The sequence below is a fragment of the Vicugna pacos genome, chromosome 36 (assembly GCF_048564905.1).
Source record: "Vicugna pacos chromosome 36, VicPac4, whole genome shotgun sequence".
NCBI classification, from domain to species: domain Eukaryota; kingdom Metazoa; phylum Chordata; class Mammalia; order Artiodactyla; family Camelidae; genus Vicugna; species Vicugna pacos.
In genome coordinates this window covers 8789781-8861869 of record NC_133022.1, presented here as the reverse complement: position 1 = coordinate 8861869, position 72089 = coordinate 8789781, and the positions used below count along the sequence as shown (strand labels likewise).

General features: G+C 41.3%; 2 pseudogenes; both read right to left on the bottom strand.

The window, feature by feature from the left end:
• Window positions 1-49644: 49644 nt before the first annotated feature.
• On the bottom strand, window positions 49645-51400 carry LOC140691710 (suppressor of cytokine signaling 7 pseudogene; annotated as a pseudogene).
• Window positions 51401-55011: 3611 nt separating this feature from the next.
• On the bottom strand, window positions 55012-67811 carry LOC140691687 (alpha/beta hydrolase domain-containing protein 17A-like; annotated as a pseudogene).
• Between the last annotated feature and the right edge of the window lie 4278 nt (window positions 67812-72089).

Genomic DNA, 72089 nt, shown 5'->3' with positions numbered 1-72089 from the left:
AATGTAGTTTAGAGGTCACTGAGTCCAATCCCTATCTGGTAACTGATCCCTTCCATACTAACACTATTTGAGTATTTCTAGCTAGGAGGAGTCACCTGGTTCCTTTAATTCTTCATTAGCCCTAATTATTAGAAAGTTCTTCATCATTATTGTTGAGAATCCTTATTAAAATCCTCTTCATTAGGCATGAGATAATCTGGTAGCAAGTAACAGTTTTCTGTTCTCATGGCACCAGACCATGAGTTTTAAACAAGTCACAAAGATGTATGTGCCCCTCCTCAGTGTGTAGGCTACACACAGAAAAGCAGAGAGAGGAAGGCAGATGTCTGAAAATCTCATGCTTTCGATGAGGCCCCTTTATTCAGATTTCATATGTGCTTTACTTTTAACTTCAACATCTCAAATGGTGAATGGAAGCAGGGCTTATTAGATGTGCTACATGGGCCCAAATCTGCCCAGATTTACTATTTTAAATAGTAAATCATGGGCGTATAGGCTTCAGCGCCTTCCACTCCCATCCCTTCTGGAATGACTGATTTACCAATCCTGGCAAAGGTCAAGCTGTAGTTGATGGCCACCTAGTAGGCCATCTATCTATCCCTTGAGCGGTGCTAGCTCTGGGGCCCAGGGCGGGTTAGTTAATTGAAAAGTGCCACCTTTATGCAGTGAACACAGTAAGAGTATTTAATAACTATTTTTGCCAGGCACAGATTTTACATAAACAAGAGCAATATAATGGTCTGGCTAATCTCTAATTTTGGGGCCTTGATATTTCTATTACAATTAAAATAATAGAAACAGTGCCTTTTGACCAAGCTCATTAAATATGTGCACTTCTTTATATCTCAATTATGTCTCAAAAATGTTGCCAATTTGATTGTCAGAAAAAATAATATTCCATCAATTTTCTTTTTCTTTTTTTGATTAACAAGAAAAATTGAGCATTTTATGTTTATTGGCCATTAAATTTTCCTGATCTATGCACTGCCTGTTTAGCTAATTTCGGAAGAATAAAGGTTTAGTGTGAGCAGGGAACTGAGCCAAGCTGTTAAAATTCTTTGTTATTTGATAAAAGTTAGATTTGAGGCTTAGCCAGTGTGGCTAAGACCACAAGCTAGGTAAAGTTAAAGGATCTGGACACAGGGCTCATGCCTGACACAGCCTAGGTCAGGATCATTGTCTTTTTAATTAAAATATTGTAAGTACTATCTCAGCAAAGATTTACCTACCATAAATGGAAAGAATTCACCCAGGATGAAAGTCTAGGTTCTGTAGATTTTTAAACAGTAAATCATGGGCCTGTAGTATTTTTGGCTGACCTGTGAGAGGAGGCAAACATCTCCTGATCTTCGGCTAGAGTAGTACATATCTCTTATGCCTGAGAAGGTACAATTATTCTGCAATGTTCTTCCCAACATCCCTCCATACTGTTTCCTCTGCTACATTTTTCAGATTGTATCCTACAGAATATTAATTTCAATAGATGTCCAAAGGAAAAGGGGATGGACCTTTGGTGTGGTCAGCAAAGATTGTGAAATACTATAAACTGGATTCTGCCCTCAAAGAAAGACTTGTAAGCTGTGTGTAAGTTTGGCAAATTCAGAACTTCTCTGCCATCAGTTTCCTCATTTGGACAATGAGGATAATATTGGCACTCATCCATCCATAGAGAAGTAGTAGGAAACAAGTTAACTCAGGCAAGGTAATTAGAACAGTCCCTGACACAGATTAGGCACTCAAAACATGGTTATTTTCATGGTTGTTACATCAGCATGTAAAGATTTTGAAAACCTGCAGTAAATCAATCTATTTGACTTTATCCAGCCAGTTTTCTTCCAATAATCTGCCACCAAAACAATTCCTTTTTCACCCAACATCTTGCACTTTAAAAAATGCTATATGATTTAGCTCCTCTTACCTAATGCCAGAATCAGCAAATAGGACAGAAGCAGTAACAGGATGACAGAATGACCATGCTTCAGGTTGCTAAAAGAATTAAGTTGTTTTCTTACTTCAAGTTTTCCTGCAAGCCTGTACTGGGTCTCATCAGAAATACTTAATTCATCCCACCCAAATACAATGTCAAACATAATTACTTCCATCTGCTCTGAGGTAGTAGAAGGGGAAAAATAATCTCTTTCTTATCTTCTATATTCCTCTTCTTATACCAAGAGACAATTTTTCTATGCACACTTTTGAATAACAAATCAACCTGCTGGAAGATTTCAAGGAGAGGAAGTCAATATTGTCCTCTTGTCATCCTCTCTATGATAAATAAGGCACAGATTTCTATTATCCAAATGTAGAGTCCAACTTTCCTTATATTTAGGATTAGGATAAAATTAAACCTAATGTGTATTTACTGGATATTACTAAACTACTTTGTGGGAATTCTCGTGTAAGATACAGAATCGGCTTCCCTAGTGCTATGACTGATGTGACTTACCAGTGTTACTTTAATAAAGAGCAAACAAGGTTCCTTAGTAAAAAGAAGAGTATCTCAGAAACCCCTCCGAAGGAGCAGCCTGCGAAAGTCTAGAGCTTTCTGTCTAATAAAGCCATTCTGATATCTAGAAGCTTCCCCACCTCTCACCAAAATGGAGATTATTAGATTCTTGGCACTTTGAGACAACCTCGTTACCCAGTATAGATAAACAGGAAAACCACGTTTTGTACTTTATCAGAAAACACATGAAATGTAAATTAATTTAACGAAGGATTTAAATTTATTCACACTATAAAATACCTGCCAAGTGAACTCTTTAATCTGAATATTTAACAGTAAATAAAGATTCAAGTTGCATTAAGCACTGCAGCCCAGGATGCTATATGCTTAACAGCCCTTAATATTCCTCAAAGATAAAGATGCCCTGGTTATAACACCGATGATTTTTCTACTTCCAAAACATGAATTGGATTAGTATTAATTTGAAGGTAGAGAATGTGTACCACTTTGACAGTTGAATAATCACACTTGCTTCAGGGAAAAGGCCATGTTTTCTGTACAGGCTACCCATCTGTCATTTCTACTTTCTTAATACTCGGGATTCTATTTCCACTTCTGCATGCTGACACTTCCTTTTTCCACCTCTGCAGGCCTGAGTTCAGGCACTACTCAGGGGTCACCTCACTCACTGCAGCAGACTAACTGGCCTCTGTTCTTCCATCTACCCTCCTCTCCCACCATCCCTTCAGTCCAGTTTTTCCAGGGCTCCCAGAATGAGCTTTCAAAAGCACAACAAACTGCCTTAAATTCCTCAGTGTTTCCCCAATACATTTTGAGTAAAATTCAAACTGCTTATTTGCCATACAAGTGGTCCTTCGTGACCACCTGTCCCCTTTCTATCTCCAAGCCTCATGTCTCAGCAGGTTCCTCTAACATCTCCTGGAATGTTCTCCCTCCTACTTCTTCCTCCTCCTTACCCTTCAGGATTCAGATCAGATCACCTCCCCTAGAATGATCTCTCATACACACACTCACACACACCCGCAGTCACTCTAGGTTGGGTACCCTTCCTTGATATCCCTTAGTGCCACGTACCAATGTGAATATTGGTAATTATTATTGTGCATTGCAATCCCCTCTTCCTCCCTTCTTTGCCTACTTCCTTCCTTGCCTTTTGCCTTTCCTATTAGATTATCAGTTTGCACAATGGATTATATTAGATTGGAGACTATATATTTTGAGCCCTAACTCTGGGAACAGATTTAGGTAGCAATGGTTTCCTACATGAAGTAATGAGTATCGTGAATATTGATTCAGTCAATATTTGCTCATCACTTTTGTGACTGTGATGTATAGTATTTTTAAGTAAATAAATAAAAGTAAATAAATAATAGACAATAGGCAAGAAATAAACCAGCCTTTAAATGAGTAAGTCTTTTTTTCCATTAAAACTATTCAGTTACATGTCCCTCCAAAAAACTGAAATAGGTTATGTGTGCTATGTGCCAAAATACCTGTAAAATACAACTTGCCTCTCTCAGGTATTATGTATAATCTTCTATCTCTTCTGAGGATTAAATACGGACTGCCTCAGCACTGCATTACTGGTAGCTGTTGAAGTCATATAAAAAGGGCATGCACTTCTTTCACTACAAGATCCTCGTGAATCCCCACAAGGTACTGTTGAGAAATCAAGGCTTGTGGGCTTCTAATATTTCCAGTGTTTACTAAGCCACATTGTTGGAAAATTTTTCAGAGATGACTCTCCTGGAGATTGATACCACCATCTGCACTCCAGATCTTATCCCCCAGAAGTTTTGTGATTTAATATTTTTTTATTTGTGGCAGTGGCCCAAATATTAAAATTTCAGTATTATAATCACAGTAGAGGGGACAATAAAAAAATATTATTCTCATGGTGGCAGTACTGATGTCTATCAGAGAAGAAAGACAGCATATGGCTCATGTCAAATAAATCAGCAACTGATTCACTAAAATTTGGAATAGATTAACAAAAAGAAAAAAATGATGACGATCAGAACAAACAAAAGACAAAAGAAAAGGAGATGGGATATATTCCTAGGCGTTAGTGGAGAAATATGTTAATGCTTACTAAAATGAGAACCTCCTTTGAGCATGAGGACCTTTTCTTTTTGACCCTTTTAACCCAAATACCCAGAAAATTCTTGGCACATAGTCAGCAGTCAAAACATGTTTGATGAGTAAATCAATGCGTGAAGAAATGAAAACATGATTTTACTGAGTAACTAAAATGTGGACTGGATAATAAAAGAGAAATATAAAGCCTATGTTTTTATAGGTTATATTAAATTTTGCTGAGGAGAAACAATAGGTCTGAGAGAGTCCTCAAATTTGACTGTTTCTTAAAATGGTCACCTAAGACTACTCACTATAAGAATTATTTCAGAGTTTCATTTATGAACTTTTTTTTACACCATGACAAGCTGAATTTCCTCCACTTCTCTGGAAACGCTTTTTACCTGGAAGCAAAAGGCAGAGGAGAATCTTCAGAAGTCTAACCCACATGTCTTCGCAGAGCTGAGCTGAGGTCAAGGGCAGAATCATGGCCCTACTTGTACTAATTGCTGGCTGGGAGCCCCAGTAGCATCTTCTCTACCACAGAGCCACCCAAATCAAGTATGGAAGGGATGGCCATGGAAAGAGAGTTATGTTCCACCTCCCCATGTCCCACAGACACTCAGAACATTGCACAGACTTCAAGTACCAGTTTGGGCATGTGGACAAGAGCACTTGTAAAGCACAAGGCTTTGGGGTCAAATTGTTTTAGATTTGCATCTAAATATACACCAGGCCAACTGTGGAACCTTACACAAGCAACTTAAACCGTAAGAATCTCAGTATTTACATAGATAAAATGGAGGAGATGCTAACATCTATCTCAAATTATTGAAAAGTTTGTATAAATATTTAGCGGGAATTCTTTAGTACAGAACTCCTAACACAAAACAGGTGCCCATTAATTTTTACTACTGCTAATTAAATGATCTCAACTGTCTTGTAAAAGAGATGAAGTGATAAAGAGAAGATACAAAAAACCTTCGTTAGTTTTCTGTTGCTGCATAATAAATTACTCTCTGTCTCTATGTCCAATTGTCTCCTTTTCATAAAGACATAAGCTATACTGGATTAGGGACACTCTCAAATTAACTTCACTAACTGTATCTGGAATAATCCTATTTCCACATAAGGTCATATTTCCCATTAATGTGAATTAGTGACATTTTGCCATGTAAATTTTGATTTCCTGTTCAGAAAGGCTGCAGTAGGCAGTGTGTACCCATCTATCAAAAAAGAAATGTAATAATAATAATCACTACCATTGATAAAGTACTAGCTATGTACCAGGAACTGAGATAAGCACTTTCTATGCATTGTTTCACAATCCTCATAACAGCCCTGGGATCTAGGCTTGATTACATCTCCATTTTACAGAAATTTAGAGATTAGATGACTTGTCCAAAGTCACACTGCTAGCAAATGAAAGAGCTGGGACTCAAAGGCAGACTTTCTGACCCCTGAGTTTAAGAGATTAACCACCACCCTGCTGCCACTCAGTACACCACAGGGAATTAGAAAAAAGTCCATGGATGGATGCCAGGACTTCTTGACTGTAAACATCCTTTGTGTTTACACAATACCCTGCTATGTAGTTCATGCTCCATAAGTATGAGATAAAAAATTATTTTATTGAAAAATGCATTATCCCAAATTGGTATATAATTTGCATTATAATCTTGTTTGTATTATTAATTTCCTTTCTTTTTTCACAGATAATCCAAAGGTACACTGAGGGAAGAAATGAGAACAAAATTTAAAAATTCAGTTTATTGAACTTCTCGGCCCTCTTTTGAGTTCACGAAGGAAGGAGGGAGTCTGTAGGTCTGGAAATAATTAATTGTACTAATTTTGTTGCAAGTTTAGATTGTTTCCTCTGGTTGGAAACTTAAAAACCATCTAGTTCAACCAACCAGGAAATAGGTCAACCACTGCTATTTTGAAGAAAGAAGCTGAAATGGAATATCTGACATGGAAACCTCAGCTGCCAATATGCCTGGCTCTTTAAGTTGAATTTCGATGGTGTGGCCATCGTGCTAGAGTGGTGAGCATAGGTACCTTCCAAATTAACTTGAGAGTCACTTGTATAAGAGGCATCATTTCAAGTCAGAATGGTTCCCAGTGTCCTCCTTATGAAAAGAATAAGGTACCTCCATTTATAATGTCATCCCTCTTCCTATCATGAAAGCAAGAATGAATTTCCTGGTATATGCCATTTTGAAGCTTGTGATAAGCTTAATTTGAGGCTTCTGCTCACAACATTCCAAATGCATTTCAGTTATTGCCCTCCAATAAAATCCATTTTTTCATTCCCTGATAAATAACTGCTTTAGGCACCAGAAACAAACAATAGGTGGTTCTTGAGCTCTATCAGTCAAAAATATTCTAGGGGAAAGACTAAGAACTGGTCTGGATTCAGAGGTGACATCCAACTGAGCAAGGCACTGCCCAATGTGGATAAATCAAAAGCAGAAACAAAGTCTTTGGTTTCTTCTATGATAACTCAGAAAGGTATGAAAGTATGGACATACCCAATCTCAGTTAAAAAGAACGCCATTTTAAAAAAGAATGCACTTCAAGTTAATGATCTATTTAAAATGGGAGGATAATAAGGAAAATCAAAAATGCCTCATGACTTATTTCTTTAAGAATCACTGCATTTCTTTAAGATAGTTTGAAGTGAGCAAAATTAAAGATCATTAATAGCTGTGTTACAGAAATGGACAGGAGTATGCTACAAATTATGTTAATCTCTTTATTAAACTAGAAGCAATTGCATAAATTAATTCCCAAGTGACTTAATAGACTGATGGTGAAATGTCAGGGATTAAGAATGAAAAAATTAACCAAATAACCATGCTAAATCCCCCTTCCTCCACAGTCATCCTCACTCTAGTCAATCTTCACAGAAAGAAACATCTTCTTCCCTCAACTGTCAAGTTTGCCATTTTCCTTCTCAGAACACCCCTGTATGTCTTGTTATTCTACACAGCAGAGCTGCAGGTTAAGATCACTCCTCCAATTTAGCCAGGGTCTCTCTCCCTCAGGTTTGTGTCTGCACCGGTTAATTTCCTATTCAAGCACCGGAAATTCAGCTGAAAAAATGATATGTGCAGTTTAAATAAAGAACTAAAAGTCCTAAAGAAATGTTGGTTCATCAATGTGATTACTTAGAGATGTTACTGTACAGCCTCCAAGATACAGTTTTGAGCTTGGAGTTGATTTTTGACAGGCAGAGTTCAGATTTATCTAGAAGTTTTTATCTATGTGTGTCCTTTAAATATAACCAGGTTCCTGACAGCAGGTATGGACTATACTAACTTGTCTACTTGCTCAGAGTAGTGGGCTCTAATATTGCCCAGAAATGTCCTGCCTCAGAGGAGGAGGTTGCACTGCTCTGCATCCTCACCACTCATGTCCATTCCCGAGGCCTGGTGCTGGTCACCAGAGGTCAGTTGCAGCTCCTCATTTCCTTTCCTGTTTAATTCTGTAAGAGCGAGCCTTGCTGCTTACCTTAGAACAGCTCCCCATCTTCCCAAGAAGACAGAACATTGATAGAATATGGATGTGACCTATAAGGATATTTATTTATTGTTCTTTACCCAGAGTGGGTTCCTCATTAAAGCGTGCTGTTTTGAATTGAATTAATCAAATTATAACAGCAAAATTGCTCCCAGGTTCAAACTAAAAAATTAGAGTTATCAATAAGACAAAAATTTTTTTTTCATTACAAATACTAAGATCCTTTGAATATTTGGTATGATAGAGCCCAGTGAACATTTAATCCAATTCATTTATTTTATGTACTTTTAATAAAGGAATGCTACTGAGGCCAAATGGCATCTAATATTAAATAGGCAGTTATTAGCAAACCCACGCAGGACCTTCTATCCCTACATATCTATGATTACTCATTAAACAGTGTGATAAATTCTGTATGACAAGGTGAAATAATAGACTATTTCCCACTTCTATCCCAGTCCCAGCATGATAATTCTTCATTAAACTCTGTTTTCAACAGAGAGGGTTTTAACAGAGACAAGACAGGATCATAGGCTTTAGGGACGAGGCTTGAGAAGTGCCAAGGTTAGACAGACTTCAGGACCTTACAAATAGCTCTGAAAGCATAAAAGCCAACTCGGAACAATCAAGAACAACCCTTAAATAAGAGACTTCTGCCATAATATCAAAATGAATTATATATAAAATAAAACACAAAATAACCCTACAATTTAACCACATTATTTATAGTTCCCAATATGTTCATTGCAGCTGAACGGCCAAAACCAAATGAAATGCCTATAAATGATGTTGTTATCCAAATTCCTAATGGAATCTGACATTTCCTTCACCTTACAGAAAATGTTTAGTACTCTTATATGCATTCCCCCAGAAAACAACTCAGTCAGCAGAGAATCCATGAGCACAGAAAATGTATCCCTATTATGGAAAGAACATGTCAAATAAGTTTCAGCTGCAAGTTCTTTGACACTATCACCTGTATGAGTGAACTGGCCAAAAAAGAATATCACTTGGCAAGAGATTTTTCAGCCCTAAGATGTTCCACATGCTAATTAAGGGCTCTGTTAGGAACCTGACCTTCAATGACAAGGTGCTTATTAAACCCCTTTGGTTTCTGCCTCTCACTGTGTCTGGATTAGATAAAAATCTTACTTAAATGTTAATAAGAAATTATTTTAGCTCAGAACTTTGATGTTGCATGTGCACTGTGGATATGAAAGTCTAACTTAATACATAATTGACAGACTACCCCTCCCTCTGTCACCAAGAAATAGATTAAAACTAAAAAAAAATTTTTTTTTTAATTTCCTATCTTGGCTTTAAGCAGATTTAGCTCATTTTATTATAGCTAAGTAAATCTTCTCTTTTGCACATAACTTAGGTAAGCATAAGAACAATCAGAATCTAAGCTGGGTGACAAGAAGTATGTCAAACTTAAGAAAAAAAAGTATGAATAACAAAACCAAGGATCAGATGATCAGATTTAACAAAAACACAGAAAATTGTTGAAGACAGAAAATAAGGGGGAAAAAAAGAAACATTAGCAAATATAAGATAACTCCACTATTAAGTAATAAAACAGACAATGCATTTCTCTAGTAGAATTCTGAAAATCACCTGTTCTTATTTTTTTCAATTACTATGACTATTTGGATCCTACCTGTCATGTCCTACATCTCTATCTTGGTAGTCTGCATTTTAATAAGTTCCTCCTGAATTAATAGCCAGTTTCTGACAATCACTATTACATAGACACAGAGAATTGTTTCCGCATCTACCCAAGTACATTAATAGCCAGTAAAGGGTTTTGCCATTGAAGGAAAAATTTTACTTTATCCAATCACTCTACAACATCTTCACGTAAAAAGTCCATCAATAAATACTATATTAAAAATTTTGACTGTTGTCCCATCACTTCTAATGTATTACCTTGTTAATTTCTTTAGCAACATAGAACAGTAGAAACAGAGGGGCCAAGAGAGGAAGCTAGCTTTATTCACATCTGTACCTATACCAAACTTACAGGGCTCTTGCAAGGGCGGATGATCACTCTACATGGATACATTCTATAACACAGAAATAAAAAACAGATGGATTAAATAAGTGTTCTAAGTAGTTTGGAGTAATTGTAAACCATTTATCCTAATACTTAATATGATAAAGGTTTATTATGGAGGGACATGGAAAAGTCAATGGTGGAATAAGTGGAGAGATGCCATAGGGTAGGGCACTCTCTCTCCTCTGGAAGTCTATAGAATTCAAGCTTAACTGCACCTGTAATGGCATGTTTCACTAATGTAATTCCAGTAAACGTCTGTTCTGCAACGTATCAAATTTGAAGTATACTCTATGAAAGAGAAGACTTTAAATGAGGTGTTGTGCTTCAAAAGGATGACTTGGTTCTCAATAGATCATTACACTCATCATTCCTGGTCTAGATAAATACATCTGATATTACTTGTATGAAGGGAGGAATATTTGCAGAAGAAAAGTTATAAAACAATTATAGAACAATTATAGTAAATAAGCATATAGAAATCAATTGCATTTCTCTACACTAATAATGAAACATCTTCAAAAGAAATTTTAAAAAATGATCCCATTCACTATAACATCAAAAACAACAAAATATTGAGGAATAAGTTTAGCCAAGTAAGTGAAAAATCTGTACAACAAAACTCACAAGACTGTTGAAAGGAATCAAACTAGACACAAACACATGGAAAGATATCCCATATCCATGGATCAGAAGAATATTGTTAAAATGTGCATATAACTCAAAGCCATCAATAGATTCAATGCAATCCCTGTTAAACATCCAATGGCATTCACTATACTAGAAATAGGAAAAGAAAAGCAATCCCAAAGTTGTATTGAACTGCAGAAAACCCTGAATAGCCAAAGCAATCCAGAGAAAGAACAAAGCCTTAGGCATCACATTTCCTGATTTCAAACTATAACCACAAGGCTATAGAAATTAAAAGAGTATGATACTGGCACAAAAATAGACACACAGAGCACTAAAACAGAATAGGCAACTCAGATTTAAACCACTGTATATATGGTCAACTAATATTCAACAAGGGAACTAGGAACACCTAACAGGGAAAAGATACTCTCTTCAACAAACGGTGTTGTAAAAACTAAAGGAAAACACAGAGAAAAACAAAATTGGACCCCTATCTTACACCACTCACAAAAATAAACTCAAAATGAATCAAAGACTTAAACATAAGATCAGATACCATAAATTTCATAGAAGAAAATGTAGGGAAGAAGCTGCATGGGACTAAATTTCAACAACCAGAAATAAATTATTTTCCTTGTAAAAACAATAAATTAAGCACGTGTCATTTAGTGGAGAGCAGTGGTACAGAAATTAAATGGTTCTATTATTTAAATGCAGAGAAGCTAAAGGAGATCCAAAGTTCAGTAACTTTATTCCCATTCAGTCATTTCAGGATCTACACTGTGACATGTAAAAACTAAAAGGGTTTAATGCAGAAATAGTTACCATGTGAATTGTATAACAGATTATTTTATTAAGCTATCCAACACCTTTGGTGATGAATCAAAGATCATCCTGTCATTTTTCACTACAACCATTGTTTTATAAAATTTAACACAATGTAAAAGTTTATCTTCTGAAATTTGGCTAAAATTTTAAGCACTATTTAAATCTGTTTTTAAAAGGAGTGCAGGAAAATAATAACCAGATTTTTATTTATTATAAATTCTAAATGGTCTATTAAATAATTATATGGATAAACAGTCAATGAAATAAGATTACTCTCAGTTTTCTGTTCTCTACTACTGAACAATTATTTTTATCATTATCTTTTATTGAGTGAGACTCAAATCAGGCCTTAAGATGAAACTTAGCAAGAGGAAAGTCTATAAAAGAAACAATGGAACCAAGTCTAAAAACATCCTGCCATTCACGGTCCTTTCTCTTCTCCAATTCAATCACTTTGTTTTAGGATTGCCACTTATGAGTAGAGTTCAGGCAAGAAGTGCAGGGCTGCTCAGGAATGCTGTGTCTGAGAAAGAGACTTAATTCACTCAGCCTGGTAGAAAGCCCTCAGTAATGCAGTTACATGACATAACATGGATTACTGGACCTAGCGGAAGGTAGGCATCTCCAGAACAATCTCCAGAACAGTCAGGAGGGATCAGAGGGAGAAAAAGATCTCATGAGGACGGAAGGAGCTTCTTACACCCAACGTTAATGAAACTTCACAAAGTTCCACAATCCCTCATCCACAACTCCAAAATATGAGAAGTTCTGAAAAACAAAACATTTTTTTCCAAATTGCACTTGACAGCAAAATGTAACCTAACCAACATAAGAACTCCATTCATTCCACTTAGAATGAATATCCTTAATTACTCTAAAGAAATACTAACATGTTTGATTATGGGATATTGCTTTAGACCCAGATGGTGATGCTACATAATATATTGTATAGGTATCATAACACCTCTATAAAATTAGAATGATCTTTTGATAAAAATTAAATTCTAAAATATTTCTGACCCCCAAAGAGTAAGGGATTGTGAACCAGTATCTTTACATGGATCTGCTGTCTTTTCTGTCAACCAAACCATCACCATGAGGCTTACTTTCATATCCTAAGAGGTGACAGAGTAGATGTGAGGGAAAAAAAATAACATTTACAATAATTTCAGATTGTGATAGTGCTTTGACAAAAAGCACTGTAGACTCCTGTAAATGGTATGACCAGAAAAAAATCTCTCTGAAACAATTTTTAAAGTGAGACCTGAAATGAGAAGTCAATACACTTCTCTTAGTACAATAACCAGGGACATAAACATCCCAAGCAGACAGGATGGCAAGTGTAGGTATGAAGGTGGTAACAATTCTGACATTTGTGAGAACGTGAAGATGATCATGGAGCACAGTAAGTAGGATGAAGGAAGGTAAGAGGTTAATCGAAGAGAACTGATGGGGACATAGTCCAGGGTAAAGAAGCTGGATTTTTGTGCTAAGGGTACTGAAAAAATAATGGAGGTATTTAAATGAGGAGAAGGACATAATTGAATTTATGACTTTAAAAGACAACTCTGGGCATGAAAAGACATGGCAAAACGTAAGTGTATGAGTGAAAAGAAGCGAAAGAAGCCAATATGAAAAGGCTATATACTGTATGGTTCCAACTATATAATATTCTGGAAAAGGCAAAACTACAGAGATAATTAAAAGATTGATGGGTGCTAGGGTTTTAGGAGGAGAAGGATGAATAAGTACAGCACAAAGAATTTGGGTGGCAGTGAACATACTGTGTATGACATGTTTATGGTGGCTACATGTCATTAAACATTTGTCTACACCTATAGAATATACAACTTAAGAATGACTATAGACTTTGTGTGATAATGATGTGTTAAGGTAGATCCATCCATTGATCCATCCACAAATACACTACTCTGTTGGGAGACGGTGATAACAGGGGAGGCTATACATGTGAAGGGGTACAGGGTATACGAGAAATCTCTGTACTTTCCTCTCAATTTTGCCATAAGTCTAAACTACTCTCAAAAAATGATCTTTAAAAAAACATAACTTTGACTGATTTATGGTGAATAGACTGTAAAGAGGCAAAAGTAGAAAGAAGATCAGTCTGGAGGGCTTTTCAAGAGAACAGGAAAGAAAAGATTATGAATTGTACCAGAGTGGTAGATAAGGAAGCAAGTTAACCCTTTAGAAGGCTAATCACCAAAACTTCTTAATAGATTATATGGGAGGGAGCAGGCAGTGAGGAACAGAGGTGAGTACAGAATTGTTTAGGCTAGAATCATGAATTCTACTCTGCCTATTGTAAGTTTTATATGCCTTTATCAAGATAGAGATGTCAGTGGGCATCTTAATACACAACTCTAGAGTCCAAGGAAAGATATATTTGGGAGTCATAAGCTTATGGATGGTAGTTAAAGCCATGGTAACCCAGGGGATTCATGAAATGACTCAGGGAAAGGGTACAAGTAGAGGAATGAGGTTGCCTGGGATCAAGACCTGGTAGCCTTCAAAATTTAGAAGTCAAATGAAAGTTAATCAGAAAGCAAGCCAGTAAGAAAGGAGGGGGAATAGAGACTGGTATTGTGGAAACAAAGAGGAAAAAAAAAAGTATTGCAAAAGGTCAACTCTGTTTTGTACCAGAGAATTACCCAATAAGAGGGCAGTGAAGTATCTAAATATTTTAAACAACCTTCACTATCACTTCAGGCTTGCTGGCAGGTCCATCAGAAGGAGGAAATACCATTAACTGAACCACAATTACAAGCCAGTGTGAGTTCAGTTGGTAAGCAGTACAGAGTTCAAAGTAAAATCCAAGGACACTTGCTCCCTCTGCTCCCACTGTCCTCCAAATGGTGAACCCCACACTCCTTCTCTCAGCCCCAGTTTCAACGGTCTCTAAGAAGCCCATCCTAACCAGCCAGAGGCCAGGAGATCCCAGGTTACATGCCTTCTTAGGAGAGTGTACTTCTCATATTACAACCGTGTGTTCAAAATCCTTCAAGGATTAATTCAATGCTGGAGGTTGGGGGAGGGATATATTCCTTTATCCACTATTTCCAATACGAAAAGACAATATGTGCTTAACAAATGTCTATAGAAAGATTATCATTCTTTTAATGTGTGAAACTTTGCTGTGACTGACAGTGGGTGGAGTTTGTTACAATAAAAGACTAAAGTAGTTTCAGCATCACCGAATGGCTTTATGCTGAAACAAAGTTAAACTCAGATTTAAAATAATCCCTTTTTTCCAAATCATATGTGATATAAGTTAAAAATTACAAACTTAAGCTTCCTATATATAAACATTTACCCAGTTTGTCTTGTTATAGGGCTAAGAATTTCTCTAATATTAACTCATTTTATTTTAGAATTGTGTAAATTGTACAAGCATTTCTTGAAAGGAGTCACATATTTAATCACTGTCAGCCATACTCACCTTAGTTGAAATTAGTTGGAATAGTTAATTAAATAGTTAATTAGTATCCTTTAGTCATGATACATGATCCAAGACTGGTAAGTTTTGGAGGAGTGTTCTATTAAGATCTAGGGGCCTAGGATTGAAATAAAAGATAAAATAATCAAAGACCATTTTTTGTCACTATACCAGGAGAGTCAAACAATGTTTCAGAGATAAAAACTGGCTTAAAGAGGTAGGTATAAGCTCCAAAACTGACAACTTCTTCCACCCTACTATGGACACAGGGCTAGTAAGTAGCACAGTTAAGATTCAAGACAAGTACTGTCTGGCATGAAAGTCCAAGCTCTTTCCACTGTTTCATGCTTCCTCCAGCTCCTAAAAATCTACTCAGATAACTACCTACTATTCAGCCATAGAAAATTGTAACATAATGCCATTTGCAGCAACATGGATGTCCCTGGAGAATGTCATGCTAAGTGAAGTAAGCCAGAAAAAGAAAGAAAAATACCATATGAGATCACTCATATGTGGAATCCAAATAAATAAATAAATAAATAAATAAATAAATAAATAAATAAATAAATACAAAACAGAAACAGACTCACCAACATAGAATACAAACTTGTGGTTGCCAAGGGGGAGGGGAAGGGAAGGGACAGACTGAAGTTCAAAATTTGTAGATACTGACAGGCATATGCAGAATAGATAAAGAAGATTACACTGTATAGCACAGGGAAATATATACAAGATCTTGTGTTAGCTCACAGTGAAAAAAATGTGACAATAACTATATGTATGTTCATGGATAACTGAAAAATCGTGCTCTACACTGGAATTTGACACAACATTGTAAAATGACTATAACTCAATAAAAAAAGTTAAAAAAAAGATTTGCAGATGTTGCATTTTTACAAATTGAATGTTTGTGACAACCGTATGTCAAGCAAGTCTATCACCACCATTTTCTCAACAGTATTTGCTCACTTTGTGTTTCTGTGAAATATTTTGGTAATTCTCACAATATTTCAAACATTTTCATTACCGTATTTGTTATGGTGATCTGTGATTAGTGACATTTGATGTTACTATTGCAAAAAAACTGGCTTGCTGAAAGCTCAGATGATGGTATTTTTTAGCAATAAAGTATTTTTAAATTAAAAAAAAAGATAACTACCTACTGAGGAAAGTATTCCTCTTTCACTCCTAATTTATACCCCAGCTCAGCAACTTAATATTTGTCAATTTAAAAATCCGTGTAGAACACAAGCAAAGGTCAGTATTATTGGTAGTTTACATATTCAAACAAAAGACCCAGGTCTGCTCTGCCAAAGACCTCACAGTTAACACATTGCTCCTGGTCTAGTCAGAAATTCACATAGGTTCAATGCTTGCTATGTGCCAGGCACACAGTTCTTACAGATATATTACTGCATTTATCCACCACAGTAACCCAGAGAAGATGTACTGTTTCCTCATATTGTTTAGGTTAGGAGACTGAGGTTCAAAGAGAAGAAATAATTTAGATAACGTTGAACAGCTGACAGGTAAGTAACTGATTTGCTTCCATGTAAGCAAAGCAATTAGTGCAATCATTCCTAGTCACAGTCTTTCTGCCTCCAAATCAAAATCCAGTAATTTTTAAAATGTGTTGGACTTTGAACTGTTTATATATTTTCTGGAAAATCTATTTAAATTGTCAAAGAAATTTTGACCTGCTCCTCATGTCCACTCTTAGCTGTTATTTGGAAGTTCCGGGATCAATATTTCTTTAAGCACCAAAATGGCCCAGAGCCAAGTAGTGAGACAACAATCTTCCTTCTCCCAATCTAACTCATCAGCATTAGGCTGTGCCAACAGGGCACAAATGTAACTTGGATGCAAAGTGAAACATTCAGTCCAAACCCAGAAGGTTCTGGCCAAAATAATGCCAAACAGCTTGTGTGATTTTTTCTTTACACAAATGCCCACCCACTACAGAACTACCTAGCTCTTGTGATCTCAAATAAGTGAGTCCTTAAGAGTTTGGATATTCACTTTAGGTGAAAACAAGCTCTATAGACCATAAAACATGTTGCCATCCCTCTGTAGAATAAATGACACACTAAGAAACACTAAGAAAAATGATTATATTACCTTCCCCTCATAAGTCACTCATCTAATAAGCTATATTACTCCTTCTCAGCTCCATTTTGGTCTCTATATCGTTCCAGGTGAATATCTTGTCTTCTCAAAGATGTAAGTTTCCCAGAGTCAGCAGAGAAGGGGTTTGGGTTCTAAACAACTGACCCCTTTATTGGCCTCAAGCCACTGACAACAGAATCAGTATATTCCTGATCAATTTAACTTGAACTTACACAACTTTTAAAATGCAGGAAGGCAAACAAGCTACTGGCTGTCTTCACTTTTAATCCCTTTCAACTTTTCTACTTTTATGAGGCCTTTTAAAAATTTATAGCTCTTTCATTTGCATTGAGAAACACAGATATTTCTTTCATATCTAAATCTTATTTCTCATAAGAATTATATCTCCTAATAAGAACTCTTTGAAAAAGGAATCACAAATTGACAGAAGCTGAGTACCAAGTGGCTTCCTCCAGGTTCTCTCATCTTGTAGGTGACGGAGCCAGAACCTGAATGAAACTTTCTACCACCAAGTCTTCTGTTCTTCCCAACTAGGCTCAAAGACTCCCAGTTCTTCATATCCGGGATATGAGGGAAAGAGAACTAAATTGAGAAAGGCTCACTTGGTTGCTTCCTGATTGTATGAGCCTGGGCAAGTCACTGAGCATCTCTGTATCCCAGTCTCTTCCACCAAAAATGAGAATAGCCAGGACCTTCCCCTGCAGAATCCTCAACTGGTCTTCCTGCTTCTACTCTTGCCATCCTCAATTCATTCTCCAGAATGCAGCCAGAACAGTATTTTTTTTAAACATAAAGACCCTGTGCTTTCCTATACACACCTTCCAATATTTTGACTTTGCACATAGAACTGAGCAATGAAAAATTTCCCACTAGTATTTACAAGGCCCTACATGATCAAGCCTCTGTTGCCTCTTCAATTTTATCCATACCACTCCCTATTCAGTCACTATACTACAACCACCCTGGCTTTTTTTCACATTTCTCAAACAAACCAAGTTCACTTCAGTTTCAAAGCCTTCACCCTGGAAGCTGCCTCTGCCTGGAATGTTCTCCCCATGGCCAACCCATTCTCCTCGTCAAGCTCTCAGGTTAAAAACCATCTCCACAGAGAACCTTCTCTGTCCTATCGGAATCTTTCTATGTATTATCTACCTGGGCCCTACACCTCAATCTTGACCCATCACCCCATTTCTCTATTTTTACAACACTGCTCATAAATTATCTTGTTTAATTTTTTGCTTTTTATTTGTTTTCCCTTTTCTCACTCTCCACTCCCAAACTACAGTATGTGCTCCACAAAAGTAGAGACTGTCTTACTTACCACTCTATCTCTATTATCTGTTGTATCTCTAGTACCTAAAAACAGTGTTTGGCACATGCCAGGAGCTCAAAAAATACTTGTTAAATGACAAACAAGTCACCTGTAAAAAAAAAAACCACATAAATAAAAGATACAATCATTGTAAATTCAGATCTCAGATTTGTGACTTTCTGCTTTGAATTGGGGCCAAAGCTTATTGTCCCATTGTCTACAAAAGAGTATTATTAAGCAGATTCTGTTTAAGAAAAGAAGAAATTTTGGATAAAATTATTTTTAGTGTTAAAGCAGTAACTGAGGTCAAATGTATCATCTGTGGAAAACCAAGTCTTAACATTGAAGTAAGACCTGTAGGGACCTCTCATAGTTTATAGTGCTTAGTTAATAGATTACAATTTTACATCTACTTTAAAGTAATGGAACAATATTTAAATTTTCTTCCCATTCTTCTAATTCAGACTTTATTAATTTAGAACACCTATAGATGTACAGAAATTGCCCACCACAATCTTCTCACCTTACCCACCTCCTCCCTTGCCTTCTCTTCCCAAAACTCTTCAGGATTCTGAATAATTACTCCTGCCTTAGGCAAGAGATAAAGAGAAGACTTAGCCCTGGAAAGGAAAGGTCTCCCTACTCTCTGGAAGTCAAAAAGAAACCATTCATACTAATGTAATGAGCTACCCAGAATGACTCCAACTCAAGATTGTTCCCTTCTTTAAACTCCACATAGACTTGCAATCAGGGCCAGTAAAAAAAGAGGATCTCTTTTCAGTGATCCTCTATGATTAATGACCCTTAAGTTTAAAATCATAACTAAGTGGTAAACATCTTTGAACAGGGGCTATATCTTATATTTTATTCTTATCTCCAAAGCATAGGACTTAATAGATATCCAATAAGTGCATATAATTAATTCCTATCAATAAAAATATATTAAGCACATCTTACTATATTTACCTTTTTTTGATATTTCCTACATCTCTCATAAATGCATTTTTAGGCTTACAAAGAGAAGAACAAGTACTAGCACATAAAATACTAAAACACAGAAAAGTTTCTTTAAAAAAACTGCCTTATCACACAGCTTGTAAAACTGAACATTAATTGATGCAAATGTGCTGACATACATTTTAATGTTTTTATTTTCAAGTTCATTTAACAAGTGTTGCTCTTATTTTACTTTCCAGAAGAGAGATTTTCTTCATGCCTGTGTTAATTTGTTTATGACTTTAATATTGATAGTCATTTAACACTTTTCCATAAGGAGTTTCTGGACATTATACCCACTAAACAGCTCAGAAGTAACCTTGCCAGAAAGAAAAGGACATAAGATTAAAGCAAGGGGGTGGAAAGGAAAGAGTCATTTATTGACAATACTTGGGGAATCCAATGTTTTATATTATTACTCTAAATATTAATTCCTTGAGGTTCTTGTTAATCAAATGATAGAAGTTGAAGAGATAATAACAAGAGATTACTTCAACTATCTTCCTACTTCTCAATGTTAAGTCACTAAGAAATGTGATGTATTCCTTTTCATCTCCTCCTACCAGCTTCCCTGAGGAATTTTCCCATGTGAGCAATTCTCTCTCATTTTGGAAACATTCCCTCCCTCACCTAACTTTGTCATGTTTAGGGAAACTCTTGAAAAAATCATTCCTATTAGCCTGACAAATGATTTCTGACCTCAAACGCTTTGCTTCTCTAACACTGCCTCTGAGCTAGGAAATAGCAAGAAGCTATAAAAGATCACTTTAACAGCAGAAGGCAGAAACTCTTAGTCATGCTTCACTGTTTTCCCAGCTACTTTTATTTCTACTGCAAGACTAAGCTTTCAAATTGACAATGACTATAAACAGAAAGCTTAAAAACTGGATGGAAGAAATTAACCAACTATTATTTAAATACAGCTTTGACCTTCTTTTCAAAAATAAAACATTTAAATTAACTTGATTTCAGAATATGCTCTTCAATATTTTCTTTTTAAATATTCACAGAAAAAAAATCTTCTTTCTAACCTAGCTGACCTATCCAGCTACATTCAAAGAACTATTATCTATTATCTATCATTAAGTAAAGTATCCCTTTGATTCTTACCTTGAATGAAAACACATAAAGTCACCAAGTGAGAAGCTTCTCAATTGCAAATCATCTTTCATTTTTCAACTTTACCCTTATGACTTTTAACTTGGGGTCTTAAACTTAAATTCTGTTTAATTACAATATCATCCCATACCAGTCTGTTAAACTGCTACCTTTTGTTAACTATTTTTGTTCCAGTGACTCCTTTTTCAGATGCTCCCCACGTCAGAAGCAATGACAACTCAGATCTCATCTTTCAAGCCTGTAAAAGTGGATTCCCTATTCAATTTATCTCTAGAATTAGAGTTAGCAAAGCTGAAAAGAGGAGGCATTCAGAATATTCTAATGGAGAACCATTACTAAAACCTGTAGAATTACTCATGAATACTGAGGTCTAGAATCCCATCTTGTGAAGAGGCACAAAAGAATCTGTGTTAGAACCAGTTCACTATTCATGAATATCTGTATCTAGGGTCAAATTTGGGGAGATTTTAGGATTAAAAAAAATTATAAATACAAGTAACGGAATAAAGATCAATAACATGAGAGAAGGATGTTGCCGGGGAACGGGACAATAAAGTTAATCTGTTAATATAAACAACATGAGGTGAAAGCCCTGCCTTGTGCAGTCTGACCCCTGAGAACCCCATTTCAAGTTGAACTCGATCTCTACAACTAGCTGTATTTTTCAAACTCCAGGAGGCCCTCGCCTTAAAGTCACCTGCCTCCTATTCCCCATGCTATTTATTCCCACCTTGCTCTTTCTGTTTGACATCTTAAAATCCAAACCCATAAATTTGCGTAAAAAAATGCGCAAGCATAAATTAGCTTCCCCTTAAATGTGCTTAGAAGGACAGACTTCCTCTGGCTCTCTTAAATGTGTCCTAAAAAAGTGAAAAATTCAAGGCTGAATTAAAGGAACCATTGCTTGCCCAATCATGAGACTTGTTAAGGTTCTCATACTCCAATGATCTTCTGATTTAAATTTGGCAAATACTTATCTGGCATAAAGAAACTTTTAATGTTTTAGTTGCGAACTGAATCAGCTCTCAAGTTTCTAATTATCTGATTCATGTATTTTACTATAGTCGATGAGACTCAAAATTTCTACGTAGACTTACTTCTCTCTGAAAAATTTCTGTGCCTGAGACCCCTGTCTTTGAAGAGCACACAAAACATGGAATCAGACGACCACATGAGGAAAGACCTGGCCACATATTTGAAGGGCAAATCAAAGGAAGCCAAGAGGTAGCATCTGGCATTTGTCAGTTGGCCTGCCAGGAGGAAGCAAGAGGTCTATCTACCAAGGAGCTACTGGGATGCCAGGAAAATCTGCATTAGATTTGGGATGCAGTGAAGCAGCCAGATAAACAACAGGAAGACAGCAATGTTTAGTGCTTCCAGACAGGTCACTATGATCTAAAGAAGATTTAGCTGATGTTCAGCAGACTACCAGCAGACTTTCCTGGCAATGGTAGACATAATAAACACATTGAAACATGATTCCCTCAACACCAGTATAAATAATCTATAGTAGATGAGGAATGGTAGACAACTTAGGTATATTTTAGTGTTATTTATAATGATGGGCTACACGGTGGGAGAACGTTATTTCACAACAGTGCTATAGAAATTCATTGCCAATCATCAAGACAAGCATGTAAGATGAAACTTATTAACCAAAATATAGACTTTAAACTGACAAAATATAAATAATACGTGCATGCTCAGCCCCAGATGGGCTACCACTACAAAAATCAAAAGAAAACTTAAGGTCAATTGGAAAGGCAGATTTATAAAAGATAAATGCTAGTCTATTCTATTTATATTAACACAGAAAGGATTTTTACATATGCAATAGATGTTGGCTGATGGGAGAAGGCACAGCGGGCATACTTTTGGTATTGCTCAACACAGACTTCTTCATGGGAAACTATCCTAAAAACGAGGCCAAAACTATCCCACTCTTTGACCACTAACTGAATATTTTCAAGAGAAAGGTAATGCTGACTGAATTTTATTTTAATCTACTATGAAGCTATCTCTGGCTACAAAAAAGTGGAGACTCTAACAAAGGATTAACCTGTGAACTTTCATATCTGTATACCAAGAGACTAACTATTGAAAAGGCACTGTGATACAATGGAGTAGGTATGGATTTGGAAATAAAAGATCTGCACTGACCTGAGAATCCAACCTCTTATTCCCCACTTATTCCTAGCTGTGTGACCTTGGGTCAGTCACTTCATATTCTTGAGGCTGTTTTTCTTCTGGAAAATGGCAATTTGAGGGTCTCCCCACAGGGATTCCGTGAGAGTTAAATGAAATCTTGTGTGTGAGAGTGGTGTGATTACTAAAAATTGACTATAGCACTTATGTTTATTCATTTCTAATCAAAGAATGGTAAATCAACTAATTTTATTTACGGCAAAACATTAAATAAGTTTCATTCAAAAGGGAGAAGGAAAATAATCTGGAAGATTTTAAATGAAAAAAAATTTTTTTTTAAACTTAACATCTTTTCCCTGCATTAAAAAGAGCCAGATACCTGCACATTGTCATCAAAACCAGCATGGCTTTCAGGCAGTTTCAAAGCCCCTCTCTCCTGAGCTCTTCCACACCGAGGATTGTCCTCCTTACAATCGTGTTCAGAACAACACAGAAAGTGTTCCTGGGCTTCAGAAACACATGGTTTTGAGGAAGCTCCTTTGAAAGATATCAAGGCAGCCATTAAATTAACATGAATGAGAAGAGGGGTTAGGAGCATGGTTTCTAAAAAGGTAGCGGCTTTTTTCACCCTTTATTGAAAGAGTCCCTCCCCTGTAGGTCCGAGATAGACAACAATGTCCCCTAAAAGTCAAAAAAGTAGGGGAGACGGGGCTAAAACGGATACCCCCGGTTGAACACGGGAAAGGGGGTGCCTGGAGGCAGGGCTGGCGTCGTGGGCTTAATGGGCGACACCTGAGCAGTCACACTCACGAGGACCAGTCTGTTCCAATGCTCTGCCACCACAGACTTGAAATTCTTAAAATTTCGCACAATTTCATTTTTCTCTGGGCCGCGCAAATCATGTTCTCCTCACGACCCAGAGGAACCTCAGGGAGCCCTCCAGCCTCCGCGAAAACAACACTGACCAAGCGAAAGAGCTGCAACAAGGGCGTGTGCGGGCTGTTTCCAAGCCGGGACACAACTGGCGACTCTGGTGGCTCCCGTCCTAAACACGGAGGCGTCCCAGCGGGCCCCCTGCCCACCTGAAGAAAACTCGCAGGCGCCGGCAGGGCGCCGCGCAGACCGGGGAGGACTGGGCGGCCGCCCGGCGCGGGCCTCCGGGGGCGAGGGCAGGAGGCGGCTTCCAGGCGGGACGCGCTCCCTGCACCGCCTCGCCGGGGCCGCCGGCAGCGCGCGAGCGTCCCGGGCCGCGGGGGGGCGCCGCGTCCTACAGCGCCCGGCCCGCTGGCCCCTGGGCGGCCGGCCCCTCCTCAGACACAGCTCAGGGCCGCGTCCGGCCTGGGCCAGGCCGCGGGCACCGCCCTCCGCTCTCCTCCTTCCCCGCAGGCCTGAGGGGACCGTCCGCTCCCCCGCCCCACATGCGCAGGCTCAGTTCCCGGCGACCCGGGCGCGAGGAGCGGCCGCCCTAAACCCGCGCCGCCGCCGCCCTGCACCTGCTCGCCTCAGGCCGCCTGTTGACACCCGCCTCGTTTCTGCATTCGCAGAAGCTTGGCCTCAGAGAAAAGAAGACGTTTCGTAAAAGTGACGAATTCGGATGAAACTTTTTGAACTTTCTTCCCAAACGCCAACGCTTCCAGTCTGGCATCTCGGCTCGGGAACAAGCCCCTCCAAGCAGTCCGAGGTCCTGGGGGCTGGGGTGCTCTCCGCGCCGCGCCCGCCCTGAACCTCCCACCTCCTGGGCGCGGATCCCCGTCATTCTCCGTCATCAAACAGCAGCAACCTGTTTCTCTGCGAGAATTCAGCCCCTTCAGAATCTTTCCAATTATTTCTTTCAGGCTACAGTCTGTTCCCTTTAAAAAATGGGGTTGGGAAGAAGATGAAAGAAAAAGATCAGGAAATTCTGTCCGTTTTAGTCCCGACTGCCTGAAGCAAAGTATTCCTCTAGAAGTGACTGTGCTCTCCGAGACCCTTGGAAATCACCACCCGGGCAGAAATTTGCTTGGTCCCACAGTGTCATCTAGGGGATGACTGGTGAAATGACAGCCTCCTAATCCTTTTTCTGCTGATATTTATTATCTGCAAAAACACACATTCAGAGTCACAGGGCACAATTTCTACCTTCTCTTCTCAAATCAGCTGGCCTAAACACCCATAACGAAGAGGGATGGGAATCCTTCTGGGTTTTAGCATAGAAGAATGAAATGATACAATCTGGCATATTCCAAGGACCCCTCAGGGTACTGAGTGGAAAGTAGACTTAGAGGTGGCAGATGGAATCTGCTGGGAGAAAAGGTCGAAAACTAGTGCTAAAGTTTAAACAGAGGCTGTGGGGGTCGCAGCCTGAAGTGGCATTTGCAAGAGAAATAGCTGGATGGGGGAGAATTTTGAAGGATTTGCTGAAGAATTGGACATAGCTCATGGAAGAAAGATAGGTGTCAAGGATGACGCCAAAGCTTTTTATCTGAACAACTAAAACAACTCAGTGCCATTTGTTCCGTCAGGCATGACCAAAGGAAACTCAATCCAAGGGCATTCCACTGAAATAGGAGCGAAGGGGCCAGGTCACAACCACTGAAGGAATGACACAGCCACTGAGGACAGGACAAAGTGGTTAGAACCAAGATGGCAGAAGTTGCGACTTCCAGTAGACCTTGAGCCTCATGTTGCACCCACAGGTGCAATGACAGTTACGCGGCTGACCATAAAAGGTCAAAAAGTGGGCAGGGGGTGTTTCCTGGAAACCCTCACCCCTTCCCCAAAGTAGTTGGAATAATCGTCCTGCTCATTAGCATATGAAATTACCAAGCCCATAAAACCCAACAACCCTGCACCTCTTGGTCGTTCTGGCTCTGTCGCTCTCTCTTGCCCTCTGAGACATCCTGCACTCTGTCTATGGAGTGAGTATCTACTTTTACTTTAAACTAAACACCTCACACCTCTTGGCTTCTCTTCCTCTCACCTTTCTGAGATGGCCCACATTCTGCCTGTAGAGTGTGTATCTCCTAAGCCGTTTTCCCTTCTGAGTGAGACAGACTGCACTCTGTCTATGGAGTGTGTTTCTCTCTAAATAAACCTGCATTCACTTTACCATGCCTTGCTCTTGAATTCTTTCCTGCGCAAGGCAAGAACCTATTGTCCCACAACACCAGAAATCCATACAAATAAGATCCCAAGTAGGTAAAATCTCACTTGAGGTAAGAGAAGAGAAGCTGACCACTCCCCATTCCCTGACTGAGGATGCTCCCCTTTTTTGTCAGACCTGAGCTGGAGAGGAGGTGCCTCAAAGTTAAAACAACTTCAAACTATGTATTCATATAGTAAAATTGGAGGTGATAATTAGAACTCAGTATTTTGTCTTAACAAGTCATAGTCAGGAAAGGTACGGGGTAGTTGAAGAACTATCCCAAAAGAGAAGATTTCAAAGCAAGAGTGGGAAACAATAAAATTTTTTGATAATTATCTCCCATGAGTCAGACTTTTTCAATATCAATTATGTAAAAACTCAAGGATCATTATCTATTTTTATCACCTATGTATTCTTCTTGTGTTTTATAATGCCTTGTACATTGGAAGTCCCATGTATTTATTTGTTCGTCCAAGTATTTAATGAGCACTTGCTATGTGCCCAGATGTTTGGGGGACAGAGATGAATAAAACATGGTTTCTAACCTCAAGGACATATAAACCTCATGGATGACATCACCAGTAGCAAGGAAAACTACAATATACTCTTTGAGTGCTACCGAAACTCAGGAACAATTGGGGAAGCTGGTAAGTGGCCCAGTAAAAAAGACAGTTGAACTGCTAAAAAAATGTTAAATTTAGTGTGTGTCTCTTATTATTATTTGATGAAAATATTTAAACTTACAAGAGGCAACAATGTCAGATTTTCAGGCCAGAGAAATTCCTATGAACAAGGCTGAGTTGCTCTCTTTTAATGTTCGAAGAGTGTGAATGTCCTCCAAACAGGAGTCAAACACTGGAGGGTAGTTACCCGTCCATCCCCCCACCCCACCTTCCTCCACCCCGTCAAGAAAGCACTTCACATTTCCAAGAGACTGGCTATTGGATAGAACTTCAGGTATTCCTTGGCTATGTCTAGTCTCAGTTTTCCTGATTAACTTCCCATCTCAGTTTACGGTACTTAAAATGCTATAGAAATTTGTGTTCTAATTGAAGGAGTATAAAGCAAACTAACAAACTGACTTCCCTGATGCAAAGCTGTTTTCTGATTCATTCTTTACTGAGAATAACTTTAACCCAAAGACTATGCTCCAGGAAGGAGATATCAGGCTGATAATCTGCAAATAGACAGACCCTCCAGAGATCCTCCTGAAGATTCAATGAGGTTAAAGGAATGTAGCACTCTGTAAAATGCTCTGATTGTTATCACCTTTTCTGTTCCATCCAGTTTTTATATAAAACCTGAATATTCAGTCTTTAAGGCATTAGCCTGCTATGACTCCCTATGCCGGGCTAAATAATTAAGCTGCTCCTTGCTACCAAAACTGTACCTCCAAGTTTGAATCTGCTTTTCAGGGTGCAGTGGCCAATTTTTCAGTGACATAATCTTTAAGGTTTGACCTCAGTTAAAAAAATAGGTGCCTCTGAACAGAGTATACTATGTTGGGAAATAAAATTTAAAAAAATTTCCTCCCAACCCAGAAAAACCTCTTCACAAATATAGGGAAAGAAAGCAATTTTATTACTGAATAAGCATTAAACCAGAATGTGATGAGCATTACAGGTAGCCTTTGAAGGGACTGCAAAGACACAAACAAAATTCACCTTTCTATGTAGCTGGGCAGATACGACCCATTACATACCTGTGCTAAGACAACCAATAACTAGTCCTCAAATAAGAGTACTTAACAGCACCATTTGTCTCACATATGGTTCATCCTAAATTCACCTGGTAATCTCTGTGGCCATTTGTGTTGGTTAATTGGCTTTGTTCAAAGGAAAAGTAAATTTCTCACATCTTTATGAAAGGAGGTAGCTTTGCAACTTGGAATGAAGTGCTCACTGAAGCCAGACTCCTGCCCTCCCGCAGGTTGGGTTGTTATCTTCCTCAACTGACTATATTTGACAGGTGGCTCCCAGGTCCTTGAGAGAGACAGTCTTGGCAAGAGGCTTATTTAGCTTTTAAAAGATTTACATGAATTTCAAAGAAATGGAAAAGAACTTAAAATGATTAGGTTTCTAAACTAAATGCTCTAGGAAAGGGGAGGGGTAGGGAGTCTCCTCCCTTATTTTCAAACAGGATAATTAAGCCTCTTATTTATAATTTGTGTTCGCCCTTATAACTAGTGATGAATCAATTCAGCACGCTGGAATTTTACAGGCAGTTGTGTGAAGGCAAGTTCTTGCAGAAAAGATAAAGGGACCACATGAGTACCAAGAGGCTTTCCTGAGTACAAAAGGGGTGTGCTGAGGCTGGAGAGCAATCAGAGAAGAGACAGAGGCCAGCAGCTGAACACAACTTCTCCTGCTGCATCATTTTCACTTGTCATTTACTTCTGAACTCATTTAAACCCCTTCCAACTCTGTCTTTCCACCAGTTTCTAAAAACTCAAGCTTCCTCCTTAAAAATAAATAAGAAATTATGCTAACAGATCTAAGAAGCTGCTCTGGCTGACTTTGCCCAGTGAGATCAGTCTTTCAGTGGTGAAAGACAAAATGACTCAAAGACATTACAGACCAAAGTAAGCATGACAATTTTCAGTGCCTACTGCTCAGAATTACACTTCTGAGGACTGTCCCATGAAATGTCAGGAGACACTTTTTGGCTCAAAGAAGATGCTGTAATATGTACATGCATTATGTCACCAGTATGCCTTGGAAGTATTTGTATCTAGAGCTTTAGGTCGCTGAGATTTGCTGAAGTGTTTCGTGGGACAGAATTCCCCATATTACACTTAAAATTCTCTAGCATCAGGGAATTTGCAACTGCTCCCTTGGATCTACATCCAAGAAAGTGATATCCAAAGACTTCTCCAAAATGTAGTCTCTCTTGGCCACTGTTTCTTTATATGTCAATTAGGGATGATAACAATACTCACCTCAGAGGGTTGCTACAGGTGCTAAATCAGATACTTTGGTTTTAGAACTTAGCAGAGTGTTTGCTTCATAGCAAAGACAGCTATTATTATTCAAACTATGATTAATACTATTTTGATTAGTCATAATACAAATGAGGCAAACTTATTATTTCCCTTATAGATAACAGTCTTCGATTGGTATTCAAAATATATTTTAAAGTCCTAGGTAGAGGATTTGAGTAAATTCATTTCTATATATACATATCTCTGGAAAATACTTAAGAAATGAAAAAAATGGTTACCTTTGAGAAGGGGAAAAGCGGGACCTAGGGGCAGAAATTGGGAAGGAGACTTAACTTACTATATATATTTTAGTTTTGTGTGAGTTTTTACCATACGAATAACTTACCAGTTTAAAAATTAAAAAGCAAAAAACAAAAAGATCAATTTTGGGCTTTACAGAAAAAATTATAAATGATAGACCTTTACATAAGTGTGAGGATAACAATTTTAATAAGTTAACATTCACTGAGAGTTTCTGATATTCCTGACACTTTTTAAAACTGTTTTACATCTATTTACTTGTTCAATCCTCACAATGAGAGAGGAAATACCAATTTCTGCAAATTAAAAATGAGATACAAGGAGGCTGAATAACATGCCCAAGATTACTCAGCTAGTAAGAAGCATCACAGCGATTTGGATCCAGACAGTCTGGCCGTGTGTGTGTGTGTGTGTGTGTGTACACATAACGTAAGCCAAGTCTCTGTATGATTGCAGTTACATGTGCCCCCAGCAATGTAAAGGGTCAGCACAAAGTTGATGCTCTGTTCTTATGCTTTACTAGCCCAACCTTCTGGGCCAATGACTGGCCACATTTAACAACCATGGTTCGTAAATGGATTCCACAGATTGGCGTCATTTCACAGAGGAAAGAAGAATAAAAATTTAAGAACTGAAAAAAAAAAAATCTCTTGTGCCTGAGCATCCTGAACTACTGCATCATCCCCTTATTCAAATTAAATGTCAGGATCCAAAAGCTAATAAAAAGTCAGTTAGTCTTTTTCCTGACTCTTCCAAGAATCTACACATTTCTTTGAGCTCTGTCTGCTCTGCACCTGTCAAGTGAATTATTAAATTTATGAGGGTGAAGCTAAGCCAGAGCTACTGATCAGTGAAATTGGTTGCAACTGGGCGGAAGAGCTGCACTGCTGAGAACTCCAGCAAATGGCAACATCACTCAAAGCATGCAGGATACTGCTGTGCAAATATTACTAAGTCACATGCACTTGGATGCCTGGATTCTAGAGGCTCAGGGGAGAGGTTATTTTATGAGCCTTGCAAAACTTATGTACAATGCTGGGCCATTTGCTCCTCAAAGTAATAAGATTAGAGTTTAGGAGAAATTTGGCTTGGCCCTGAAACTGGCCTTTGTTTATGAAGATGCTGTTAAATCAAAAACTACTTGTTAGAGAACCCCTTGTTAAAACAGCTTTTACATAAGAAAAACTTTTTTTTCTTTTCCTCCTTTTTGCATTTATGTGAGATGATGAATGTTAAGTAAACTTGTTGTGGTAATCATTTCACAGTATATGTAAATCAAATAATTATGTGTCACACCTTAAACTTATACAGTGCTGTATGTTAATAATACTTGGGGGGGGAGCCTTTATTTACCATTTAAGAACTAATTTCCAGAACTTAAATTTATTTCTCTTAACTAGTTGTTCACAGCTTACATCAGTCATTTTCATATTTTTCTATTTCTTCTGGAAGAGTTCGGAGTTAAATAGGATAGTGGAACCAAATGTCATTATAATGGATACAAGAGCAGGTAAAAGAATGGGTCTGCAGAGCTTCCGGAGAATACATTATTCACAGCTACCTGGGCATTGACTCTGCTCTCTCCCCTAAATCATGAGAAGGTGATCAATGCCATGGTATAGCACCAGGAATATTATAAACAGTTCTCTAAACCAAACCACAAGATTGCCAAGTTCTTTTGAAACAGAGATGAAAACTCCAAGGATCAATGAGCAATGGCGTACAATACCTGAGTTTCCTAATTTGGCAATGCCCTACCTTGCAGCGTGTCATCAACCTTGCCAGTGGTTTACCAGCTAATTGGCCTAGTATTAGCATGTACCAAATGAAACCCAATGATGGACCTGGCATCTCCTTCTGCATCTGCTTCTCTGACCACTCTGGAATATTTGCCCAACCCTCCTAAGAGCAACCCCCAGCCCCACCAAAATAAAGTTCACCAATGAAAGATCTCTGCTGAGTTAGTCAGTACTCTACCACTCATTCCTAAGTTTATGTAGGAGGGGGACTTTTCTAAACTCTCAGCTAAGCCCATGCTATTCCATCTCTACTAAAATTAAAAGTTAATTTTTAAGCTTTATATGAAAGAAAAGATGGCCTATACTTGGTCATTTCCCTTTCTCCTCAATAACTTCACTAAGTACTAACACTTTTCCATCACTTTAGCAAGTTTTCAACTCACTCCTTCCTATATTCAGCTATTTGATGTAGTCTTGGCTGCACACAAATAGAGATTGGGATTCATTTTTAGAAATACAAAACTCCAATTACCAAGGTAAACTTTAAGATTAAATGTTCTAGAATCACAGTGTATATACACGAATGAAATCCTTTCTCACTGATAAAACAACAGTAACAGCTGATAAATCACATAATCCTAGTTGATCAGTGTAGTAGAGTTTGCCCCTCAGACCATGATGTCTGAACATGGATTTTGCTGTGTAAAGCCCGGGTTTAACTTGAATTTAATTTCTTCCATGAAAAATTCCATTTAATACCCCCCCAAAGCATCTCAAAATCCATGTGGCTAAGAGAGCTTTGTGAAATGTATAGAGCTACTAATATAAGAGTAACCATGGAGAAACAAACAGTGTGATTGCTAAAAGTCTTAAATGATAAGCAAAACTGTAACACAAGTGTCACTGCTTTAAATTAATAGAAGTTAACATACAAATTTGAGTGATAGGAGTTCAGAAGTACTTTTGTTAGGTAATTAGATAAGTGGGGGCACCGGGCAGACAGGTGGAGGAGAGGGAGGATGGTCTGGAAGATGGTGTTATGCCCACCTCCAGTATAAAGGGACTTTACTTCTAAATGAGTGCCAGCAAGAAACTGGTAAAGCCCGACAGCCACAACTGCACAGTAGCAAAAAGGACTTAACTGGACATGGTCCAATGTTCATCGTATTATAATTAACATTGCGGCTTAGTGCCCTTCTCCGCCATGGGTTTTCCTGTGTACACCGTAGTAAGGACATGCACAAAGGGGCCAAACATGACTAAGTATTCTAGGGACAAGAGCCATCAATCAATCAAAAGACCACCTCTAAGTGAGGGTACAGGAGAAAGGGAAAAGAGAAACCACTGCTTTTCCTCCCTTGGAACAGCCTGCCTCCTGTTCTTTTCTAAATAAATCTTTAAAATCTTTTGCTACACAAGGCACTGTCTCCCAACTGTAAACTTGTCTTTTGAGGTCTGACAAGAACTGGGGTCTTTACCTGTTGGGGTAACTTTGTTACAGAAACCACAGGCCAGCCAAGAAACAAGCACCACTCGGAGGGTTGGAGTACTCAGATTTATTACACCGGTGGTCTCAGGGGGGCTTCTGCTCTGAAGCTCTAAGCACCTCCAAGACGTGTGCACAAGGTTTTATAGGGTAAAATACAAGCTTGGGGTATTAGGCCAATAGGCATGGAAAAGCTTTAGCAGCATCATTATCACAAAAGTGGAGGCAGGGAGACAGCAAACCAACATTCCAAAGCCAGATATATCTCTTTGAAAATCCAGCTGGCTAGCAAAAAAAAAAAAAAAAAAAAAAAAAAAAAAACATGAACAGGGAATCAGCAAACCAACACTAATTAACTTAGATTTACAAGTTAGTCCAGCAGAACTCAGATCAGTATTCTGATACTTAGATTTGTGAGTTATCTTGTTAGCCCAGCCCAGCCTCTCCTTCACATTCCTAGATTTGTGAGTTATCTTGTTAAACCAGCCTGGCTTTTCCTTCACAACTTCTTTGACTAGAGCAAAAAACAAAAAACAAAACAAAACAAAAACCTGGAGTGACTGGCTGCTTCCATGACATCCCTCTGATGCAGGAAAATGGATGTGGGGGTGTGAGGAGCCCCTGGGATGTGCCCCACCAAGTGTGGGTCCTTGGCTTTGCACAGGAAAGAATTCAAGAGTGAGCCACAGTTGAGTAAAGGTAGATTTATTCAGAGGTACACTGAAAGGCAAGAGAAAGGCCATGGGATTTGGGGGTTGGGTGCTCAGATTAAAAGTAGGTACACATTCCATAGACAGAATGTGGGCTGTCTCCAAAGGGGGAGGAAGAGGGGCAGCTGTGAGGTGACTATTGTTGGTTTTTATGGCTTGGTGGCTTCATATGCTAATAAGTGAAAGGACCAGTCTAAGTAGCCTGGGGAAGGGACTGGGATTCCCAGGAAGTTGGCCATTTCCCACACTTTGATGTTTTGTGGCTAGCCTTGGGACTGCCATTGTGCCTGTGGGCATGTTATTCACCACGTTAATATGTTACAATGAGTGTATAATGAAGCTCAAGATCTACTAGAAATTAAATCTCTCATCATCTTGAGCCTCAAGGCCTACTGGCAGTTGACTCTTTCACCATTTTGATGTTAACTGCTGTAGCATTCCTTGAATGGCTGTGCCTTGCCTCCTTCCATCCTGTCTCACCTCTAGCTTCACCTCCACTGAATTTTGCCACCCACGAAAATTAGGCTTCTAAAAACTGAAAATGTGTAGTTTAATGGAGTACATTACACTGATAACTGATAGTGTTATAAAACATCATTTACTGAATTCTCATAAGTTTGATATAAACATGGCCAATCTAAACCTACTACTATGATTTTTGAGCTGGTCTCCAAATGTCTCATTGGTCCAAACTGCAGAAAGTGCTTGAATTGAATCCACTCATTGAATGATAATTGTAGATATAAAATATAAATATGTTAGCCCCACAGAAGAACCACTCTGTGATCATAGACCCATTAATACATCTGTTTGTAATAAAAAAATAATAAAATATTTTATGTAGCTGAAGTCAGGTCCAGAATAATTAAATGAAGACCCCATTGCTAGGAGCAAATAGAGCACAGATAGTCCTAGCACAAACTAGCAGTTTAACTCTTAAAATATTTAAAGGCAATGAACTGAGATGACTCACTGATGGAAGCAAATGAATTAGTAGGTAATATATGATATATTAGGCACTTGAGAAATGTGGAGGAAATGGTAAGTATAAGAGCAGTAGAGTTGTGTGTCTCTTGCTCAATGCAATTTAAGCTGTGCCAAAGAGACCTGAGAGTGGTTAATTGGTAATTAAAAGCTAAATGTGAAAGTCAGAGAACCTACTTGGTAGCATACAGAAAACTCTCACTCCCTGCAGTGGGAAGGAAGAGAAAGCTGAGAATAAGGCTCAGGAATTCATTGTAAGAATAGTCAAGCTCCAAACAAAGTTAAACTCTCAAACAAAGCAGTTCTGTTATGCTAAGAAGAGAGCTCCTGTTGGAAAAGAATGGAATCTGTCCGAGTATTTACTGGACAGATCTCTGCCCTATCATGCTTCCTTTCTTACCTTTCCACAGGTGTGAGCCCCCAAAATTTCTTTTGTAAATGTCCTGTACATTAACATCTGTCTCAGAAAAAAACAAACAAACAATCAAACAAAATAAGCAAAAGACACCATTGTATAAAGATTATGCAAAACGGCACAAAGAGTGCAACGCACTGTTTAGGGGTATACATATATAATTAGGTTATAAAATAGGGCTAGGAATGAGAAACACCAACTGAATATAGAGGTTACCTCTGGGAAGGAAAACGGGACAAGGATGAGGCCTCTGTCCAAATCTGTAATGTGTGTATTTTTAAAAGGGAGAAAGAAGGGAAAAGGAAGGAAGAAGAGATGGAAAGAGAAAAGGAAGGAAGGGAGAAGCAGAGAGGAGGAGGGAAGGGAAAAATGTGAAGGAATGAGGAAAGCAAGAAGGAAATGAAGGAGTCAAAGGAAGGAAGGAAGAAAGAATGAAGGAATGAAGAAAAAGAAGACAAAGGAAGGAAAGGAAGAAGGGAAATATGGCATAGTAAAATGTTGAGATTTAACCAAGCTGGGTGGTGACTACACTGAGATTTTATTTTCTTTATATTCATTTTTATATTAAAAGGCATTTATTTAAAAAAATATGAGAAGCCCAATATTTGAAACATAAAAACTATAGCAGCTCAAATAGTAGGGCCTGAGGACCTGGCCTCCCTGGCTTAGGGCTCCACGGAATAAATTTTATAAAGGACTCAACTAAAGGATCAGTGGTGAGATCATTAGCTTCCCCATGCCAAGTTGTAGAAAGAGTGCAGGATGGACATCTAGGGACTTAAATGCTTTAATTTCAGCTCTGACACATCACCTATGTGACCAGAAGAAATAAATGTAACTTCAGGGCTTAAATGATCTCTAAAGTCCTTACCCATCTCTAAATAAGAGTCCATGAATAGAGAAGTTCCTTCTGCTATGACGCTCATTGCACTGGATAATAGCATTGTCATCTAGGTTGTAGTGATTTTTCAATAGCACCAGCACCACCCTTGGAAGCTGTGTTAACTCTCACACTGCCACTGAATAAAGAGCACTCAAATAAAGAAGGGAAGGTGCTTGTGACCAAAGAAGCCACTTAAAGGAGTGGCTTATGATCCAACTAAGTAGTTAATCTGCTCTGTCCCCTTAGTGCACAACAGAATATGGGAGCTCCACTGTTACCCCTCTTCCAATTTAATACAACCTTTTCTTGTTTCTCTTAGAATGTGTCCCTCTTTATGAGATTATAAACTATCTAATACGGGAGTAGAAAGTTGTATCCCATAAGCCTATTCTTACCTGTAGACTTTTTTTTTTTTTTAAGCTGAGCTGCTATTTTATTAAAACTTTGAGTCTGAATATCTTTGGATAGAGTCAAGATTTCTGCAATCACCATAGCGCTCCCCCCACACCCCTCCATTCCCCCGTGCTTAGAGTGAGTCTAATTGCCTATATTGATGCTGTCAGCTTGACCCCAGATGTTTATGACTTATGTCTAAAGGCAGAGATTAGGCCTTCATTCATTTAATCCTTAATCAGTAAAAGAACTAACTGCCAAACACTAGGCTGCTTCCTGGAGGTGAATTTTTTTTTTTAATGTTTGTTCCCTCATTGGAGCTCACAGTATATTATTAGAGACAAACACGATAATTAGAGTTTAAACTTACTAAAGTTACAGTTACACCTAGGAGCATGTATAAGGCACCTAAGAAGCTGAGGGAAGGCTAAAGTCACTGGAAGGTGAGGAAAAGGCTATCAGGACAGATTTTCAAGAAATGATCTTCTAAACTACATTTAGAAAATGGATACCCAGGCAGCCAAAGGAGAAGTAAGCATTTCTGGAAAAAGAAACATCATTTCTAAAACTACAGAGGCAAGAAATGTAAAATGAGTCAGCCTGAGGAGCAGGTCACATGTGAGAGAATGACTGAGCTAAACCTGCAAGTTCTAACATTTACTAGATGGGTAACCCTGGAACCTTTACTCAATCCCAGGTGTACATTCACTGTAGAAGTCACGCAGTGCCTTGACTTAAATATCATCTGTAATATAGCATGTTAGTTGTTCTCCAATAGTAAGAGAAACCCCAGTTTGCACCTAGTATAAGATCTTCCTGAATAAATACTGTACTTCTCAGATTCCTTGCATTTAGGTGTGTCCAAATGACCAAGTTCTGACTAGTAAGCTGTAATTGGACACGCAGCTTTTAGATAGTGTTCTTAAAGGGAGGGACCATATCCTTTTTCATTCTTTCCTCCTCTTGATGACATGAATGGGGACATAATGGCTGGAGCTCAGGTAGCCTCATTAGACCATGAGATCAAAGTCACATATTGAGGATAACAGAGCAACAAAGAGGAGTTCCTTGATGATTGTGGAGCCATGCTCCTAGATTGCTCATCTCCAGACTTTCTGAATAATGGAAATAAAAACTCTTATTTTATTTACACTTGTGTGATTTTGCTTTTATGGTATTTGCAGCCAAATGTAATCCTAACAGTAAACCATCATTAAGATGATAACCTCAAAATGTCTAACTCCTGCCCCCACCTCTCCCTTGAGCTCAAATTCATATCTGATTATTTACACTTCCACATGGATATTTAACAGGAATCTCAAATTTAATGTGCCTAAAATCAAGCCCCTGATTTCAACCACCTCCAACCTGCTTCCTCCAGTTTCTTCCTCTTCTTAATAAGTGGAAACTTCATTCTACTAGTTATTCCAGACAACAATGCTGGAGTCATGTTCACTTTTCTTTTTCAGTCACATCAAATCCAGTCCATCTGCAAATACTATTGGCTCCACCATCAAAAGCTGACAGTTTTTCACCACCTCCAATACCACTAATCTAATTCAAGCTACATGACCCTCATCTAGATATTTGCAATAGCCTCTACTCTTATTCTCTCCCAGTGGTCAGTGTGTTCCTTTTAAAATATGTCAGAAATGTCATTAATGTTCCCAAAACCCTCCTATGGCTTCTCATATCAGCTCAGAATTAATGCAAAGTCCTTTCCTTTTCTTGTACATCTCTACATGTCCTCACCCATGCTCCTGCAATCTCTCTCTGACCTCATCTCTTACCACTGTATTTTCATTGCTATGCCCAGACAACGCAGTCCCGCTTTTTTCCTTATCTACACATGCTCTCCAAAAAGCTTTTATCGTGCTATTTCTTCAACCTGAAACACTCTTTGCCCCAGATACACAGACATGACTTGCTCCCTTCAGCCTTAGATTCTGTGGTCAGAAAGCAATTTTCTCTGACCATTCTACATAAAATAGCCACTTGCTCACTATTCCTCAGGAGACCTTTCTCTGACCACTCTGTATAAAACGGTCAGTTTTACAACTGTATCTCCTTAAGTTATTCAATTTTCCCTTATTAGTGATGGCACTAATCACCACCTGACACATTTGTTTTCAATTATCTCTCACTAGGTTGTAAGAGCCACAGGAGCAGGGTTTTCAGGTTCAATTTATTCTTAAATCACTAGAACCTCAAACAGATCTGGGACATTTTGAGTGCTCAATCAGTATTGGCACTATAGACCCAAATACAGAATCTTGGAAAAGACAACAAAAAAAAGAGGGTCTCTGAAGTGAAGAGAACATCTCAGGGTACTTTAATTAAATTGTATTTATGACCTAGTCTCCAAGTTTTAAGGTCCCCTGCAGGCAAAAGCCAGACTGTCATCCTAGCACGTGGTTCCACTGGCCAAGGCAGCGAGAATTTAATAGAAACTAAAGCCTGAGAAGCCAAAAGACAGGTTCCAAGTGCTCGGAATGTGGTGCAGCCAATTACTCAAAGCTTGTAATATTTGAAGCTTGCTCTTAGGTGCTGGAGTAAGTAGTGCATAGAATAACCAACCTTAAAAAGCTAGAAATGGAGTCATTAGGTACAATCATAGGCCATGCCTTGTTCGAGAAGACTGAAGAAAAGCTCTCAGGACAGGAAACTACTTTTCAAACATGCATGATAATTTCTGCTGGAGTGAGGCTTCAAGGAATGTAAGCAAATTCAGCAGATGGGGGAAAAGATCATTATGAATTGTTTGAGTACCCCCTTTTATTTGATTGCAACAAAACTCTCTAATTCAATTTAAAAGCTTTTTTTTTGGGGGGGGTACTGAATCCACTACTTTTCAACTTTGGCAGAATTCTCCATGAAATTTCCTTGCAATGCTGCTACCTAGGCCACCACTGAAAAAATATGTATAGGCCTGAGGTAGAGCCCAGGCTACTCATTCTGTTTATGTACTTATTTTTAGTTCCAGAGATGCTCAGTCAGGGTTGAAACCAAGGCCCTCATCTGTGCAAGACTCTGAGCTGAGCCCTGTGGTGGACTTACAATTAATGTGCAGTTCCTGCCCCCAAGGAATATACAAATTACATTTTGGTTATCTCAGGGCAGTAGGGTTATGGTGGCTATTATTTATGTTTTTTTTTTTTTGCTTTTTAATATTTTCTAAATTTTCAGTAATTGATACATATTGTTTTACGATAGAATGAAACAAAAGAGTTCTTTTTAAAATACAAGAGCCTGAAATCCTTTTGCTTCCCCTGTTTATTGTATATAAATCAGAAAATGTATCCACCAGTATCTATGACTAATGGCGTGCAGGTAATATTGCACAGAATTGCTGTGGGCAATAGTGTGCTGTCTTTTAAGAGTACATAGATAGTTAGAAGGATGAAAGCTGAATTTACAAAACTTTTGAAAATTATAATTGACTTTGAAAATTGTAAAGGAGATTGTAACATTCCTCCTAAGCTGGTCTGTCCACCATGAGAGTTAGCCAGCTAAGAGTTGTCATTGTGTACAGAAATTGTCTTATTAAGCAGTGGTATTTTATAAAATCAAAGTCTGGTTCCCCACCTTGCTGGAGTAAAGAAGGCCCTTACCAAGGTCTGTTTACAATCACTAGTCCTTTTGTCTCTGCCAAGGGAGAAGTCTACAAAATCGTCGTCTGGCTGGGTGAGTTCTCTGACTTTAGTTTTCAAGCCCTGAAAGGGAAATTCTTTCAGAGCTTGAGCCAGGGAAAAATTTTCAAGTGACCTTCACTACTAGGATCCACAGGGACACCATTAAGCAAAAGCAAGACACAATCATTTGCGGAATCTCTGCTGTGGAGCCAGAGCATCACCAGGCCCTGCAGCCTCCAGAGGACAAAGGAGAAAGGGAACTCCCTCCAACGCCGCGGAGCAGGACTGTGGGCATGTTCACAGGGGCGCATCAGTGTGCGGTGGGTATCGCTTCGCGTTAGGATCTGGGTTCAGCAGTGGCGGCCGCGCGCAGTGGCCGCAGCGCACTTGTGCGGATGCAGTGACCCAGTGACCGCGGGGGCGGCTCTCCTCGCCGGCTTGGAAGGACTTCATCACTCCTTGTTTGCTGACCCCAAGTTCCCAGGCTGGTTTCTTCTTTCCTTCTTTCTGATATCCACTCATCGCTGTGGTTCTTTGGCTGGCTCGGATTTTGGCTCAGTTTGAAGGCAGCTGCTCTGGGATGGAACTAAGACACAGGTTTCTGCCCAGATATATTTGCCACACACAGTGCAGCTGCTGTAACAACTACTAATGCGAGCCTAGATTTTTCCGTTCTTATAACTTGACAGCCATGGGGGACTGGAGATAAAATGAAGGTGGTTTAAACAAAAGAAAAAGTCAAATTACAATAAACCTCCAAATCTAATTCCAACATTAATCCCAATTGGTGGTAAAACGTTTTATTTTTATTTGACTTTGATCAAAGACCTAGCTAAATATTCTGCAGTGTTTTATTATATTACACTCAGTTTAATACACAAAACAAAGTGACATAAAAATTGTAGTAATTTATTTTGTTCACTTGAAATTTGCCTTATTTTTTTAAATAAAATTTTTATTTGTTTGTGACTCCAAGTGTATGTATGGGTCCCCAACACCTTTCTTTGAAAAAAATGTAAGATACAAAGACAGTGCCCTCACTTTGGCATTTAAACTATGAAAATGACAAAGAAATTACTCCTGTCAATAGAACTGTCTAAAGTGAAATATATTTTATTGACCTATATCTAAAGAACAACTAATAATCAATTATTCCAGTTAACCTGGAAGTGGGGAGAGTGAAGCCAAATATTTGGAACTGTTGTGTAGCACTTATTGTGTTTTTTCACCCAGTGGCTTCCATCTTCCATGGATTTATCTGCAATGATTTTCAAACTGTTCAGTAGCATTTGCTCACCTTGTTTCATTCCCTTGCTTAAAAGTTTCAATTGTATCATAATAATAGTAACTAACCCTTATTGTGGCTTACTATGAGCCAGATGCAATTCTTTTTATATAGTAGCTCATTTATTCCTACAACAACTCAATGAAGCAGGTGGCATTGTTATTCCCAATTATATATCAGCGAACCAAAGCAAAAACAAAGTGACTCAAGGTCACTTTGGGATTTAAATTCAAATAATTCTCACCCATAATTTTCACCACTTTTATTTCTGTCTGAAATCCTCCATTATTATGGAATAAAAGCTAAATGCCTTAGCATTGTATATAAGAACTTTTAGGAACTGGTCTCACTGTTTCATGAACTCCTATTCATCCTCCAAGGGTCAGTCATCCTATACAGCTACTTTTTTCTTCTTTCTTCTCTTCCTCAAAGTGCCCACCACTGGTGACTTCTGTTTATCCCTTAAGACTCAGTAGGGGTTACTTCTTTATGTAGCTTTCCATTACTTTCATAAACAAATTTATCCCCATACTAGAATATTCATGCTATACATTCTTCTATTAGCACCTATAATACAACATTTTTAAGTATGTTTATCTCCCTTTCTAGAACAATCTTTTTCCAGCAAGGGCTTGTATCTATTAGTGTGTTGCTAATAAATTTAGTGGGTCAAAAATCAAACTTTTTCATAATAAGATAGAACAAAAAAATTACACAGTAAAAAACTGAATATTGATTCATAAAACTACTGTTTCATTGTGTATGTGTTATTATGGGTTGAATTGTGTCCCCCGAAAATACTCTCCAAGTACCTCAGGATGTGACCTTATTTGGAAATAGGGTTATTGCAGGTGTAATTAGTTAAGTTAAAATGTGGCTATGCCAGAGTAGGGTAAGACCCAATCCAATATGTCTAGTGTCCTTTATAAGAAGAGAAGAGGCTCAAAGAAAGAAGGCACATCAGGGGAGAATGCCATGTGAGATCCCTACCAGAGATTGAAATGCTGGAGCTGCAAGCCAAGGAGTGCCAAGGATTGCTAGCAAACCACCAGAAGCCAGAAAGAGGCAAGGAAGGATTGTCTTCTACAGGTGTCAGAGGGAGCGTGGACTGCTGCCCACACCTTGACTTCAGACTTGCAGCCTCCAGAATTGGGAGACAATAGATATCTGTTGTTTTAAGCCACTCAGTTCTTGATACTCTGTTAACAGCAGCCCTAGCAACTAATACATGTGTGTCTGTGTGTACTGGATTGCAAGGAAATGTATTTCTTGCTGTGGGCCCAGTCAAAAAAAAGTGTGAAATCATTTTTCTAGATTATATATAATTCAAAGTCAGTAATTGCTTCTTAGGTTTTCTGTCTCTGGTAATGTGTTTATTGCTTGCCACACAAGAGCTTAATAAATGTTTGAAATCAAAAAGGGTGAAGTGAGAGGTGAATAAAAAGAAAAAGAGTAGGAGTAGGGAGAGAGGAAAAGAGGGGTAAGGAGAGGAGGAAAGGAAGGAAGGGAGAGACAAAGAAGATCAAGGGAGGAAGGAAGAAAGGTTAATTCTGTGCTGGCTTCAGGGAGGGAAACTACTCAATTTCAGAGCACTGTGGGGTTGATACAGAGAATTATAGCCTGATTTAGAATAGACTCAATGATAAAAGTACTCTGGTGATTTCCTACTTTTTTTTTTATACTATTAGAGATACTGTGGTTGAGAACAAACAGAGATTTTTATGAAAATAATAGAAAAATTTTAAAATTCTGCCCCATGCAAATACAATTCACTTTTACCTTCCAACCAATTCTGAAAAGTGTTTATAAGATGGAGTAATATTTAAAAGTCCTTTGATGTAGATTCCTCACATTGGCCTGGGCCATTAAGCACACAAAGGAAACTGGTATACAAGGAATGAGGGGCTGCCTTACCTGTTCCAGCTGCTTCAATATGAATTTTCATGCCTTTTACTTGAAACATGTTATTTCTCCTCTGTCATATTGCCTTTATTTATAATTCTACTTTTAAAAACCAATTATTCAGTGATTCAGAAGGCATACAGGCAGAAATAGTAAATGCTTGATGGTGTTAAAAAAAAGCTTCCTGCAAACTTCTTAGGTTAAAATGGACATGAGTACATTATATATGCAAACACCTCCAGATAGTAATTTCCATTCTAACATCTTGGTAGCTGCAGAATCACAGCTTCTGAGCCATTTAATTCACTTCTAGATAGCACTAGGGTGCCAGTGCATAAAAATAGAGGAAGAAGAAAATGAATAAAAATAAAATATTCCATCAGGTTGCAGCAAGTAAGGCTTACTCCAAGTTTCATATGTTCTTGGTCATCTCTTCCCAAGACTGCTAGAATGAGAGCTTTGCAGGGGCTTACAAACTGTCTGCATTACTCTCCAACATATATTCATGAATGCACATTAGCTGCAATGATAACATTTTTAAAATAAATGCCAGGATACATGGATAGGTAAAGAATTTTTGTTCTGACTTCTGAGTTTACTCATATGAAAAACATTATGTAGGTAAAAGTAATAATGTAAATCACATTTAATTGCTTACATTGAACAAATTTCTAACTGAAATAGCAGCTATCTGAACATCCAGGATGGGTTATGTCTGAAGCCGTGCAGTGTCCTGTGCTGCCGTCCCACTCTGGTGTTCTTGATCTATACAGTTAAGATCAATTATCAGGGAGCAGAAGTTTAGAGAATTTCATTCCCTACATGCATGTACTTCTCTACAGCTTCAGTCTCAGGACAAACATGACCTAAAGAAATTAGCTTTCAGCGATTTTATAAACTTTAAAATCATAATTCTAGAAGTTGTACAAGGCCATAATTCAGTGAGGTAAACAGGTGATATGTAAAGGGAAGAGAGCTTACCACTGGTTTACCTTTGTGTTAAAAAGTCTTTCTCATATCTTACTAGTCCAAATAAATCAGCTCCTAGGCAATCAAACCTCAAAAATCTTAATATTCCAATGAACTGGGAAAACAGTATCTTGTGTTGGGTTCTAATCTAGGACTGGAACTGAAGAACATTCAGTGCTTTGATACTTCTGTTAAGAGTCTCAGATATATTATTAAGTCTTCCTTGGATGAAAAGAGCAATGGGGAATCTATTAAGAAGCCAGCAAGAAAACTTTGAAATGACTGATTTTTCTAGAGATTCATTATCAGCCTCATAGGTTGCCCGGGTCAAATGTCAAAAGTTAGAATGTGTAAAATTGCTAAGAATTAACTCATCTCTTTAGCCCCCAAAGATACTCTTCTACTTAAAATGTCTCTCCAACCAGAAGATTTTCCTGTTCTAGATTTTCATCCAAATAGTCTCATGTGTTTTCTACCTAAATAAATGCTGATTTGATTTTCATTCATATATGCCAGAAAACAAATATGAAAATAATCTCTCTTCTACTTCTTAGACATAGCCAATGAATTTATAGCAATCTACTGCCTCTACCATTAAGAGTGCTCATTAGCTCTCCTTAGAAAGAAACTGGGGAATCACAGAAATAATTTGAAAATAACACTCACGTGAATTATCTAAACAAGGTTTAGAAACTTGAAAGAAGTCAAGATAGTCACAAAGTGATTAAACAGTGAAGTTTTGGGTCTTAGAATCTAAGTTAAAACAAAGCACTCTATCCAAGGCAGCAAGAAGAAGGAAGAGCTAGAGGAACAGAGCTTCTGGTCCAACTAAGGAGACGAATAGCAACTACTTGCACAAGTGGTGTCTATGAGAGATGAGTGTTACGGCCAAGTGCCAGGCAGATGGGAAACACGGGACAGGAGTAGAGTTAGGAGAAAGGTAAGAAGTGTCCTCGGCAACTGTTTTTAATGAAGCAGAAAGGTCCTGAATATGAATGAGTCAAGACACCTTAAAGGTATGGTGAGGTCAGATAAGACCATGAAGATATTTGAAATGTGTTTCCTTTATACAGATAGCTAACTATTTGAAGTGAAAGATGTATTTAAAGACTGTCAAAAAGGTAATCTTCTCAAAGACAAGTACTCTATCTCTTTAGCCAGTCACAGTTCTTAATGATCATATAATATAAATAAGCCTGGGTGCCACCAAGTCCCAAATGGACTATTCAGAAGAACTTATGACCTCATAATCCTGGCCATGACTAACGACCAGTAGTGAACAATTCATCTAATAGAAGGAAATGAATTGACTAGTCAGCAACCGATATTATGTTTCTCAAGAATTTCTATCAAGACTAACTATGCATAGTAGGTAGAAAGTGAACTAAAGGCCCTGTGGATTCTTGAGGCCCATAGTTTAGGATATAGAGATGACTAAGTAGTGAAACTCTTTCCTCAGAGGAGAGTGGAGCAAAAATGAAGAAAGAATCAGATACTTGAGAACCAGGGCTCCAGAAAGAGAGTAGCTTTGGTAGGGTTAATTTCAACCATTGAAAATAATTGCTTTGAATTTTTTCTCTTCCACTGATATTCACATCCCTTTTGTATTTGCTTGTTCTCCAAAATAATGAAAAATATTCTGTGTAATAATGGAAAAAGAGGGACATCTATTTCTTCGAGTCACAACATGAAATTCAGCTGAGTTTTGAAAAAAGTTAAGCAGGAAAAAAATTACATTGTTTTCATAGTAAAAGAAAAAAATGAATAATTTTGCATCTGAATTTTTAGGTAAATACAAGATCCAAAAAAAGAAATCGCAAACAAATCTTCTGCCTAAAAGAAAAATCTTTTTAATGATCTTGGGCTGCAGTGTAGGAAAGTCACAAAGGAAGAGAAGACCTAGTTTATCAGACAGCCATTCACAGATTCCACATAAAGGCTCAGAGATAAGCAATCAAATAAAATCATATTTATAGACAATCATTTGGGGCATTTCTTTCTTAAGGACAAAGTAAATAGTAAGAATCCACTCTTCTTACTCAATAGGAGAGAAAAATCTTTAGGAGAAAATGATGACTAAAAACCTAGGGGTAGCATTCTATGTACAAGAGCAGCAGGCTAGCTGGCTCTCATAGCTGATGTCGCGCTAACCATGCCATCACAACGATTTTAAGAAAACCAATTATTTTCAGAGGCCATAGATTACAAAGGACAATTCGTATCAGCTTGAAAGAACCAGCAAAAAGAAAGAACTGAAGATGTTCAAGGTATTCTCACCTCAAAAGTCATTTTGCTTTGCTTCAGTAGAACAGATGTCTTTGGTGGTTGAGTTCATATGCTTATATTGGTAGGGTTTCTTTGGTGATGAAGAGGGACTTTAAGTGATCATAATAAATACTACGAGAGCAGCATGTGCATAAGGAATACTTTCCTTAACAGATATTCCTGTAACAAGGACAATTTGTGCTAATTCCAGGTATCAACGTTTTGATCAGAACACAGAGTATTCCATATGGATGTCGTACTAATAACTATACCTGGACGGATGATTTTTAAATCTGAATCTTTGAAAAGATATTTGGAAAAGTCTGAGCCTAATGCTGGCATGAGAATTGTATACATTAACTTAAACATAAATGTATATAATTACAGAGAGTGGGTAAGGCTCTGTTCTGTGGTGCTTAAGACAATTCAAACCTGAATTCAGACACAGGTTTGCTGAGTAATACATTCTAGCAACATGACCCTGGGCAATTTGCTTTCCCAACTTCCTTGGCTATAGAATGGAAATAATAAGAGTAGTTTGCCTTATTACCCCTTGTTATGAAAATTGTGGAAAAAGAAACCAATCAGCATAAATTTAATTCACACTAGGTAATCAGTACAATAGCAGGATGATTATGGTCACATCGCTCATAACAACATTAATCTCTAGCTCCTCCTCATTATGGATCTGCTCTGAACACTCGCTCTTGCGTATCTCCTAATTCTAACCATCACGGTGTTTTGATTGATTGATTGATTGACTGTTGTGGGAGGGTGGGGGGAGGGGTAGACACTTTCAAGTAACATTAATGGAAAATAAAATCAGGGAAAGCACAGCTTCCTCTAGCAAAGGACAAACCACAGTGAGTCAACTGAGAATTCTTTGGTAGGAGCAACAACTGTTTCAGATTCTGACATGTTTTGCCTGAGGTTACGTCGAAGGTTAAAACTTTGCTGCTTCCGGTGGGGAATCTTTGGAAGTTTCTGTCTCTTCTTAGCCACTGATTCCTGAGGATTACCTGTCAGGATCTGCCTTAAAGTTTATCTCGTGTCCTGATTTATTTGGCTATATAGCCAAGCAAAATATCTGAAATGTATATAGAACATTGTAGAGCAATTTAAAATGTTTTATTTTTCTAAAGCAAAAACCATTTTTCCTACTTTCTCAACACGCGTGCATGTTTGTTATATTATATAAATATTAATAGATATTTAAGAACTAATGTTTTGTTGTTTGTTTTGGGGGGGCTTATTTGCTTGTTTAAGCTTCATCTGTTATATTTGAGTTTTGTAATCTGGGCTTTTGCCCCAAAATGGCTTCCACTTTGATTTTCACATCAGATTGGTAGATGCCAGGAATTAGCTCCTAGAGAACTGTGGACTAAATACAGTCAGCTCTGGTAAGGCAGCACACCCAGATCCCAAGCAGCAGATGTTCATTACAAACCAGTGCCAAATATTTAAAAGCCATTTTGAGAAATTTAAGTGCTGCTTTAATGTGCCAAGGAAAATAAGATTAACTTTGTTAAAAAACATTTTTTTAGGTTTAAATACAAAAACAGCACAATAGCAGAACATATGTTGTCTGTTAACTAATTTAATCCCATGTGATCATACTACCCTGTTCTCAAGAACCCTAAAGGGATGCATTTAACTTACTGCTGTTCTGTTCTCATGATTCCTAATTCACTGACTGTTGTCACTAGTTTAACACTGTGGGCTGTAGATTCTCAGCTAATAATGCCCTTCAATATCTAGCTCAAAACACTTTTTAAAAATCCAATTCCCAAATTTAGAAACGTCATCTCTTACAAGATAAATTCCAGGCCTGAGTAAGCCCTTTATTTTTTGGTTGGGAGAAGTGATGATTACATTGTGACTTCTCTAATACCTTCCGCATCCTGGGCGAGGTCCTTAGTGAACTCTCCTAAGGAGTTTGCTCTCATGTTGGTCCTCTCAGCATCCTGTCCAGTTTGCTCACCATCTGCTGTCACTTTGGGGGCCTAATGATGCAAATTTTGGGAAAACATTTTTAATAGAGATGCTGAAGCTTGGGCTAGATAAACTCCCAGCAGCTGCATTTTCTTCCAAATATTACTTTGAGCCCAAACCAGTCTATGAGTTATCAATCAGATGTGCTGGAAATGATGCCCCATGCTCAAGTATACAATTAAACTTTGTTACCTCTTCCATTAAATGGAAATCAGAGAGCTGTATTTGGTCTTTTTAAAATCCTCATTATATGTAATAGCACAGATGAAGTGACAAAGCACAATGATTTTTGAAATATCTTTAAGGCACTACTGCCAAAAGTCTTCAGCGGATTCTTCTGCCTCTGCATGTTGCAGTTTTGTCCATATTTTATGTGCTGAAGAAGGAGAAGTGTAGCAGTGATCTCTTGAAAGAGCGCAGGCCATCTGCCTCAATAAGCTTGTTTCTATAGATTTGGTTTAGATCAATACAGTAAACAAAGAAACAAAGAGGGGGAAATGCTTAGCTACTAAGTAGTAAACACTTGTTTTATAAAACTCTATAAAGATCCAGTAAAACATTAAAAAAAGAATAAATGCTAACTTTCCCCATATGACATCACCAGAAAAGCTTCTGGTAATTACAGAACCATGTATTACTGTCAACAAAATAAAAGAGAACCCCACAACAGCTGCCACCTCCCGAGGGGTGTCCTTATTTTGTTCCAACCTCATTCACACTGCAGGTACCACCTGACACAATGAAATCCATTTACTGTGCTCATAGTTAAGGTACATCATAGTCAAATAAAAATGACATATATGACATTAAAAGTTTCAGATACTACAAGGCTTAGAGCACCTTGTAACAATAGGTCTGTGCTTCCTTTTCCTGTGTGTTATGCACATACTAATAAATATGGCTTCCTTTTCTAAAAAGATAGGGATAATCTAATTACAGATAATGAATCAAAGAATCACAAACTGCCTCAATATAATTCGAATAAGGTCCAAGTTGGCAGAGTAGTAATACTCTACAATCTTGTGTCAGAGTGCCTGCATGTTACACATGCCCAGAGAATCTAAATTTTTTTATACATAAAGGGATTTTAAATAGAAGTTAAAATAGAACTAAATGGCCAGCATGGAACATGGTAGGAGATGCTGTAGGAATTATACTGCATTTTATGATTTCCTAGGGGGCAGTAAGAAGTTTAATTTATAAAAGTTTTCAAGGTTTTACATAAAAGGTAGAATATAAAGTTCAACTGTTATCATCTAATTTTTCTTTCTTTTTTTTTTAATTCCAAGATATTTTATGGGAAAATAAATGAGTAGAACTCAGTGAAGCATTGGGAGAATAGCCTCTTAGATAAATGAATTCTTTAGTTAATTCATTTCTTCTTTTCAACAATTTACTTTCCAGTAGTCCAAATGGAATTCTAGACAGAAGAGCAAGCTGTTTTTCCTCATCCTCACGGTCCAAGCCATGGGACACAGTGTGGTTCTCACTGACATGCAGGCCTATTGCAATTAAAGGCATTTCGTGTTCCCTTTGATGAAGTTTTCTTTCTCCCGGTTTCCTGCTTTATCTGTCATTTGTCCAATATCGGGGCGATCAGCCAGAGGAGGAGAGAAGGAGGCACAGTTAGCTGCTCGTGTGTGTCTTCGTCTTTATATACACTCAGTGATGAGCTCGCACGTTGCCTGGCAAGTACTCTTCAAGCCTCTCATGTCTATCCGCCCTTCTCCGTGTTGGGATATGTATCCACTTGGAACTCCACCATCAGGTCTGGCAACTCTCTGGACAGATGCCTGTATCAGGGGCATACACATGGGGTGGGAGGGCGGGGGACGAGGCCCAGTGCATGATGATAACTGCCCAGGAGACTCGGCTGGACGGTGAGGCGGAGAGCGTGTACCCTAGGCAGTGACCAGCAGGGGGCCCCTCGCTACGTGGAGGGTTCCAACACCTCTTGCTTCTGTTTGGAAATGAGTTGAGCTTTCTTTAGAGACAGGTATACCTCTTCCTGAGGATCACACTAGTAGAACTTCCGGATATAAGAAATCAGAGGCTTAGGCAGTGGGAGATCCAGGATGTGATCTATCCAGACGAGCTGTCAGATTCGGAATAGGCAAAGGTGCAGGAGGAATTTGACGTTGCTGAATGGGGACACTGGGCAGAGTAGCTGCACTGGAGTTGGTGGCAGTCCTGGAACCCTGGATCTCAAGAAAGAAAGAAACTTCCATTCTTGGGGTGCATGATGGCTCTCTTAATGAACTCCACTACTGACTGACAGCGATCCTCAAATTTGGGATGATACCACAGGCTGAAGTTTCCTCTGCAGTGCTCCATTCTAGTGTGGGGGGCGGTACCCTGTGGTTGGAAACTGAGGCTCAGGATACGAGGATTAGAGCTGTCTCCTACCAGGACAGACCCATCGGGCTTGCCTTTCAGCTTCATCTCTGCATCTTCCCAATTCATTGGCCCCCAATACCAACACTTCTCCAACTCTTGAAGGCTGGCTGCCAAGCTGCTGAGTCGGGTGGGTAGAGGGGACACTGAAGGTGTTGCAGAGACTAGCTCTACAGGCATTCGGTTGCTCGGATGGGAGCAATCCAGGGAAATGTATCTAGGAGACTGAGGCTTCTTTGTGGGAGACGGGGGTTGGCTGGTGTGGAGAGGTCATGCCCCGCTGAGAGATGTCCACGTCTACAAGTGACACTGTTTCACCTGTGAACAGGGGGCTGAAGGAGATTGGAGAAAATGCACTTTGAGTTCTTGTCAACCTGGGTTTCCCCTCCGAGTCCAGCTCCCGGCCTGCAGAGCCTCCCATGTCTGTCAGGCTCGCAGCTGAAGCAGCCCGCTCTCCGGAAGGCCTCCTGCGGCCCCAGCACCACCGCCGGGGACACCGCTGCGGCTGTTTGTGCGAAAGAGGTGACTGAGGCGGATTTTGAGCGAGCCCTTCCGAGAAGGGCCCGTGAGCGGCCTAAGGGCCCAGGAGGGGGCGGGGGAGGTTGCTGCTGCTGCTCTCTCTACTCCAGCGCCCTGGAGGGACCAAGTCCCGCATCGGGAAGGGCACCGGGGTATTTCAGGGCCTGGGGGCTGCGCAGCAGCCGGCCGCCCCCTCCTCCCCGCCGCGGCCCGGGCTGCTGAGCTCCTGGGCCTCGGACTCCAGGCCCTGCAGGACCAGAAGCGCATCGCTCGTTTCATGGGGGTCCTCCCCGGCCTGCGGGGCAGCAGCAGGCGGCCCGGGCTGCGGAGGGGGAGCTGCGGGGGGCGGGGGAACGGGCAGCAGCCCCCGCCCACCGTCTTGATCCCCGGCCCCGCCGGCTGCCTGAGCCCCAGAGGCGCCGGGCCCAACGTCCGCTCGAGCGCCCCCCCGGCGGCGGGGCCTTGGGGTCCAGGGCGCAGCGGTGCCAGCGACACAGCGGTTCCGAGGGGCCGGGCTCCGGGGCCACCTCTGCGTCCCCCTCCCCCTCCCCTCCCCTTCCGGCGGCTGAGTCACGCCGCGGAGCATCGTCAGCTGCGGCTCCGGGAGCCCCGCGGGCCGGGCCGCGCGAGGGAGGGCGGCGGCGGCGGGCCTGGCTCGGGGGCGCCTTCCCGTACCCGGTACGAAGCGGCCGCCTCCTCCGCCTCGCCATCCCTGAGCTCAGCCCTGGGCATCGAGCAGAGAGACGGAGGGCGGGCGGCGGGGAGCCGGGCTGGGGTGGGGACGAGCCTGGGCCCCGCCGGAGCCCCGCCCGCCGCGACCCGGAGCGACAGCGCTGACGGCCGCCGCGGCCTCTGCCTCACGGCGCGGGCGGGGGGCGCGCCGGGCCCCTTGTGGTCTCAGGCCGCCGCCGCCGCCGCCGCCGCCGCCCATGACCTAATTTTTCAGCCTGCAATTGTTATCATCACAAACAGAAGGATGAAAAGATAAGAATCCAATGGAAGTTTTAAAAAGTCCTCTTTATAGTTTCAGTACATACACACAATGATTTGGAAGGTGTCAATCAATATATTAGAATGCTCTCAATTAACTCTTGTAAAATATTACTAATGGGACTATTTTCACTTGTAGGTTTGAGGCTCAGTTAAGTAAAGAAACTGTTTATACATACACACCACACAAATGTATACTCACATAATGTTTTAAATATTGCTTTTGAATTACCAAAGGCAACTGCCTTAGGTGTCGTCTCATCTGGACTTCACCCTATTCTGTAGTATCACTGCTATTTCACACATCACAGAACAGTGTGATAAGGGACTTGAACAACATTATGATCATTTTCGACATCTTAAGAATTAATATATCACCAGCACTAGTATCTCTTACTACACAGAAGATGTATATTATAATTTGAACTAAAATTTATTTCTTGCTTTATCATTATCTTATTTATATTACCCAAAAGGAATGCCTTACATAAATGTTCATACCCTCAACTTCACCAACTTGTGTATGCTCAAAGCATCTAATTTTTTTAAAGTAAATGTATACTGATTCACTCTCCTTTTCACATTCTGGATGGTCAAGGTAGTATTCACTGCCTCGACTTCCACTTACCTAGGTAATTTACACAATAACGTGTAGAAGTCCTCATTAACAAGCTCAGTACCAATTACCTGAGTCCTCCAACACTGAGATGCCAAGAATTCTACACGATAAGAAATAAGTCAAGAATGTTATCATCAGGACTATGCAATTAACCTCCCTGGCTTCCTTTTAATATATGAAATATGCCAAACTCTTCCCTTCTTTGGACCTTCTTGTATTCTGTTGTCTTTGCCTGGAATAAGCTTATGCTCAACCCTTTCAGTGACTGGATCCTTGTCATCCATCAGCTTTCAGTTTAGTAAGTATCTCATCTTGGGCAGCCACCCCCAGGGCAGCCAGCTAGGTTTCTGAACTTCCTGCAACAGAGCATTTTCTCCATAGCACTGTGATAATAGCAATTTAGCATGACTGCTTACGCGCTGGCATACCTACCTGTTGGCTACCTCCCTGACTAGAAGGTAAGCACTAAGTGGACAGGAACTTGGTCGGTTTTGCTCATCACTTTATAACCAGCTTCCAGTACGATGCCTCACTTACAGCAAATGTTGAGTGGATGTTGTTAAATACACCACTAAACAACAATTTTCTAACTCATCTTGCCAACCCTGTTGCCATTCTTACTGCCTAATTATTGTCTGCCTTTCTAGGAACATTCCCAGAAAAAGCTTTGTTCATACTGTTGCTCCCTAACTCCTCTCTAATTGTCCAAAACAGATCCAGCCCTCAAGGTGGTTCAGTTCCAACCCTTTCTGTGAAGCCATCCCTGAGTATTTTGACACATACTCTCCTTTCTTGGATTTCCAAAAACAACCATCATTGCTATTATTTATGACTATTGTGGGTAATTATTTTGTTAGGCGTTTTGCCATCTAGTCTCAATCCTTTGGTGCTAGAGATAGGTCTTCTCTCTTTTTATTTGTCCTAGTGCCAGGCATAGTGCCTGATGAACTGTAGGGGGTCCAAGATGTTGGGGGATTGGCTGATATAATGATAATCAAACAAACTCTCCCTTTGAAGCTCTAAAGCCTGTTGGAGGAAAGAGCCATCCCTCTCCATGTGCCTTCCCTATATCATTCAAACTGGCCACATGCCTGATGTTTTGCTGGCCAGTGAATGTGGATGGCTGGGCACTTTTCTGGGCATTTTTCAGAGACTCTTAGGGCATTTTTCAACTCTTAGGACGATGTTGCTTAAGAGTCTAAGCTGTGTAGTGCTCAGGCGGAGAGCCAGGTCAGAGAGCTTCCAGTTCCAACCATGCTGCCTTCCAGTCACTGGCCTCCTGGTCATTCAAAACCAGCCTGCAATTGCACACCAAATACCGTACTAGGGAGGGTGGGTGGAGGTAGGGGTTAGGGATGGGCAGAAATCTTATGGCCAGCACAGTGCCATCTAAGGAAAAGGATAGCCTCCCCTCTGCACAGACAAGAAGAGCTTCCTCTCTCAGCTGCACTCCAGGAGAGGAGGGGATGTGAGGTTCCTGGCATCACAAGTCATTGACTTATGGTAGTAGCATTCCGAAAGGTGGGTTACACAGTCAGGCTCAGCTGTACCCCAGACTGATATGTGTTCAGAAGGGCTGACAGTACTCTCTTGTGTTTTGTTTACTCTTCCTGCCTTGAGAGATATGTACAGAGCATGATCTCTATTGTTACATTAGTGAGAATGAAAGTATGAAGACATTAAGGGAATTATCTGAACTCACATACAGGGAACTGGGGACAAAACACACATTTTCTGTCTCACAGCTTTATATTTTGTATCAAACACTAGCTTATGTTTGGCTAACATCCACGAGGACTAGGAAGATAATATGGAAAAGCTAATCATTCTGGGTGGAAGGAGGGACATTGCTCCAGCTTCTGTAGTTCCCTAAGAGCATAAGCTTTAGGTTTTAGTAAATTAACACATTGAAAAATCTATATCAGAACACCATACAAATACATTAAAAATTATGTCTCATTACACAGTAATTAAATTGAGCAGTCACCTTGTCAAAATCACCCATGAGAGACTCCATAAGGGAAGCCAATGACAAATGCACTGTTACCTGTGGGGAGTGGTGTAAAAAGCAAAATTCACAAAAATCAGTTTCACCCAGGACAGGCTATAGATAACGTTACAGATGAATGCTAAATACTACACGATAGGAGCTGTCTGATTAAGTTTGGCTCTTCCTCCGTTTTATTAAATTACCATCTCCATGTCTTAGCCTGCTTCTTACACACTATTATCTTGTCCTTTGAGTATCTGACAAATGTCTCCTCATTTATCCACATATGTGGTACGATCCTCCTCTCATGCTCTTAGATTTTCTCACCGTTACACTCTTACCACTGTTCTGCAGTCTTCCCAGTGCTCCTTTGTGGGTGATACCTTACGCAGAGCTTTGCGTGTGTGTCTCTTACACCTTATTATCCTTTTATTTGCATTCAGGTTTACTCAACTAGGTTTTTTCCTTTTATGTTATTTATTTTATTATTATTCTAAAATTTTTAAATCCTTAATTTCCACTTTCACGTTCTTCTATCGTCCTGTTTCCAAAAGGAAATGAGAGCATAGCTCCGTCGCCTGTACATTGTCCACGGTCCCTGGGCTGGGGTAGGTCCCGACTCCTGCCTGCCGGTTGCTTCGAGGGTGTGGAGCACCCGGGGGCTCACATGCAGCCCCCCGGGAACGGCGCGGGGTCCTGGCGCCCCCTCCTTACTGCTGAGGTCTGGGTGTGGCTGGGCGGCCACTAGGCTAGGCGCGCCGGCTGGGGCAGCTCCTGGGAGATGCAGCGGCGCAGGCGCTCCAGGTTCTGGCTGTGGAGCTGGATGTCGTTGTGCCCGGAGGCCCCCACCCACAGAGGCTCCACGGCCTTGGGGCAGTGCTCGTAGAGCGCCAGCCCGTGCGAGAAGTCGGCCACCTCGTCTTCCAACCCGTGGATGATGAGCACCTGCGACGTCAGCTTGGGCCCCTTCTCCATGCTGTGCGGTCGGGGAGTCACGTTAGGCCTCCGCGCCCCACCCCCGCTGAGGCCCCGCCCCCTGGGTCCCCGCCCCGCGCTCACTTGGGGAACGCGTCTAAGTAGTAGGTCTTCTTGGTGTCGGGGAAGGCCATGCGCATGCCCGAGGTGCAGCACCACCGTGGCGCACTCATAGCGCGAAGCCAGGTCCACGGCGGGCACCGTGCGGATGCTCTGCCCCTACAGGATGTTGCTGTCCCGGCTGATGCAGTACCTGGCAGCGGTGGGGGCAGGATCAGCTGGGACACAAGGCGCGCACACCCCTCCCACTGCCCGCCCTCCTGGGGCAGTCCCCTATTCTCCACGCTTAGGCTCGGCCCAGGACCCTCCCCTGACCCCCAACCCCAACCCCAAGGAGGCGGTCGGACCAATACAGGAGGTAGAACCCAGATAGGTGTGAGGGGAGCTGGCCGACAGCCACCCCACTCTGCCGTTTCTTAGAGAGTATCTACTTGATCACACCTGGGCAGTGCACCTGTAAGGGCCCCACCCGCTCCTCCTGGTCATCCAGCTATCCCCACCCCTACACATGCCTGACCAGGGCCACATGCAGAACCTGCTTGGGACTTTCCTGTCTCTGCTGTTCTGAACTGGACAGCCCATCCTGGTCGCACTGGAAGGGGGCGTGTCTTCCAACAGCCCTCACCCCCACCCTCATCCACCCTCTTCGCAAGCTGTGGGGTGGCGATTGGAGGCAGCTGTATCCTCTGATGCCTCAGCGAGTTTGCAACCCCTCAGTGTCCCCATACCCAGTTAGGTTAGTACAACACAGGTGAGCAGGAACAACGGCTCCTGAGAGAAAATGGGTGGCCGCCACCTCCTTCTCTGGGCCCCTCCCCTACCAGTGGCCAGGTCCTGGGGCCCACCCGCCACCCCAAGCTCCCCTAGCCCCACACCAGCACGGCTGATCCAGCACCATACCACCAGGTGCTCCTTCCTGACCACACGAGGACCATTCACCACCTTCCAGTGCTGGAGGTCTCTGTGGCCTTCCTCCCACACACCCATGACCCTGATCCCAAAGGAGCCTCTCCTCTCAGTGGCCAGGGAAGGGCTGTATCTCACCTGGGCAGCCAGACTGTCCATCTCCCTGTCCACCCAGGGGCCATCTGCACTGTCCCTGTCCTCTGGCCCAAACCCCCAGACAAACCTCCAGGCCTCGGGGATGCCATTTGGCCTTGTGCCCACTACCCTGGCTGTTCCTCCCAGGCCGGCTCTCTGGTTCGCTGTGAGCACCGCTGTGCCAAGCCCTGGCCCAGTCCAATCACCCAGCTCCAGGCAGGGACCCCCAGCTGCAACCTGGCCATCTCCACCTGGACAAACGTGGCAGGTGCCGGATAGTTTGGCTCTTCCAGGCCTCCCCAGCCCCGGATCATGGCCCGGGCCCAAGCCTCCCTCCCTTCTGCTTATTCTCAGCTGTTGGGGCTGAGGGATTTGGTCTCTGGAGGTCAAGGCTGGTAGAAGGACCAACAGATGGAACTCAGAACTCTCATCCCTATATGGGGTGTGATTCTGCAGTGACCCCCCCCGAGCCAGCAGCGACAGGCTGAAGCAGCCAAGGTTGGACACATACCTGCACCATGTCACCCAGCACAGGTCCCCACTGCCAGGGGACCCCACTCTTAGGGCCTGCATCAGGGACTGCTAGGGCATCACTATGGCACCAGGGCCCCCGCCTCCCCAGGGCAGGTGGGCTTTGGTCCTGGCACGGGCTGGTCACTCCAGTGGGCCAGGCAGGGCAGAGCTGGGGCAGCCAGCCCTGTGGAGGCAGAGGGCGCAGTCTCCAGGAGGGTGGGGGCTGGGTGCGTCTCCCTCTAGAGCAGCCCGGGGCGCAGGGCCACACTCTGCACTCTGCACGTGCTGGTTGAGACAGAGCCACTGTGCTTCGGTGAGTGAGCACAGGGGTGGAAGGGTCAGCCAGGGTCTGCATGACCAGGGTGGTGGGGTCCAGGGAAGGATGTGTAGACCAGACCACAATGGCCCTGTCTTGAGTCAGGCCCGTGGGTGTGTGCTGGACACCGTGCCCGCGGAGGACCCAGCTTCTGCTCGCCGACCTCCCACCAGCCACCAGGTCTGTGCTGGGTACTATGCTGCCCAAGGGAGCCTTCCAGGCCCAGAGGAGCCCTGCCCTCAGGATGTGACCATGATCCATTAGCAGCACCTGACACAGAGGCCCTGCCCCACCTACCCCGCCCCCAAGAGCTACCACAGCCTGGTTGGGGGGTGGGGCTGAGCCCTTTCACACAGGCCTCACACACCACCTCCTGAACTGGGAGGGGCCTACACCCACCCCTCTCCATCCAGGTGGAGCCTCCACTCCTATGGGGACCAGTGCCAGGCCCTGTCACCGCCTCCGCTCAGGCAAGGGGCTCCCAGGAGGGGCCAGCCCCAGGGAGGCTTGAAGCCCGCCCACCCACCTCCCCGCACTTGGCTGTCACCACACAGAGAACACACAAGGCCAGGCCTTGCCCTGTGGCCCAGGGTGGCCACAAACAGGCTCCCTTTCTTACAGGCCCACCCCCTTGGGCTTCCTCCCTCCCCAAGGAAGCCAGCCTGAGTGCCTGAGGGGCGCCCCTTGCAACCACCTGGTTTCACCTGGTCTGGTCACCTGTAAGGCAATGCTTGCCTGCCCTCCCCTATCCCACTGCAGTGCAGAGCTCACCTGGTGCGCAGGGCCTGCTGGGCAGCATAGATGTCAGCATGGAGGCTCGGTTCGGAGGGCTTGCCCGCGCTCACACTGCAGCTGGAGTGGACCTAGGAGGTCAGTGCTTTGTTTTCTGGGGGGAGGTAATTAGGCTTATTTATTTATTATTATATTTAACAGAGGTACTGGGGATTGAACCCAGGACCTCGTGCATGCTAAGCACGGGCTCTACCCCTGAGCTACAATTTACTTCCTAGTATTCCATATCCAAATCAAACAGCATATCGTAAGAGAAGTCTTACTGCTTGGTAACTTGCAGGTTAACTCTTCTCACGTTGCTGACTGCAGAATAAAATAAAATTCTGACCCTGTTGGGAGACATGTGACAAGCCTTGCGTCTCTAAGGCAACTTCTGGATTCTACATGCTAAATTCCAATACTTGTGACACAAGTTAAAATTCTCAGATGGGCAGAGAAAAAGACTACATCTCAAAGGGCGCTTTTTCACAAAAATAAGACAGAAATGAAAATTGTATTTCTCCTCATTTATTGAAATGTAAACACAAACATGGCAAACTTTTTCTGAAGAAGATTTTTAAAAATTAAAACATTTCAGCCTAAAGAAGTCCATTTCTATATGGGCACAACACCTCCAATTCACACTTTATAAATCGCCTACATGTAGAAGAGCTATTGGTCTATGAGGAATTTACTCTTTCCTGGCTCATCAAAGGTGGAAAATAGGGTTTAAGGAAGAAAAAAAGAAAAAGGCCCAACAAATTTACACACACACCCCCACACTTCCACACTACTGTTTGTAACAAATCTTCCATAGCAAGCAAGTCTCTAGATAGACCTGTGTCACCGAGGCAAAAAATAAAACAAAAACTACTGTTTTTTGTCATGCTATCCCTATTCAAATAAAAAAAAAAGTCTGTGAAAATGTCCATACCCTGTTAAGGTGCAAAGAAAGTAGCAAGCCATTTGGTTGTATGTGCATTGGGATATTTCAATATAAACAGAAGATAAAAAAACTGAGTTTTGGGGGAGGCTGTAGCTCAGTGGTAGAGCACATGCTTAGCATGCACGAGGTCTCAGGTTCAATCCCCAGTGCCTCCATTAAATAAACAAACAAACATAATTACCTCTTCCTCCCCAAAAAGAAACCAATTAACTAAATAAATAAGCTGAGTTCTTTGCGGGCAGGAAGCACTGAGTAGACACAACTCAACACCAGACAGAAGGCGGCCTTGCATGAAGTGAAGCACGTGGTTACTTCCTCCCCTGACATCTCTGTTTTCCCCACATAGTTGGAGAATCACGGACCCTAGTTAACAGGGGCGAGCGTAGACTCCAGGCACTAGTGACCCCCAGTGGGGTTGGTGTACATGGTGGCCCCGCATGAGGGTAAGTTGTCATTGACACTATGCAGTGACAGCAGAAAGCAAAATAAATTTAGTGTCTTTCGTAAAACTGTAAAATTCTCAACAGCTGTCCAGTCTCTGCGCTGCCTGCACCAGGCTGGATGGTGCCCACAGTCCCACCGGGGCCATGACATCATCTGGTCACCACGCTGCTGTTTTCAGCATCGTGACCGTGTGATGAGGAGACAGAAGTTGGAAGGAACCGTAGCCAGGGCAGCAGCAGCAAAACCAGCATTCATGTCCCTGAGGGGACGAGAGAAAAGGAAATAACTAAGCCACCACTAACCGGTGTGTGCCCTCTTCTCTTCCCACTTCTTCCCAGGAGGACGGCTTTGTTGTCTGGCAGCTGTCACTCCTGGGGTTTTTTGGGCATTACTACGGGTGATGGTTCAGGGGCTGCGGGTGTGGGGCTGGGGCACCGTCAGATGGGTTCTCCCTCGAAAAAGGAAGAGATGGGAAGGAGATTAGAGTGGTGAGGGGTCCTGGGGCTGAGTTTAAAAAGCATGAGTGTGGTTGGGGGGAGAGCGAGGCTTTTTAGAGAAGTTATGTCCTGTTTTTTGGAATCTCTCTGTGGAGAGAGTTGCTCTTGACCACTGTTCCTTCATCCACGACTGCACGGTTTGCTGTTAGGATGTACCCTCGGCTACTGTAAATTTCTGTTCATTCCAGTTATGTCTGTTTTTAGACAAAGTGCAAGCACCTTGTCTTTAACTTTCAAGGAGTCTGTCATTTCACACCAGAGGACCTTCACACCAGGCAACTTTATGTGAAACACATGTGGAGCCCCCAACAGTCACCAATTAGTGACTGGAATGCAAAATAATTGACACAAGGAGGGAAATGCACTCTGCTCCCATATCTGAAGGAAGACAAAGCAAAGTGAAACAGCAAGAATAAAATTATGTGGTTTGAAATCAAAATGATAATTTCTTGAAGCTTAAACAAGTGGTTCGTTTAAAATAATTCCACTTCTTGTAAAAGTAAAAACTTCTGAAAGGTGAGACTGAGAAATTTGGAAGGAGACTGTGGGCCACAGGGGAAAAGGCTGTGCAATGAAGAGCATTCATAAGTCACCAGGATTTTCATCCTCCCCCCACAGCAGTAACTCCAGAGGGACTATTTATGCAGAGGCAAATTTGGAAACTAATTATAGGTTTTGGAGATAATACGGTAGAAGCATGCTCTGTCAGACATGAAAGAATATATATGTAGATTAATCAGTCAAAATCCCTCATTTTACAAAAGAGGAAACGGAGCTATTCATTATTAGAAGTCTTGGAAGAGCTCTTAATTCTACTTTCTTTGTTCTTAATCTATACTAGTTGCTCCTGGTACAAAGTTTTGACACATATTCTTTCTGTTCTAGAATATCTTACCTAGGCTTACAGAGACAAGGTCCTACAGAGAATAAAAATTATTTTTCAGAAAATCTGCACCTCCTTCCCAAACTTCTCAGTGCAAAATGTTCTCAGACTGGGGGAAAATGTTAAATTTAGAAAAATGTCTAATTATTCATTTGAATAAAGCTATCAAGATGTTTTTTCACACAATTGTAATATAAAATAATTTCAAACCTTAGGTTTTTTTCTGATTCAAAAACATTATACACCTAAAAATTTTGAGAAAGAGTAAAAGCTTGTGAAGAAAAGTAAGAGAAAATCATTTAGCATCCAACAATATGTTTTGCTGATGTTTCTCCAAATTATTATTACATTTACTGGAATAATTTTCAATATACAGGTTTGTAACCTATTCTATCATCTAAACATTATTTTAGGACTTTTTTCTATGCTGTTTAATATTCCATTTACTTCAATAACTGCATAAAATTTGATCATATGTCTATATCTGTGTGTGTGTGTGTTACCTCTGCCACCATCATTTATTCCACTGTTTGTCATGATGTATACACATGGTTGGCTGTAAACATTTTTACATGAAATCTTTTCTCTAAATTTTAAGGAATTATTTCCTTAGGAGATATGCCTAGAAATGCTCAAAATGTACTAATATTTCCAAGGGCATTTTGTTTTCTAAAAACCTTTGACCAATTTATAATCTGCCACCACAGTGTGAAGCTCCAGCCTCACTTCAGGTCTGCCAGCAATGAGTTTTTTTGTTTGTTTTTTGTTTTCTTTTTTTTTTTTAATGGACTTACTATGTCTACATGTCAGCTACTCTTTAAAAAAAAAAAAAACCTGGACAGATTTATTCCACTGAAATTGGCTCCCGTTAACTAGTATATTTAGTTGGAATAGCTATTCTGAGAATAATCCTTCACAAAGAAATTATCCGTATCAGTTATTTTATGCCACAAAGTTATTCTCTATACCACTGGCAGGTCTAAAAATTCAAGTCGGTTTGTTCTTGCGAACTTGAAACAAAATGGATCCCATAGTACATTGTTAATAAATGACAGCTCTGGCCCTGACCAAAACGTGTTGATTTAACTCCAAATGAACTGAAATAAGAGCCAGAATACGGGGAGAAAGAGGAAACGCTTCCTCCACCCACCACCAGCGCGTTTTCTGAACAGGCTGCTTCTCTTGGGCGACTGCTCTCCATCCCTTCCTGCTTCCCTTCGGCACATCTCAAGGGGCCCCTCCCGCTCTGGGGAGGGCTGCCAAGTTCTGCGTAAGTCTGCAAATGGCCTTGGGCCGCGAGACTGGCTGTCAGCTTGGCCCACGGGAACCCTCCTTCATCTCGGGCATCTAGGCCCTGAGAGCAAGGCGTTCACTCCCCGTGCAGGTGTGAATGGCAGGAAGTCCTTCTCCTAGGACAAGTCCCAGGACAGGGCCTCTGGGGTTGGCAGGGAGCACACACTGAAGCCCCACCTGAGAGCCATGCTAGGAGGGGCCGTAAATTCAAGGTGGTGACCTTTCCCATCTTACACTTTGCAGATGACCAGGCTCCAAGAGAGCAGAGTGGAGCAGGTGCCAGAGGACAGCCTTGGGTCCAGGGCCAGTGGGTCCTGTCACCAAAAGCACAGCTTCCCTCCCACGTGGAGCTGTGGCGGGGCCTCCAGAACTCGGGGGAATGCAGGCACCCTCTTCCCACCTCAGGAACGCACAGAGTGGGAAATCATGCCTTCGCGAGTTCCTGGTTTGCAATTAAACCCTCAATCTGGGGATCTGCCTGGCGGCGAGCTAAGGGGATCCAAAGTCCAAATGTCCATGCCGGACCCCCGGTTGCTGGGCGGCCGCACATGGTCCCCGGGTCCCAGCCTCACATCAGGCCGCTGCCTCCCGCCTGCGCAGAAGTTGCAGGCTGGGCGCGGGGCACAGGTGGGTTCTGGGCTCCCGGCTACCACGAGGGGCGACGACCCCCTCCCCTTCCCTGGGTGCGAGTATAGCGGGGAAGGGTGGGGGTTACAGGAGCCTGAGGGACGGCCTTTAACGGTTGGGCCCTCAGGGACAGCCCTCTCCCCCTCCGTCCCGGACCGCGCCCGCCCATCCCGCGCCTCCCCGCGCCCCATCCGCGCCCGTGGAGCCCCAGGCCGGCGGTGCAGCCAGTTACCAGGGCGCGGAGAACATGACGCAGTGCGCGGCGCTCTGGATGCCGCGCGTGCCCGTGCCCGTGCCCGTGTACAGGTGCTTGGCGTGCGGGTCCTGCCCGTCCCCGCCATCGTCTGGGGGGGACCTGTCCGACGCGCACCTGCCCCCCACCCCCAGCTCCTGTGCCCGCGCGCCCCAGCGCCCGCTCCGGCTCAGCAGCCCCAGTAGCAGATGCGGGGCGGCCGGACCGGGCCCGGGGCCGCGGCGAGAGGAGGCGCCCTGAGCTCGCGGGTATCACGGCGGGCTGGGCGCGCTCTCTCCGCGGCAGCCAGCGATGTGTTTTATAGATCGCATTATTTGACAATACCAGGCTAGAAAAGTCATAGCTTAATTAGAAAAGTCAGGTAAAGTGGAAAACAAAACACATACACATACCTATTATATAAATTTTATATAACCCTGAAATATGTTAACTTGCATCTTTTCTGATTTAGAGACAAAGGCTTCGACTTAGCTCTTTGCTTCGTCTTTATTGCATAAACTACACCCACCCTACATCACTCTGATTTTCAGTTTTTGGGTTTTGTGTTTGTTTTTTTAGAGTGAAGCAAGAAATCAAGGACACTTAGAAAGCAATAGGGATGCAGAAATCCTGTGACCTTTAAAGAAATTTGTGACCCTGTTTTTATGTTGTTGCCTCCAAAATGATTTTGACATACATTGCTTTACTCTTTAAAGCAGAAGTGTAATGGATTCGTTCGTTGTAAAGGGGAGGGTAAGGACAGCTCTCTGGTCTGCATAACCTTTTTATTTGCTGCTGAACATTCGTTATATCCCACTATTTTTGGAGTAGAAACTCATGATGAAGTACAGTCTAAGGAAGAGGTCAGAAGTGATACCTACTAGACCACGTGTCTTTCTACTGTTGTGCACAGAGCAGAGCCTTGACTTGGGGCAAATGGCTGTTATTAGCTTTGAGTCTTTTCACACTGCAAGAAGCTTTTCCTTAGTTCTTATCACCTGTAAATACATAAAAAGCTAACTGAGAATAGATATGAGTACTATTATTTACTGCCAAAAGGCTGTCTGACATGAAATGCTGTGGAACAACAATATACACTGAAAGATCCGCTCTCCACCTGTATTGCCTTGTGAAAGTCTGATAGTTCAGCAATTTGTTGCATTTGTAAGTAACCAGCTTATGTATTCTTCTCTGACATTTAAAAATATCTGTGGAGATTATACTAGCTTTAGGTGTACAACATAGTGATTCAATTCTTTTATAGGTTACAGTCCACTTAAAGTTAGTATAAAACATTGGCTACATTGCCTGTGTCGTACAGTGTACCCTGCTATCTTATTTATTTCATCCCTAGTAGCTGTGTCTCTTATCTCCTGCCCTATCGTGCCCTCCCCTCCCCTCCCCCATTGGTAACCATGATTTTGTTCTCTATATCTGTGAGTCTGTTTCTGTGTTGTTATATTCAGCAGTTTGCTTGCTTTATTTTTTAGATTCCACGTATGTGTGATTCTACATACAATACTTGACTTTCTCTGTCTGACTTAGTTCAGTAGGCATAATACCCTCCAGATCCATCTATACTGCCTGTTGCAAATGGCAAAGTTTCAATCTTTTCATAAATGAAAAATAGTCCAGTGTGTGTGTGTGTGTGTATACTTATACCACATCTTCTTTATCCATTCATTTGTTGACAGACACTTAGGTTGCTTCCATATCTTGATAACTGTAAATCAGGCTGCTATGAATACTGAGATGTGTGCATATCTTTTCCTTTTTCTCTAAATCCTGAGCAGCATTTGTGATTTGTGGTCTTACTGACTCTAGCCATTCTGACAGGTGCGAGGTGATATCCCACTGTGGTTTTGATTTGCATTTCCCTGATGACGAGTGCTGCTGAGCACCTTTTCAGTGCCTGTTGGCATCTGCTTGTCCCCTTTGGAAAAATGTCCATCAGATCTTCTGCCCATTTTATTGATTGGGTTGTTTGGGTTTAGTTGACTTTTGAGTTGTATGAGCTGTTTATATATTTCAGATATTGACCCTTTATCTATCATATAATTTGGAAATACTTTCTCCCACTCAGTAGGTTGTCTTTTCATTTTGTTAATGTTTGCCTTTGCTATGCAAAATCTTTTAAGTTTATTTAGATCCCATCGTTTATTTTAGCTTTCATTTCCTTTGCTGAGGAGACAGATACCAAAAACATATTGCTGTGATATTTGCCAAAGATTATCTGCCTAATGTTTGTAGGAATTTTATGGCTTCTAGTCTTATGTTTAGGTCTTTAAGCCATTTTGAGTTTATTATTGTATATGCTGTGAAATGTTCTAGTTTCATTTGCCTGTAGCTGTCCAGGTTTCCCAGCACCACTTAACGAAGAGACTGTCTTTTCCCCAATGAATACCCATGCTTCATTTGTCATGGATTAATTGACCAAGTGTGTGAGTTTGTTTCTGGGCTCTCCGTTCTGTTGCACTGATCTACTTCTCTGTTTTTGTGCCAGCACCAAACTTTTTTGGATGACTGTATCTTTGTAGTATAGTTTGAAGGCAGGGAGTGTGATGCTTCCAGCTTTGTTCTTTTTCTCAAGATTGCCTTGGCTCTTGAGTTTGTGTGTGTGTGTGTGTGTGTTTTGTTTAAATTTTAGGGTTATTTGTTCTAGTCCTGTAAAACTGTCATGAATATTTTGATAGGGATTGCATTAATTCTGTAGATTGCTTTGGGTAGTATAAACATTTTAACAGTATTAACCATTTCAATCCATGAACACTGGCTATCTTTTCATTTATTTATATCATCTTCAGTTTCCTTCATCAGTGTTTCATAGCTTTCAGAGTATAGGTCTTTTTCCTCCTTGGTTAAGTTTATTCCTAGGTGTTTTTTTGTTGTTGTTCTTCTTCTTCTGATTTTAAATGGGGTTGATTTCTTGATTTCTCTTTCTGATAGTTTATTATTTGTGTATAGAAAAGCAACAGATTTCTGTATATTAATCTTGTATCCTACAACTTTACTGAATTCATTTATTCATTTGAATAACTTTTTGGGTGGAGATTTTAGGGTTTTATACATATAGTATCATGTCATCTGTGAATAATGACAATTTTACTTCCTGCATTCCAATTTGGATACATTTTGTATCTTTTTCTTTTCTGCTCTGGCTAGCACTGTGGTCCAGCACTATGTTAAATGTAAGTGGCAAAATTGGGCATCCTTGCTCCTTGTAAGAAGTGAAAAGCTTTTGGCTTTCGACTGTTGGGTATGATGTTGGCTGTGTGTTTGTCAGCACTTTACATGTAACATGCCACTCCCCTCAGGCCTGAAAAGCTTCTGCAGAAAAATCTGCTGATGGCCTTGGGAGTTCCCTCTATGTGACTCTTTGTTTTTCTCCTGCTGCCTTTAAAATTCTCTACTTAAGTTAAATAATTACCAATTTAAATGTGACATGTCTTGGCGTGAGTCTCTTTTGGTTCATCTTGTTTTGGACTCTCTGAGATTCCTGAACCTGGAAATTTGTTTCTTTCTTCAGCTTTGGGAATTTTCAGCCATAATTTCATCAAATTCATTTTCTACACTTTTTGCCCTCTCTTCTCCTCCTGGGACCCCTGTACCACACTTGTTAGTTCACATGATGTTGTCTCAGTGGTCCCGTAAACGGTCTTCAATTTTTTTTAATTTGTTTTTCTTCTTGCTATTCTGACTGAATGATTTCCATTATTCTATATTTCAGATCAAAATATTTTTCTATTTTTCTGTATGACTTTGATGTTAATTCCTTCCAGTGTTTGTTGTTTGTTTGTTTGTTTGTTTGTTTTCAATTACTTTATTCTTCGGCTCTGACTGATTCTTCTTTATATTTTCTTTTTTTATATTTTCCTGGTTAAAATTTTCACTGTTTTCATCCATTCTTTTCCCAAGTTCACTTAGCATTCTTATTACTAATGCTTTGAACTCTTTACCTGGTAGATTACTTACCTGTTTCATTTGTTGTTTCTTTCAGGGATTTATTCTTGTTCTTTTGTTTGAAAGAAATTTCTCTGTCTTCTCATTTTGTTGAGCTTACTCTGGCTTTATGAAATTAGAAGGAGCAGTGACCTCTCCTGGTACTGAAGTAGTGTCCTTGTGTGCTAGCTTCTCTCTGCAGCCTTTGGGCCCGGAGGCTTTGGCGGGGAGCAGGATCTGGAGTGCGTATGGGTCACATATTCCCCTCAGGGGTGATAGCAGCTATCACCTTGGTGGGAGGTGGGGCTGGAGATGGAGGGGCTAGAGCCAGAGGCAGGTGTGAGCCAGGGCTTCTCTGCTACTCAGTGGGAGTCACAGCTTCCTGGAACCAAGTTGCTGGAGCAGAAGTCATAAGGGTAGGGTCCAAACTGGTCCTAATCCATCTACATGCACTCTCCCCACTCCCAGCAATGGCACCTTTGCCCCCGTGGGGTGCAGGATTGGAACAAGAGGGGCTGGAGCAGACACTGGGTCCCAGCACATCAGGCAGAGCTCCAGGCTGGTCCTGATCTGCCACTCTCTAAGCTCCAGCAACAGCTGTCCTTGCCCAGTTTAGATGCAGTGCAGGGTCTCAGTCAGCCCCATCCCCTCCAAATGCTCACTCCCCTCAGTGACAGCAGCCATCACCCTAGTGGGAAGCTGCCCTGGAGCAAGAGGGGCTGGAGTGCATGCCCAGTGTGGCCAGGAGAGGTGCTGGGGCCATCCCAGGACACCAGCCAGAGCCCCGGGCAGTTTCAGTCCACTTCCTCTGCAGATTGCTCTGGAGAGTAAGCAATTGTGTGTACCCATTCTCCAAGAGCAGAGTCTAGGCTTCTTACAGCCCTCCTGTAAGTCCCAGCAGTTTTCAAACCAGCTAAGGGGACTTGCCTTCTGGTGTCGGACCCCACGGCTTGGGTGCCCAATATGTGCTTGGACCCCTCATTCTCCAGGGAGGAGTCCACGGCCATGACATCCCTCCTCTTCTGTGTCACTTGCTAGGAGTTGGGTCCCAAACTGATTGCTTCCCCTCCCTCCCCACCTGCCTCTGTGTGGATCCTTTTCTACAGCCTTGGTTCTAGAAGAGTCTTTCTGCCTGTCTCCAGTTTGTTTTCAGTGAGAGCTGCTCCACACGCAGACGTATATTTTAGTTGTGTCTGGGGGGTGGGGGGCGGTGAGCTCCTTGACCTCCCACTTCACCATCTTGATCTCCTCCAGTCTGTCTTCTTTCTCTTCATGCTACTTTGTTTACAGTAATGGAACTTATGAAATTCCTCTCAGAGTGTCTGTTTCTCCTAAATAACACCAATGTCTCTTCCTGAGTCCCCAGATTCTCACCTCAATCCTTAAAGAAAACCTCTCTCTGCAGTTTGTATTTAAGTCCCTGGAACTTGCCTAGTAGCTTTGTCTGCAGTCCCCTTAGTACCACCCACATTACAAAATTATATTTTCTAATAATTCTTTTTGCAAAATCAAAATGGGGTCTGCTCTTTGTGTGTTTTTAATTCAGTCATTCAATCCACTGTCTTATATAAATGAGCTAATAGAAGTATATTGATGTTTGGCCACATGAGCATTTCCCTCTTTAGGATTTCACCAAATGTCACAACTTGCTGGTCTCTGTGCCACAATGTCCATTTATCTCACACTCACTAGGGCACTGAGCTTCATCACCTCCACACATGCTGTGTGTCTTACGTCAGTTTGGGGCCCTCTCTGTTTGTTGTCTCTTTCAAAAGGATGTTAGTATAAGAATGAGGGATGCCATTGGACTTCTTCTAAGCCAACCAACTGCTTTTTAGCTTATGGGAATTCATGGCTCTTTCCTTGGGACCTGCTAAACCCATGTGTATTCATGTGACCCACAGAACCTCAAATCCATGAGGAAAAGACATGCTGGCTAGGCCTTCTGCAGATTGATCTGCAAGCTGCCTATGTGGGGCATCCTTCCAAATAACTACCAGACTTAATGACAGATTCTCGACTCTCACCTGAACTACCGTGCATACTTTTATGCTTGGTTCCCAGCGGCACATGCTGCCCACGATGACGCAGTAATTTTGATATATCCCTTGCAAAGCTATTTTTCTTTTAGTCTTAGATCATTCATTTCCAGTGCTTCACAATAAGAAAACCTGCTCATGTGCATTTCTGGACATCAGAAATCATAACAATAATAGCGCAGTTCCTGAATACAGTTGTTGTCTTCAGTAAGTGTTGGTTGAATCGGTGGACAGATCACATACCTGCTTTCCATGTTCAGTGATTATCACCGCTAACACCAGCCTTATTGCCTGTGGTATAGACATGGATTCTTCCTTACTAATTTTTTGGTGCATTGGTTAGATTCTCCTACATTGTGCTGCAGTGATAAACAGTCTCAAAATCTCAGTGGCAAACAGAGACATAGGCTTAACATTGGCCAAAGTCTGCCTGTCCCTCCACTTCACTTATGGACGTGGGGTAGATCAGTAGCCAATATCTACGGCAGTCTTGGCACAACAAAGCAGGTGGCGTCACAACCACCTGATAGCTCATAAGGCGTTTTCTCAGAAGGAGCACACATCATCTCTACAAATATTTCTTGGCCCCAAACTGCTGCTTGGCCCAGGGTGAGGTCTTGTGACGATGGACTCATCAGGAGAGGGGATACTTTGACAGTAATACAATCTAACCCAGTTGCCCTCTTGGTTTTCTTGCCATGCACAAGAGCTACTCTCACCCTCTTCTCCAAGGAGCTAATCCCAAAGCCCCAGCGCTAGGATTGGTGAGCATCTTAACACTGTCTCTACGCGGATCTTCTTTTTCTGTAAACCTATTAACTATAAAGACAATTTTTCTGCCTTGCTCACACAGACACCAAAGCAAGAGCTGCACAAATCCAGAAAACCATAATCAACACTCCCTTTCAGAAGGAAACGATGGGGGAGCAGCACCATCCTGGGACAGAGCAAGTCTGTGATCCCGCTGGGAAGACGTGCAGGCCCTGCCCTGAGGGTGGGGCTCCTAAACCCCTGGTTCTCTAGGACTCGTGACTCCATCTTCTGAAAGATACTCTTCTCCTCAACCACAGATGAGAACACACTGCAGAATATATTATTTTGGGCAAATGCAGACTTCTAACCTGCTTCCTGTTTACAGAAGTTAGGGAATGGCCATCAAAAAGGCTGTTTTAAGTCTTGAACAGTCAGCCTCTTGTAGTTCAAGCGATTCTTTTGAAAGTGATACCTTCTCAAAACCTTGGTTGAATTGTTGTCTGTGAGTCAAGTCAGTTCTGTGTGTCAACACCTCACTCACAAATCTGTACAAGATGTGACTCCACGTTTTTCAACTTATAGATAGTTCCATACACTGCTCTTCTAAATCTGAGTGATGATGTTTTATTTATTTTTCAGTCACAATCTCCCTTTGATATCCTCCTTTGAAATATGGAGCCTTATATTAAAGAGTAACAAGGGCGGGCATGCATTTCCCTCAGTCCTCGCTTCTGAGCTGGTTGCCTGGTGGTCACTGGTATTTACTGTGGGAGCCCATGACAGGGTTAACAAATTGTAACAGACCCCAGCCACCACGAACAACTGTGCTTAGTAACTGCTTTGCAAGCAGGCACCTGTGCGTCCGCAACCCTGTCTCCTGGCCCTAAAAAGCAGAGACAATGCCTTGCTTGCACAGTTGAGGTGTTAGATAGCACACTGCTCATGGCACAGCAACGACCCAGGCCCTCAGCTATCTATAAACGCTGGGAGTGCCTGCTGTTAGACAGTCTGTTATCCCCAAAACAGGGACCTGGCGGGGCTGGGCTCTGCTCTGTAACTAACATATCTAAAGATGTACCTTGTGCCCATCTCCCCATGACTCCCCTACAGATAAACAAAGCCTTTGTACTCATTGTGGCTTCTACAGTCTCCAGCCCACCCTGTCTTTCCCTGAATGCCTGCATTCCCTCACACCTGTTAGTGATTTTCCCTTTGATTGTAACACTAAGCATGGGAGCATTTGAGAGTCTCAGGGAGTGGCCTCCGGACTCCCTCTCTCTCTTGACTTTCCGCAGAGTCTCGAGTAATTCACTCCATCTTGGTGGGGCTTCTGCCAGCCGGCCAGAACTCACAGTTTACAGCCTCTCTCTTCTGGGAGTGGTTTCAGCACCCTGTGGCCTCAGCCAGGTCTTACCTAGTGAAGCGATCTAAACTCCTTTACCTGGTCAGGTGACCCAAACGGTCATTGGCCAAAACTTTTTATTTTGATAGAACTCAAATCTATAGAAAAGTTGCAAGAACAGTACAAAGTCCCATATGTCTTTTCACTCAGATTTACCAGTTCCTGACACTTTTGTTCCATTTATTTTTTCATCATCTCTCTCTCTACATTTATGTGTATTCCTATTGCACTTTCTGACCCATTCAGGAGTTAACTGGGAACTTTATGCTCTTTTATCACTAAATGATTTGACAGATATTGTGTAAGAACAAGACCACCTTCTTACCTAACATTGGTACAATTGTCAAATTAGGAAATGTATCGCTGATGCAGGACTGTTAAGTGATCCAAACTTTCAGTCCTTGAATTCCTGTCATTATTGGTCTTGCTCTATTCGCTTTCTGTATTTTGCCATTAGCTTCCAGCACAGGATTTGCAAATGTCATTTGGTGTCCCAGAGAATTCCCTGGGTCCCAGACTGCAGTCAGAATATTAACTCTTCTCACTGCCTGTTGGCAAAATTGTTAACAGAGGTGAATGTCGTGTGATGAGGTGGCAGCTGGCATTCTTTGTGGGTGCATCTATGAGAGGTTTCAAAAGCCTCGTGTCTTTTTCATGAGCATGTAGCAGTGACATAATTAGAAAAATCACATTTTAAAATAATACACCACTATGGAATAAGCCATGAGCCAAGAGTGAAAAAAATGTGCAGAACATAGTAGTTCATAGTCAGCTTACTGCCGCTGTAGTTGTCCCCTCCTCTGTGTCCTGTCACCACCGCTGGGCTCCTTCCTGGCAGTGTGTGTCACTCACCCCTGTCTCCCACCTCTCCCTCCCCATTCAGACTCAGTCCCTCCCAGGTTTCCTTGGCCTCCGCTGCTTATCAAATACGATTTTCCCTTTTCCACTCGAAAACAACATTAGGTAACATACAAAGGTACGTTCCATGAATTATACATTTCATCAAGTCGCAAAATATTGAGGGAAAGTGGATATGTGAGTACATGTGTTTCTTTTCATAAATGGTGCTCATTGGTGGTAGAGAAATATAT